General features: G+C 35.0%; 2 protein-coding genes across 2 annotated transcripts; one reads left to right on the plus strand and one right to left on the minus strand.

The window, feature by feature from the left end:
- Positions 1–23,289: 23,289 nt before the first annotated feature.
- Positions 23,290–25,207, minus strand: LOC131049358 (pectinesterase-like). Its single transcript, XM_057983406.2, has 2 exons — positions 24,085–25,207; positions 23,290–23,989 (listed from the first exon to the last, which is right to left on the minus strand). Exons 1-2 carry the CDS (start codon positions 25,118–25,120, stop codon positions 23,298–23,300), a joined length of 1,728 nt encoding a protein of 575 aa, XP_057839389.2. The 5' UTR covers positions 25,121–25,207; the 3' UTR covers positions 23,290–23,297.
- Positions 25,208–48,200: 22,993 nt separating this feature from the next.
- On the plus strand, positions 48,201–50,057 carry LOC131049352 (pectinesterase-like). Its single transcript, XM_057983399.2, has 2 exons — positions 48,201–49,270; positions 49,366–50,057. The coding sequence occupies exons 1-2, from the start codon at positions 48,235–48,237 to the stop codon at positions 50,055–50,057; spliced, it is 1,728 nt and encodes a 575-aa protein (XP_057839382.2). The 5' UTR covers positions 48,201–48,234.
- Positions 50,058–72,089: the final 22,032 nt, after the last annotated feature.

The following is a 72,089-nucleotide window of genomic DNA, read 5'->3' on the forward strand; positions in this document are numbered from 1 at the left end:
ATTCGACATCCTCCCAGCTATTGAGTTTGACAACGGGAGAGTTGAGGTTGAAGATAAAACAGAAAAGAAAATCTAGATGAAGTGACAGTAACCAATCAAGAGTTTTAAGGGATTAAGAAAGCACGTGAGTTATCTTGTCGAAAGGTTTAACAAAGATTGATTAGCTAATTCTCGACCGATCGGTAATTTCCCTTAGAACTCTTGTATTACTTATTACTCAACTTTCGATGGGTTAGCTTGTTATCTCTTTGGGCGTGGCCCCCACTCGAAAACCACTCTTCCTTATGACACTACACAACCTCCAAAGAACCCCAAGACAAAACACAAAAGCCAACTAACATAAGGAGTTCAAAAAACAAAACTAAAGGACAATATGATTGAACAAACCTTCTACCATGGTTAAACCAATTGGAGGTGTGGAACGGAAAACTATTCTATCCAAAAAACAAGACCAAAACCACAATAAAGCATGTACGACCACAACCAAAACTTAACCAAATCAACTTGCATAATAAATTGATATTCAACGACATGCCATCATGACACAAGAATGACTTTACCAAATTAACACCAAAAATTCACTAATCAGACTAAACACTCAAACGAATCTATGTGCACTCTAAATCATCCATGTTAAGGAATCATAAGAATCACTCAAAATATACTTAAAATCTAATGTCAACTAATTGCAGCTATTTCAATAACTGACTCTTTCATGATGATAAAATCCACATTAAGGAATAATACATCAAAAGGGTCCAAGTAAACATACACCCCAAATAACTTTCCTCAATACTTGATTTTAAACCACACACCTTAAAGGAATAACAACAACTCGTAGCCTAATTAAACAATCATTTATAAACAAATATATAATCATTTCAATTTAAGCCAATTTGTCTATAACAAATACCATTTGAATTCGAATTTCAAATTAATGACAATAACATTTAAAATACTTTTGAAAACTAAGTTCAATATTTAAATCAAAATAATCTTTTCCAAATTAAAATAATTTCGACTAACAAAAATTGATGGTTATTCCTATAGCCATTGTTTTCACAAAATCATTTACTATTATATCAAATCAAATTTAACATTCTCTTCATATAGCTAATTTAAAATAGATAGTATAAATATATATTTATATATTCAATACTACACTGATATTTCTTTTAAAAACCGAATTTCCTCTATCACCATTTCCAAATGAAAATTTAGAAATTATAAATATATATTTAAATTGAATTAAAAACAATATAAAATATTATGCATTGCAAAGGAAATAACATTTACTATGATTTTGTTTTCACTGATTTTTTTTTTTCTTTACACAAAAAAACTCATGGCAACAATGCATTCCCAGCACATGTATTCAACTACTCAATTGGCCCTAACGCTAGGAGAATGGATCCAATTCAATCCACAAATGAAATTTTCATATATAATATCATTAATCCACATAATAATTTCACATTTAAAACATCAGATTCACATTTTTCAAAAAGTCTAAGGAGACCAATAACCAGGTTTTGGAGGCTATCCACCATTGATGGACCTCCAAAAACTCAAAAAATTAAAACTTGCCAAATAAAAAATTCCTTAAACCCCATTGGTTGATGGGTGAAGAACATCACACTTCTAAAATAAAATTCACTTTTTGGGCATACATAAAAATTTGGGCAACATTTCCTGAAAGCAATTCTCATTTTAAAAATTGAAACATGCAAATTCATATCTAAACTACAATCCAATTTTCAAGTTGGAGAAAGGTTCTAAATCCACTTGCTATCCATTTGCAAAAAGAATTACACAATTTAATAAAGAATCAAGGGATAAAATCAAATAAAATTCACCTTCAAGTTGAAGAATTTCAAAATGAAACATAGAGACAAAGACTCTGAAAGAACTCACGAAAAACTGGGTAGCAACAAGAGTTTTGTTGCTTAAATCCAACAAGCTCCTATCCACAAAATCTCTCCAAGCAAATCCTTCCCAATAAAAAATTCAAAAATCCATTGTAGGGTTGGAAATCACCAAAATTTGGTAAATAATACTAATTGTTCAAAAATGCATAACACATTTTTTATTCCACCATATGGTAATAAATCAATACTCTAATTTTCCTGGCTTAATAGAATTTGATTTATCAAATTATAAAAACAATGTTCTTTTTTTTTTAAACAATTACTCAAGCCAAATATAATTGAACTTTCACTAATAATTCAACATTCACTCTAACTTAGACAATTCAAAAATATTTGATTAATTAATTAACCACAAAAATGATTCTAATATAATTTATTCTTAATTTCCTTTAATCGACGCAACACATATTAAATTTCCATTAACTACTCAAGAAGAGAATAATTAAACACACAAAATGCATAACACTCAACACTCAACTGAATCCAAAATAAAACATGACACACATACCAACGTTGGATAAGTGGCCTACTTGGCAAACCGACAAGGCAAACAAAATATTGATGACGCTCATAATTGAGCATGGCTAGGGTTAACATTAGGACCTTATAACTACCTCGTCCACTTCCATTAGGTTAATTAAGTACGCTCAGACCTATGGAACCAAGTGGAGACAATTCCTCATACCTACACGGTACTTCTACCTATAATTTCTCTCATCACCGAACCACGCATACATATATACACAAACACAATAAACACACTGGTGAAGGAGAATCACGACGTTCCCTGTCTCACCAAAGTGAGTCAAGGAAAATCATCTCCTCGCACCTCATACACTTTCACACAATATTGAAAAACTCAATAGATTCAACCACCAAAACCTAGCCTAACAACAAAAAAGATCCACCATAACATATGAAGATTACCTAAGACAATGCAAATCAAATGAAATCACAAAGATTATACCATCACATGTCCAATAGGGTTTGAATCTCCACTCTTCCTATCTCCATTGATCTTGCTTGATATATTTGCTCTCAGATTTTATATGTGCACAAGAGCTCAACAAAGAACAGAAATGTGGTTGCAAGTAGGATCGCATGTAAAAGTGCAAAGGCGTAGTGTAGTCGAGTAATCAAGTAGTTAGTCAGTTAGGGTTGATAATGAAGGAAGCATCTCCTTATATAGAAGACATTATATGAAATGGAGGGATAAGATTGAGAGGTGTACAAGATAAATGGTCGGTTATGATTAGAGGATAGGTAAAGAAAATAAGAAAATAATGAGAGGGGTAGGTAGTATAGAAATTAAGAGATGAATGACATGTGTCATGGGTAGAAAAGGCTAATGAATTAATTAAATAAATAAAGATTTAATTAATTAATAGAGGAAGTGGGATCAATTAAATAAATAAGATATTTATTTAATTTAGGAAAAGGGTAATTTAAATAAATAAATGTATTTAATTAAATGAGAAATAAGGCTAGAAGAGGATAAATGAATTAATTAAATAAATAAAGATTTATTTAATTAATAGAAGAATTAGGCTAAAGTAATTAAATAAATAAAAATATTTATTTAATTAGACATGACAATTTTAGGTGTCTACGTTTTGCCCCTCTTTGAGACAATGCAGCTTGTTGCGTTGTTTCAAAGAAGATAATATGAACTGATACAAAGTTGCCCCAAGATGGGAATGATATGCCCCCTCGAGAGATTGGATGAAAATGTCTAGAAAGATCGCAGACAATCTCTCGATAAGAAAGAAAGGCTAGAATGGACTGACCGGATAGGATAAAGTGACAGAGTCATGGGATAAAGAAGAATGACTCGAGAAATGAGGGCTAGGGCTAGGGCTAGGGCAGTCTATAAAATAGACCATGAGGGGAATACATCCTCATTGTCATCCACACATCCAAGAGATCAAAGTGCAGAGAGAGAATAGAGCAGCAGCAGTCTGCAACGATGACATTGGTTCACAAATTTGATCGTGTTTGCCGATTTCAGAGGCCAGCCGATGTAGGAGAGCTGATAAGTACTGCAAAAACTCTTTGTACTTTATCGCATTAATTGTTGTCATAAATGCATGCTAGGTAGTGCAATAAATGTGCTTTAGAATAATGTTGAAAAATGTCAAAAACGTTTAGGCGCATCTACGTTTGTGCCCGGCGCGTCTATGCTGGGAAAAGCCTCTGTGCCAGATGCGAGTGCGTTTGCATTGTGCAGGTGTGTTTGTGAAATGTGGGCACATTTATGTAGGACAGGCACATCTATGCAAAGCATAGGCACATCTGTGTATTTCAGGCACGTCTATGCAAAGCAGCGCGTTTGTGCAGTCTAGAAGCATGTTTATGTCATGAAGGCACATTTATCTCTTCAAGGTCAAATCGGCAGTTCTATGATGAACATACGATGTCGATTGGATAAGCTGCTGAGAGGATACACTCAAGCAGGTCCTCTAGGGAAAACTAGAATAGCAGATAGGGCTAGGATTGACAATTCTGTGATAGAACATACGTTGCCAATTAGGAAACTACTCAAGAGGATACACTCAAGCAGAGGCCCTAAGATAGGATAGATCGAGGCACTTTGTGATGAACAGCGAGTACTAAAAAAAGAGTAGCACTTTGTGATGAATAGTGAGTGCAAATGTGAGCAGCACTTTGTGATGAATAGGGAGTGCTAAAACATAGTACTTTGTGATGAACAGGGAGTACCACTAGGATAAATAGCAACACTTTGTGATGAATAGTGAGTGTCACTAGGATAGATAGCAACACTTTGTGATGAACAGTGAGTGTCACTTTTGACTGACATGATTGCTTTGCTTGACTGCAGGAGTACTTGCCTATGCTAGAGTCACGAGAGAGATTCCCTTCGACGCAAAGATTATGACTAGAGCTAACATTTGAGGACCGAGCTGCTATTGAGGTTGTGGGTCTACGATACATTCTGTATGTGCCTAAGTTTTGGGCGAACATGGGTTTGCTGACTGCACTTGCTGAGAGATGGCATTCTGAGACATGCACTTTTCATTTTCCGATGGGTGAGATGAAAGTCACCTTGGAGGATGTTTATAGGATTCTGAGGATACCGATCGATGGGGAGCTGATACCCTATGATTGAGATGGAGATAGGGAGGCCCTAAGACGAGTGTTCTAGGATCCGGGACTGGAGATGAGGGCTGGACATGTGGCATGGGACATGATGACCGCAACAGGATTGGCACTACCAGCAGTGCTAGGAGGAGTGATTAGTGGGTTCCTGTGTCCAGACAGGGTGACACGAGGGTTGGTTGTAGGCTGGGGGAGCACCTTGGAGACACTAGTTACATAGCATACCAGATATTCCTGGGGACCATGTGTGTTGGCACACTTATACTATGAGCTGCATTAGTTTGTTTATCATGGATCTGTAGGATTGGGCTACGGAGTTACATTGCTACAAGTGTGGGCATATGAGCATCTGCCGGTTACCTGACTGATACATTTCAGGGGTAGGGGTCATGGACGCAACTTTGTTCATTTGTACGATATGATTACATCACAGCCACGGATTGGCAGGTTGGAGCATTGGCGTCGAGTCCTGGATGAGATCGACACTGTGATATGGAGGCCGTACTGTGAGTGCGAGCAGTAGGAGGATGATGCAGTGGATCTACCTTATACTTTCCAGAGTAGATATCTGATTGGGTAGATGCCCTATGTATTGGAAAGATAGCTGGTTGACAGGGTATGTAGGCAGTTTGGCAGGATCCAGCAGATACCACGAGGTTCCGATTTGTATGCGTAGATAGTGCGAGACCAGGCACACTTTGGGCCAATATTGTCATATGATCAGGCCATGATGCAGCTAGTGGAGGTGGTGCCCATGCCATGGGATATGTGGCCGGAGATTGAGGATGCAGGTATGGATGCAGAGTACACTACATATTGGGCTGAGCATCCCTTTCCACGACTGACAGACCCAAGGGAGCCGATAGATGGAGATGGTGGGGGGAGAGGCTGACGGAGGAGGTGGGGTGCTGTTGGAGAGAGGAGAGTGGTTCCATGGAGAGAGGGTGGAGAGGAGAGATAGGCTCGGGTGGTGAGGGGTAGCAGTGGATTGCCACTACAGGTGCCAGCAGCACAAGGTCTTAGACAAGTGCAGGGACAGGGACAGAGGCAGGTACAGGCAGAGGTATAGGTACCAGTACAGGGGGAGCCACAGGCAGAGGTACAGGGGGTTGAGGAGGAGGAGGATGAGCTATTTGAGCTGAGGGAGATCTGCTAGGGACAGGAAGATGAGATCCAAGAGCTGGAGAGGGAGACATCTAGGCTCAGGAGATAGCTAAGGGATACAAAGTGAGAGCGGGATCAGGCTATCTAGTGCTATACTAAGGCTGAGACAGCACTGAGGGCTGGGAGATAGGCGGTAGAGGACACAGGGGCTGGATACGCCTATGTTATGTGGGCAGGGGAGGAGATAGGTTATTGGTGAGACCTCTATTACGGGGCAGTGCCACCAGAGTAGTGGATGAGGACCTTCTGTAGACCATCACAGACAACGACGACCACAGGAGGGAGTCAGAGGAGATAGGCATCCAGTGGTGGGGCTATGGGTCCTCCACTGCCACCAGATAGAGGAGGTAGGAGAGATGATCCTGGGGCGGGTCCTTGTAGGGCTCAGAATCCGTCGAGGCTAGGCAGCTCCGAGGGAGGGAGTTCATCATAGCCTTAGAGAGCTCCCTATGTATCAGTTTTTTACCATTTTTGTATGATGATGTAGATACCTTTGGGTGATTGTAGCCATATGTATTTTGACATCATTGTATCATGACACTTTTGATTATATATATGAGATGATTCATCTTTGTGGTGGCTATATGTATGTGTACCTATGTGATGCTTATGTTTCTATGATGCTTATGATATGGATGCAAATATGTACATAATGAAATGCAATATTTTTGTTCTTTTATGTTTTTATATGTTATGTAAATGCAAATGTGAATGTATGAAATAAAGATGAATATGATAATGCAAATAATTATTTACATGATGAAAATGTAAAATGTGCTAACATGAGTTGTGTGCAGGATGTGATGCAATTGTGATATCTATATGTATGTATGAAATCCTTAATATGTGATAATGCAGGTGTAACTACATGAAATGCAAATATTTTTGGAGTGTCATTATACTCAGTCATGTGATAGTAGTCTACACAGACTCAAGAAGGACGATGGCGGTCAATCAAGAAATGGGGATGGAAGATAGAAGATATGAAAGTGAAAGTGCTTCTTGTGCGTTATCATCATTGAGCTTTATTATGGCAAGTAGGTTATGACAATCAAGGCAAATGTTTGACCCAGAAAGCCATTGTACCTGTTTGCATGGAGATAAGAGAGTCTCAAACAAGGAATGTCCCAGTTCATACTAGACTCACAGTGTCCTCATATCCTTGGACAAGTCAAAGCATTACTAAGAGACAATCCATAGATAACAAAAGAAAAATAGGTGACGATACCCCATCCTTGCCTTTCTAGTCAAAGACATCCTGGAGATAGAATCTCTAGTTAGAGACATCCTGGAAAAGCTAAAAGACATGTCACCAAAAAGATAAAATCAAAAGAAAACCAAGACTCAACACCAACATCCACTGTAGTCCTCAAGTTTTCTTTTCACTTGTATAAGTCTTATTTGACTATGGTCACAATGTATACTTTCACAAAAAGGATAGATAGCACTGAACCATAATGTTGTCTGAGTCTACTGAAAGATTTGATTTGTTGAAGCCCATTATTGTTGTTGTGTCTCATATGAAACTGACTGAATCCATCAAAAAAATACTTTATTGCGGATTGGCGATGCAAGTGTTGCTTTATTGTGGATTGTGCATGGATAAACTGAAGAAAACTGGAAGAAACTGTACTCCTCAGAACATGTGATGCTCTTAGTTCCACACCCATCACTAGACGTAGGATTTTCCTTAGCCATAGATAGGAGCTGATTTATTATGGATGGAAAGAGGTGAAAAGGAATGTATATAATGAATGGAGAACCAATCTTGGGTAGATCAATAACAAGCCATGATGGGAATAGGTAAGTTTATAATGGATGGAGAAGTTGTGAGTGTGTGCAAAGTGAAGGGATGAAATGGAATCCTGAAGGAGGGAGGAGAAATGTCTCTACACATGGCATTGGTGACCCAGTTTTCACCATGGTACTTGCCCAGGGCACCACCAAAGTGGTTTTTACCATTGGATGAAATGTTTTTCTTTACTTTTTTTATTTTTTTGACTTTTTTTTATTTTTTTGACTTTTTTTTGTCTTTTTGAATTAGGATACTCTGAAAAGCTATGTGTAAAACCTGCAAAGGTACATGTTGTTGATAGGATCCTCCAAAGGTTCACCCTCTGTGGTTGAGAGCTGATATGCACCAGATCCATATGCTACTGTGATGATGTAAGGACCAAGCCAGTTTGGTTCAAACTTGCCCTTCTTCTCTCTATCTTGCTGATTTTTAGGATTTTCTCTAAGAACCAAGTCACCTACCTCAAATGTTCGAGGCTTCACTTTATGATTGTAGCTGCAACTCATTCGTTGTTGATAAGCCTTGAGATGATTAAAAATAGTTTGTCTTCGTTCATCCAATAGTTCAAGTTCTTGTAACCGAGAGACCTTGTAGTCTTCATCACTGATAATGTTTTGCAAAGAGACTCGTAAAGAGGGTAACTCGACCTCAATAGGAAAGATAGATTTAGTGCCTTAGACAAGTGAATAGGGTGTAGCTCCTGTAGGTGTGTGGACGCTTGTGTGGTAAGCCCAAAGTGCGGGATTAAGTTGGATATGCCAATTACAACCAGCATCGTCGATTGTCTTTTTCAAGATTTTAAGGATTGTTTTATTAGATGCCTCAGCTTGACTGTTACCTTGGAGGTAATAAGGTGTGGAAAAATGATGGGTAATATGAAAGCGGTCACAGAGTTCACGAACATCCTGATTTTTGAAGGGACACCCATTATCAGTGATGATGGAAATAGGAATACCGTATCGACAAATGATATAGTTGAGAATGAAGGTAGCAATTTGTTTTCCAGTGACTTGTGTGAGAGGCACGACTTTGATCCATTTTGTGAAATACTTTGTGGCAGTGACAATGAATTTATGATCATTAGAAGATGGAGGGTGAATCTTGCCTATGAGATCTAGTCCCCACTGACAGAAGGGCCAAGGAGTCGCAATTGGTTGAAGTTCTTGTGCTGGCACATGGATGAGGTCTCCATGAAGTTGACACTACTTACATTTCTTGACAAACTAATATGAAGCTTTTTCCATATTGGGCCAGTAATATCCAGTCCTAATGAGTTTCTTGGCTAAGGTAGGACCACTAGAATGTGGACCACATATCCCTTCATGTACTTCACATAACACAATCTGAGCTTCGTTGCTTTCTAAAAATCTTAGAAGAGTTCCATCTAGACCTCGACGGTATAGGATATCGGCTAAAATGACATATTGAGAAGATTGGCAAATGAAAGTGCGATGTTGGTTATTGGATAGATCAGGAGGTAGGGTATTGTCACGAAGGTATGCAAAAATGGAACCATATAACTGGGACTCAGGACCAACAACACATATCATCTCAGTAGGAGTGATTTCAAATGAGGGAACCAAAAGGTTATCCACCAAGAACTCATAGCGGCCCTCATTTGGTGGTAGATCAATTAGTGAAGCAATTGTAGCCATGGCATCCGCGACTCTATTCTTCTCTCTGGGTATCTGCTCAAAGTCTATCTTCGTGAAATGTTGTTTCAGGTCGTCCACCATTCTTTTGTAAGGCATTAATTTATCATCCTTTGTTTGGTAGTCATTAGTTGCTTGACGAATTACAAGTTGAGAATCCCCAAATACACGAAGTTCCTGGATCTTCCATTGAACTGCAATCCATAATCCAATTGTTAATGCCTCATATTCCGCTATGTTATTAGTGCAGGAAAATGATAATCGATATGATTTTGGTATAGAATCCCCTTGAGGAGTTATGAAGAGGATGCCAGCTCCTCCCCCATGCTGTGTGTATGAGCCGTCAAAGTATAGTTGCCAAGGCTTTGCATGTGACACTGTTAAAATGGATTCATCTTGAAATTCTAAAATTAGAGGAACATCATCTATCATGGGAGCATCTACCAACTGATCTGCGATAGCTTGTCCTTTTATTGCTTTTCTATCCACATACTCGATGTCGAATTCACTCACGATGGGTAATATGGATGGATGTTGATATACATAAATACCCTTGCACATAACGTAAATGTGTTAGTCCATCATTAGTAACACATAAATAAACTTAACATTTTATAATTATAAAGTATAATGTAGAAGTAGAGTTTACAACTACTCAACAATAAGCAATATTGTATATTCAATATATATTCCTCAATATAAAATAACACATAATCATATGCACCTAGTCACATTCCAAAGCATAACACCAGAATAACACACCACAATCACAATAAATCAACCATCCATGTAAGCTACATAAAAGTCAACCTTGGTCAACGAGGTCAAAAAGGTTTGAACAGGGTAGGGGTACTATATTCTCCTGCACTAGGGTTTGACTTAATCCTAGAAGTCGTCAGGCTAGGATGAAAAAACAAGGACATCTAAGTCATCACACTCACATATCATAACCCAAAATCATAACTCAACTTAAGGAGAATTGCAATCCATAAAATTAATATAATAATGTATAGAAATCAACATCCAAGTCATCTAACTTAACAAAAAGATTTCCCTCCTTTACTAAATCAATTAGTTAACATTGAACAATCTTCCTTTTACGTTCCTTAATTACAAAAATCAATGCATTAAAAGAGTTACAAAAAGATTCATTATCTCTAATTACCTAGATTATACATACTAACACCTTATTCAGCTTCTAGGAACTACTATCCTAACATACATTCATACAAGAAAAGATCTTTTATAGAAATCCTTATCCAAAAATATTAATATCATATTGTATAAAGCATAATAACTTAGTCTATCCAATCATGGAAACATTTATTATACATCAATAAGCGTCATAAAATCATATTTACATGTCTACTGCAACATCCTAATTATAGACACTTCTCTGTATTCCCAAGTTAAGCACAACATACTCTCAAATTGAACTTTAAAATTCAGTCATAACTAATATTGCACACTACCTCTAAGGTACATAATGGATACAAATTAAGGGAATAAAGGTTTAGGGTGCAAACTCGCGTCAATAACAACATTAAAACATCATTCTGGATACAAGATACAACCTCATACAAAATAAGAAATAAATATATAATTACCTACATTCAACCATCTAAGGTCTACTTGATTCAATTAGAACTCTTGTAGGCTTTTCAAACACTCGATGAGCCATAAGTCTACAGATGTTTAATAATTATCTAAAGCTACCACATTATTAACTAGGTCCAATTCACACGTCTTTCTACTACATCTTATAATTAAAATGATTTCAAACCAGTTTCATCAAGGAAAAAACACTAATTTCCTTAACTAATCTCGTTATTTAATTAGTTACCTCATTATGCCTAGAATCACTCTCTGTGGTGTTCTCCCTTAACCCACCATAAGAGGTTCAAGTGAATGTGATAGATATAACACTTAATACATAGCTAGGGCCAGCTATTACAAACATTCAAAATGACCACCAGAGATCTCAAAAGAACGTCATCCAAATGATGATCGCCAAATATGATGATAAATAAGAAAAATGCTAGAAATTTCGACAATCAACAAAATCAAAATCATGACAAGTATCAAATTTAAATAAAAAGGAACAAGAGTTTAGTGGCCATTTCGTCATAAGAAATTTTAAAAGAAAGTGCTATCCCATTAGCCACAAAACACAAGTTAAAAGAGAGCCAAACACTGTCGCAATAAAACAAAAATAACACGGAACAAAGTGACCATTTTCAGCCACATCATAGGGAGTAACCACTACACTACATTCGAGATCACACGTCCTGAGTGCATTAGAGAATGAACCATAGACACTAAGGCTATTAGTCTAACTACTATACTTTAATACCATGCAATCTTAGTTCACAAGTGTCACCTTCCCAACATTATCATTTATCCATATTACTAAAATTCATAAATTGAATAAGATAAGGAAGTAACATCTTTTCTATATTTTCACTAACCCAACACAACAATCTTGTAGCTCTTAACAATTACACAGAGGTTTTGCAAAGCTAAGAATTCTATTTCCAAATAAAATGGAATCACAAAATATCAATTTCCTATTCTCAACACACATTCTACATGCAGTGATAAGATTTTATCTTAATCAATACTTTTTTTTTCCCCCTTCATGATCTATCAATTATCTAACCTACATGGATTACCTATAAAATCTATGCAAAAAGTATTCCATCTACTTACTTACTCGACATGATGCACTCATAAGAAAAACAACCCACTTTGGTTCTCAATGCAGAATGAAACAAACACTCCTTAATACATGCCTCTTAATATTCATTGCAACTAATCAATCAATGAAAACTTTAGTTGCTAATATTCGCCAATTGGCTATTTTTTGAAATTTGGGAATCAAATTTGGCTAATAATTTTAACTTTTAAGGTGACCCAAATCGCCACATTTCTACAAATTTTTATTTTAATCTTATTTAAATTGCCAGAGAATTTATTTTATTAATATTTTTAACTTAAATATTCGCCACAATATTTGATACATGATTGGATTAGATTCAGCAACATTTAATAATTTATTATAGAAATCCAAATTAATTCACCAATAATATATCATAATTATTAGTTACTTTAGGGTTATATCAACATTGTATTAACAATCTTTTGTTTTGACCATTGATTTAAAATATAATCTAATAACTTTAATTGTATTCCATGAGGTAAAATGTACCTATAAGTTGTAATGCTCGTGGGGTTTGAAATTGCTTTTGAATTGTTGACTTGAATGAAAACCAATGGTTTAAAAGCAATTTTTAGCCCCATGAGTATTACAATTTATTTGTAAATTTTATCTCACAATATAGAAAGAGGGCTATTAGATTATTTTAAGTTAATGGTAGAAACCAAATAAAGTATAGTCTAACTCTTAAACTCATTAATGATTTCAACCTTCATGCCTTTACTTTTTTTTATAAAAGATTATTTTTAAATAAAAGGAAATGAAATATTAATTAATGCATACAATGATTATTTTCCAAGATCCACCAATATTTTCTACCAAAAAAAATTGATATAAACAAATTCGCCAATAAAATTTATTTTTTTTATAAAAAGGAAAGATTTACCAATAAACATTATTATTATTATTAGAAAAAAATTAATATTCACCAAGATTTTATATAATTTATTGAGGGAGGGTTTATTAAAGTTATCACCGCAATCAATTATTTATATTTAAGTTTTAATTACATCATTTAATAGCATTTATTTTAATCTTCATAACTAGATAAAGAGAGAAGGGAGATAATTTTCGATAGTCAATCACTGCACACATATGCACGTAATCTACAAGTTCACACAAGTAAGACTAAATTTCTCCCTATATGCCTATCATCCTTATTGTACTATTTTTCATTTCACTTTTGATATTAAAGAATAAAATTTGGCTTATCATGATATATCCTTACATTAAAGATGCCACTAATGTCTTAGTCTCCAAATGAGAATAATAAAATTCCAATCTTTCCTTACATGCTAACTTCAAGCAAAACACTCATTACTCTTAATTGATAAAAACACATCATTAACTATGACTATTCATTGAATGTCAAAACATGAGGAGAAGAAGGAAAATTGAAATGACCATTTATCTAATATGTGGTTATGTAGGCACATCAAACACATTCTACATTTACACATTCTATTTATACATAGTCAATTTAATATACCCACTGCAATTGCATTATTGTACTATTCTTATAGGTCATTATCCAAGTTGATCATATAAAACACATAATGAGATCCTTAATAAAAACACATCCAATTCCCTCCTATACCACTACACATAATCCTTTACCCATCCAAGATATCTTCTAACATTCAAGTACACACCAACCTCTCCAAGATTCACATAAGTGTTTCAGGAAAACACAACATACAAATATTTTAATTTCTAGAGAGAAGGAGGAAGAAATACATCTAATTCACAATGAATATGCAGTCAACATTTTCTATAAAAGCTCTCATAGTTACGACACTAAATACAATTATAAGTATAACCCAAGCCCAAACTCATACTTTTAGACTTAAGACAAAGCATTATTCAGCCTATTAAGCTAGTCTAAATAGTATAATACCAATTAAGAAGGTACATCCAATTAACTCTTAAAATAAGAGTAATTGTAGACCTAACATCTTACAAGAAAACAATGCATATATAATCACACATTAGGCACTAATCATCAATCAGGAAGAGAAAGAACTGAATACACATGTTACTCTCATTTAGGGTTTTCAGAAAAGAGTGAGTTAAAGAAATAGAGCATGAAACATCTAAGATCTTCAAGATCCCAAGCATTAATCATAAACATACATCAGAGAGAGAAGCATACAACGAAAGGACTATATATTGCACACCACACTAAAGGCAATAGTTACACCAGCGATCTGAGTGTTTTAAACCTTGACTTTGATACCAAGTGTAATGCCCCGTCAAGAAACTCTAAAGGAAACTACTACAAACACTCGAAAAGAGTGAAAATCATTTTTTTAATAAGAACACACTAATGTAGAAGACATACATTGCAATAGAAGTTGCACTAGCGAAAAACTTAAAATAAAATCCTAAAAGGTTTCCAATGAAGATTACTCGATTAATCCAATGAAGATTAAGGTGCATTAATCCAATTAACATTGAGATTGATTAAACCTACTCATGATAGAATAATTAAATTCCACAAGAGATTAAACTAAGAATGAATGAATATATTCATCTATCATTTGTTACATTACATTGCTAAATCTACATTCATCATAATCCATATTACTGCATTTAAATTAATAACTTCATACATACAATTAAGATTAATATCACCTAAATTACATTATAGAATTTGACCATAATACCATTCATACATCCAAAATTAAAAGGAATCAGATGAACACATACACCATACAACACCAATTGATATCAAAGTTCACCCCTAATGGGCTACATCTTCGAGTCCGCTTCAAGTGCATGACCCTTCTAATAAATAAAAGATGAAAAATACATAAAGTTTACATCAATTACAACCTTCCATCAAGGCGTACATAAACAAATAATACAACCAACCACATAAGGGTCCAAGATATACATGAATGATCTGAGAAGAACAAAAGGATCCATTTGAAACATGGAATGGAGTAAATACAAAAATAACAACTGGAGCGCATGCAAAGCTAATCCATCGCAAGAAGGCACGAACAAAATACCTAATGGAAAGTGGCACTACCACCCGACCATGTGGCCCAAAAAGGAACCACCCCTCTGTGCTAGGAGATAGAACTAAGGCCCTCATGTAAGCCATAATAAAGAATCACATAGTCTCACATGTACATAAAGCACTCACCCAAGACATAAGCATACAAGAATGACTCTCACAAGAGTGCTCCAAGTAAAGCCAACAAATGACTATACACTAGTGAACATAAGGTAGGAGTGTCATCGCATAGCTGGTATGGGTTACCCTGGTAGGCCTTCGTAGGTCCCGACCCCCATCCTAGGTTACCCTGGTAGACTCTACTGAACCTCTGGCCCCCATCCATGTCTCTTGCGAACCCAACAAACCTTTCATTAGGACAAGGTAGTTGGTTTGCCATTCCAGACCTTCCCATTGCATCCTGAGTCTATACTAGCACTCAACCAAGAGAGGGGCACAATTTATTTTGATTAATGTTTGTAAAACCCAACCCCCAATTTTTAAATTAAGTTATCACTTATTACTCAACTTTCGATGGGTTACCCTGCTACCTCTTTGGGCATGACCCCCACTTCATAGCCACTCTTCCTTATGACAATACACAACCTCCAATGAACCCCAAGGAAAATCACAAAAGCCAACTAACATTACGAGTTTAAAAAAACAAAACTGAGGGATAATATGATTAAACAAACCTTCTACCATGGTTAGATCAATTGGAGTTGTGAAACGAACAATTGGTCTATCCAAAAAACAAGACCAAAACCTAAATAAAGCACATGTATGACCACAACCAAAACTTAACGAAATCAACTTGCACAATAAACTGATATTCAACAGCATGCAATCATTGCATGAGAATGACTTTACCAAATGAACAGCAAAAATTCACCAATCAGAGTAAACACTCAAACAAATCTACTTGCACTCTAAATCATCCATGTTAAGGAATCATAACAATCACTCAAAATATACTTAAAATCTAAGGTCAACTAATTGCAACTATTTCAATAACTGACTCTTTCATGATAATAAAATCCACATTAAAGAATAACACATCAAAAGGGTCCAAGTAAACATACATCCCAAATAACTTTTCTCAATACTTGATTTTAAACCACACACACCTTAAAGGAATAAAAACAACTCATAGCCTAATTAAACCATCATTTATAAACAAATATATAATCATTTCAATTTAAGACAATTTGGCTATAACAAATGCCATTTGAATTCGAATTTCAAATTAATGACAATAACATTTAAAATACTTTTGAAAACTAAATTCAATATTTATATCAAAATAATATTTTCCAAATTAAAATCATTTTGACTAACAAAAATTGATGGTTATTCCTATACCCTTTGTTTCCAACCTCCTTGTACAATGAGATACCTTTCCTTTGAAATTCCACATTTCATCTGACTGTGCCTACTACCTTATCTAGTGCTGCACATAAGACCCTCTTTCCTATGAAAGTCCACATTTGAACTTCAATTGTGTCTAATGCCTCGTCCACTGCTATGGAAAGAATCCCTCCTTTACTAGGTACAAATCACCATAAAAAATGAGTGCACCGACAAAAAAAGCTATCCCCCATTTCTCCTTGAAGGGACACATAATGTCAAGCCCCCTCTTTTCTTAAAGGGCACAAATGGAAAAGAATGTGCTTCTCTTATTTTCTATAGGGTCAAAAATGGAAAAGAATATGCTTCTCATGCATGAATCACCCCTAAGAAAGAAGGTAACTCCGGATAATATGTCCTCTACCTCCATTTCATCTAACCTCTAATATGACTTGTTTAAAAAAGGTATTCCTCATCTTTTTTTGTTCACCACCTTCAATGTAGTGGTTTCATCTTCAATCCTTCAAGTGAAGTTCTCAAGTTGAATAACCATAAAAAAATGTTTTGTTTTAGAAAAGAAACATTTAGGGTCTACCTCAAATAATGAAGTTGCAAAATATTTATTGTCTTCAGATGGACAGGTAAATGAACGCATGCATCATAAAAGATGAAAGTCAGCCCATAAAAAATGAGGTCATGCTGAAAATAGAAAACCCCACACAAAGGGTCTCGCTTGCCAAACAAATTGTTGTGTTAGTAGATTAAAATAACTTTCAACACAATCTATATCAACATAATTTATCCTGCTAAGGAAATATGGCAATCCCTCCAAATCTATAGATGAAAAGACAAGACAAAGCAAGATCATCATGGTAGAAAAGACAAAACGAGGCCTCTAAATGGTGCATCTTGAACAAATGAAATATTATGCTCTATAGATCACAATACATAGATCTGCATGTTGTGTCCAACCAAGGTAGATTTTCCACATCACAATGAGAAGGATTTGTACAACGGAACAAGGAAATTTTTCACCAAGGTTTCTGCATAGGAAAATATCTGGTTTTTGTATCATTGTGTTGCTACATTATATGCAACATGTAAATGAGAAAAATGATACCATACAACCTATACAACACCTTTCTTAGAGGAATTTGATAATAATGGATAGAACAAATGCCTTTCTGAGGCTCATTGAAACTAAGAAATACTACTCCATTTGTTAGATTAAAGAAACCACTGCTGATTTCTTTTCTTCATAAGTTTTGAGCTTTCTAAAAGATGCAAAAAACCCTTATTATTAATGAACTAGAATTTTTCATGTGGTCGGTAGGAAAAATAAATGGCACCAACTGGTAATCAACCATGCACTTACTTCTCTGATGATAAATGATTGCATGCAAGATCTACAATTGTAACTGGAAAAAAATAGACAACACAACTTCAATAGAGACAACACAACTTCATGTAGGGATACTACATGATAAATGATAAATGATAAATGATGTCATACACACACCTTTAATAGAGACAACACAATTACATGTAGAGATACTACATGCCTTTAGAAATAAATTTGTAGCCATTGATTAAGAAAATAGACAGACTTTCTGCACACAGGTTGGACTCAATGAAAATAATTCTTTCATGCAGATTTATATGTGAGATGGTTCAAAGAAAACACACAATATAGAGTAAAAGCAAGTTGCATACGTAAAATTAACCAAACTTCCAATCTAACCAAATTCAATTCTGACACTATGCAAGAATTATTAGGATCTACTAGATAGAATATTGATACTAGTTGGTGCATATGAGACTATCATGTATGTCTTATAAGTTAACCAAATAAAAATTGATACAGAAATGGAATATGTGGATAAAGGAAAATATACCACTAATATGTACAATTACAATAGATTAACATATATATAATTTTAATGAGATCCACTACCTCCTCGAATTGTGGTAATGTAGTCTAAGAATCTACATGTAATTCATCTAAGACTAGTGACACACAAAATTATAGTTGTAAGAATGAAATGAAATGTGCATAAGCAATCTTATTCCCTTAAAAGATTATCTAGAAGATGGAGTAATCTACACTAACAAACCAGACTTAGAACCTTTACAAAAAGTATTTACCAAAAATAAAATTATTATAATGTTATGATTATCTTACTAATGAAAAAGGAAAAATAAAAGAACATCCACTCACAAGAGCTCCTTATAAGTATGCTCAATATAAATAACCTTTATGTAGCAATCAACTCTAGACAAACCATATAATGAGTACACAGGTATTTCATGGTAATAGGTACCCAATTTATGTTACTTATCAACTATATTACATTTGTATTCATGTGCTCATTCCTAGTTGTGATCACATTATTATCTTTTAGATCTTCCTTTTAAAGATTCAGATATTTCCTTGAACTACAATTGCAAAAGTATTCCTAAAGAAATACAAGAAATTTTTAAAGATGTTGGTTAGAAAAAATGATGAATCTAAATATTCATCTATCTCCATGTATTCATCCATCTTTCTTATATTCAATAATTTGTTAATTCTTTTAGCTTCAACAAATGATTTAGGGTTTGAATCTTATGTAGAGTGGATGGTTTTGATTCATTTTCCTACAACATGGAAATTTCTATACAAAGTCCATTCCTTTTCTTCTTTTCTACTTCATATAACAAATGAGAGAAACTCTCAAATGAAATCAAATCTAAGTGGATTGAGATGCACATTTGATCTCACACATTCATCATTCGGAACCAACACTTGATCTTGTACCAATGAAAAATATTCAATTTCAAAGAACCTGGGAGCCTAAGGGAACTAGAGTAGCAAGTTATCTATTAAAATATATTAATTCATTGAGATGTGTTAAAATAAATATTATAATTTCAAAATCTTTTAGATTATAACAATTAATAGGAGGAAAGGTTGTTGGAATCAAAATTTGAGTTGGATCACTCAAGATAACTTCGAGGGGATAGATGAGGTGTAAATTAAAAAGAAACAAGGGTAAAAAAAAATTAGCTATTATTTTGTGAATAATATATCTTCCTTTGTAATGGCATGTACAAGTTCCTCTTAAGAGATATCAAGCTAGAAAAACTCCCCAATGCTACTCATCAAACCTAGAAAAGGGAAAGGATCTCCAACATCAATAGGTAATGTAGTCACTAGTGTGCTAGAGATCTCCCTTCCACGTTTAGGATTATTTAAAAACATATTCACTAAAAAAAACATTGGTCCATATAGAGTGGCTTCTTATTAGGTATAAGTGACTCAAATTGGATCTCTTAAATGCATAGCAATATTCCTTTGATTTCTTCTTCATGTCTCTATTTCCAAAGACAACTCCATACTATATCTTCCTCTCATTTTCTTCCAAGGAATGCTTTAGCTTATGTAATTTAGTAATAAACAAATTAATTTGTCCAAACCATCTCTCTTACAAAGACAATCTAATTATTCCACTCCAAAATATCCATTAGCCCCTTATTCTCAGAAAAAATGACCAGATATATGTGATATTTCTTTATTTCATCTATGACTTGATTTAAATTTTATACTTCAACAAGTATCTTAAATTTAGTGTTGCTAATGTATATGTCCCCTTTGTCGGCATATTGCATTAGAATAAGTTGCATATAATAGTTTGTTGGTTGCATACCATAGTTATAGAGCTAGTTGATCAGTTTTAAACTATTTGTATTGCCATGAGTTTTTGCAATCCGATTGTATAGTCATTTGAGGCCAAGAACTGTTCCAGAGAGGTGAGATTGCCTCATTGTATGCTATTGGTTAAAGTATTAAACAGATACATAAGGAGTTGTGTTTTTATTTTTGGAGGTATATGGGTCCATCATTAGTTGAAATCAATATTCTCCTTTTTTAGCTACGGTTATGCATATCTCAAACATTACTTATACTTTCAAAGACATCCGTGCTACTCATGGCACAACCTTGAAAGTCTCATTTGAAACACCAAATGGATAAAGTTTAAAAATATCATTGAAGGTTGGAGGCAATAGAGGTAGGAGGTGTTTTATCATCCCAAGCTATCTTCTATCTTACAGACTATTCATTGCATGAGAAGCACCCTTTTTGTCACCCTAAACAAAAGTGGGAACTTGGCATTATATGTCCCTTCAAGGAGCAAGCAGGCGATATTTCTTGTGAGTGCACTTGGTGTATTCACATTTGGTTGGAGATCATACAATACTTGAGGAGGCATCAAACACACTTTGAGGTGATGTGGATGTTCAAAGGAAAAGTGTCTCGAGTGCACACATTTTGTTGGTGATTTGTACAACAGAGGAGGGATTGTTTGCATAGCACTATAGGAAGCATTATATGCACTCAAAGGAGATGTGGACTTTCAAAGGATGGTTTCTCATTTGCAACACTATTGGAGGTATTACACGCACTCAAACGAGATATGGAATTTCAGAGGAAATGTGTCTCATTATGCATGGAGGGTGGGAACGTTTTATGTTATCCCATGTTGTGTGAATGGTTGGAAGTTTTATAGTCAAGAGATCGACCAATACAATCAGTTTGATGTTTCCTAGGTGAGCAAGGAAGATTGGTTAAGGTGCTTCACCAAAGTCTCCAGAAGGATTGTGTTAAACCTCGCAATCTTCCACTTTTGTTCAAACTAATTTAATAAGGGGAGAATAGTGGTGTATTGCATTTGAATAACTTGCATACAATAGTTTGTTTGTTGCGTATGACAATTCAGGAGTTAGTTGACCAATTTTAATAGTATTTGTATTGCCTGTAAAAAACCTTACATTGCAAATTTGATTTAATTTGAATTCTTGATCAATAGTATTAATTTCTAATTTTGGATTTTCTCCTTTTGTGCTCTCACTGGTAACATTTATTTATTGTAAATTTATCCTCAGAATTCTATTGAGAACTCTTGGTACAAAAATATTACACGTGACAAATAGATAGGTTTTTTTGTTTGTGAAAAATGGTAGGGACATTGATACTAGGTATATAGTTGATATATGTGACAATAGAGTAAAGGAAATTACATATAGAATCCAATGATTACTATGATGCACAAACCTCTTAAAGCTTACAAATCAAGGGTGAGAAAACCCCATAAACTTTGTAGGATCATAACTTCAAGTTGATAGGCTATAATAAAATACTTAAACAGAGTAAATAACCATGAATCCTCACCAAAAATTATTTAATAGATTCTAGATTCATGATCAAGTATAATTTCTTGGTAAGATTGAAAGGATTAAAAATGAAAATGGTTGATATTACACCAACCTTAACTAGAATCTAGGATGAGTCTCGCCAAACATATTCAAAATTAAAAATTGAGAGGTCTAAAGGTCTTGACAATAGCCAATGCACTACACATGACCAAAAACATTGGAAAGACGTGTAGGTGTGTGACATTGTCTATAAGTCAACTCACAGGATTATAAAATGGCTTCTTTAAAACAAAATGATGAGCTCTCACTTGTCCCTTGATAGAGGTAAATGGAAAGATGAATAGAAGATAGAAATAAAACATTACCTATGAAGATCATAATCCAAGAGAATAAAATTATTTTATGGAGCTAGGTTTTATACAAATGATCTATTTAGATGGATCCTAACTAGTGGAATGTAGATGAAAAGAAGGAATAAAGGAAAGTAGACCAAAAGAAAGTAGATGATAAAAAAAAAAAGAGAAAGTGTTTCAATCACTAGAGTGAATAGACTCAACAATAACACAATAGGTTAAAAAGAAATCACACATTTTTATTAACTATAAAGAGATTCACAAGAAAAAGAGATACAATTTTCCTAAGGGTTGAAACTAAAAGGAATGGTAAGGTTTCCACCAAAAATATCCAATAATCCTCGTTAGCTCATTGTACATTATCAAATAGCTAACCCTCATAATAATTGGCCCTTCTCCACTAAAATAAATGCATATATAACATTTGCATCAACCCTTTAATGGTAAAATGGTAGGTCAATAATATTTTTATAATATGAAAGGGTTTTTTTATTTTTATTTTCCATCATTATAATTCAGAAATAAATAAGACTCCTCGACATCTTTAATTTGATATTGTATTGACAAAGCTTGTTCTATTGTTGTAGAGAAAACAAACAAAGATATATGACGAGTTTAACATCGTTTCTTTAAATTAATTATTTACTAAATTTAAACAATAAATATAACAATAACAAAAATTTGATCATTATTTAACATTTAATAATCTATTTGTCCAAACTTTTAAAAATATCTTTTAAAAGCACCTTGCACTCAACACATTTTCTCATACATTTATTTACATTTTAATTAGAAACGAATAAGACTCCCCATCATCTTTAATTAAATATTTGCGCTTCCATATTATTCCATAGATTACTGCAAGGACAGCAAGCAAAGGTACATGGGAATTCGTGTTTATTTACACTGTTTGACTGAGAATAAATGAGTGGCAGATGGCTGCGATGGCGTAAGCAAATTATTCGCGATGTTTATACAACAAATTGAATAGCAATAAAAAATACTGTAAACAGATATATCTTAAATATCAGTTACAAGCCTGAAGTATAAGCGACTCCTGTAGCTAGAATCCATGAGGTCCCAGAGATTAATTGAGCAACTGTGAACTTGGCGGCTTCAGTGGCACTGCTGATCACATGAAACCCAGGCCAATTCACACGTTTTGACGTTCCTGCGCCACCTCCGGTGTTGCTGTATTCCCCGTAGTATAACGTGCTGAGAGCGAAATTGCCGTCCCATTCCAACCAACCAGCAGGGTCTATGTGATCGCCCAGAGTGGATTGCATAAACACAGTGCGAGAGTATTCCCTCCACGGCCTCCCCAGGTATGTCTTGATGGATCCTTTCACAGCTTCGAGATCAGAAGACGCTGACACTACGCAATTCTGGACGGAAATTCCGGTGTTTTCATTAGGATCTGTTCTTGCCTGGGCAGTGATTGTGTTGATCTGGTTGCTCATGGGACGTCGGGCGATGATATTGCTGTTCTGGATGACGACCGCAGCGTTGCCGAAGATGAAATCCACGGTGCCGTAGATATCAACTTCGCGGTAGAATTGGCGGAGGGAGTAGACATACAAAGTGTCTTGGTAGCCTTTGATGCTGCACCGGTACACGGCCGACTGGTCAGACCCCACTCGAAGTGCCACGGCCTGGTGCTTCTCCGCCCCTGCCGTGTTCTCGAACGTCATATCTCTTGCCACGAATCCATTGCCAGAAACAGCTGCAAGTGCACACAAAAACACACAAATACAAAATCAATCACAAAATTCATTTGGGCGAATTCTAAACTACTATCTCCTGGTTTTGAAGTCTTACCCACAGTTGCAGTTTTGAAGGTAGTGACGCCGTCTTGGACGCTCTTGCTTCCAGTCACAACAGTTTTATCCTTGCCGTCTCCCACCAACATCAAAGTGGTTATCTTGTTGGATATGTCGATGGTCTCCTTGTAAGTTCCCGCCTTAATGTAGATGATATATCTCTTGCTGCTCTGCTCAGGCACAGCGTTGATTGCTTCGGCGATTGTTCGGTAATTGCCGGAACCGTCTTGGGCTACCACAGCATTCGCTTGGCTGGCCGGGCTTGAGGCCTGCAATAGCTTGCGATCTCCCGCTGACAGCCATTCGGGAAATCCATCTTTACTTTCACGGCCACGGTGGGAATGGAAATCTCCGTTGTTTAAAGATAGCAGGCGGCGGTTGTTAATGGTCGTGGGAGGCAAAGTGGAGAGCTTGAACATGGAGAGCGAGTTGCTCACTAATTCTGACAAATTAACGGCTCTGGACGACAGGAGAGCCCTGATGGGATTGGTGGCACTCAAATTGAGATCACGAAATCCGTTCAAGCAGGTTTCCTGGTTTGTCAGAGCTGCACTCAACCAAATGGGGGAGTCTGTGTCTAAGGAACCGTTGTTCGAGCAGACGTTGAGACGATCGATGGTATCTTCGAAGACCTCCAAACAATCTTGCCAGGCCGCGCGCTCTCTTTCATTCATCACATTGTTTTGGAGAGTGAGGGCGAACTCGTGGGCTTTCTGAGCCCTTTGCAAGCTCATTTGAAAAGCGAAGTTAGTGAGATCGTCAAGCTTGGCGGTCTGATAAGCAGGATAGGAAGCCATGGACGAGATACATCGCTCGGGATAACGGGCTTTGCTACACGCCGAGCTCGCCACTTTGGAGACCGTTCTCCAAGCATGACGATGATGATGAGCGATGTAGTTTGAGCCCACAGAAGCACTGACTGCCACAAACACGAGTGCGGCCACAACGAGAATTGACGTCAGAGCAACTACCACGCCTCTGCTTTTCGAATTTTCTGCTTTCTCTTCATCAACTCTGGCATAACCAATCTTCATTTTTGTTAAGCCAATGCTTCTGTTGTTTCACAGGCGAGGACAGAATTCGAATTGTAAGAAAGCAAGCTTAAAGCTTCCTGGGAGAAATGTAATGGATGGTTTGAATCTCCAATGTGCCAAGCGTCGCACTTTATAAGATGGGATTCCGTGACATAGTTGTAATCTACCGGGAATTGGACAATCAGTATCGAAACGATAACTCCGGTGGTGCCATGAAATTCTTATTCTCTTTTACGTAGCCAATTGCTTGTCGTAGATTTCCTTTTTCTCTTTTACTTCAATCTAAACTCTATTATTGTCAAATACAGCAGCTACGAGAACCAAGTATTCGACAGAATCTCGTGCCGCATAAAATTAAGAGTAGCATTCAGCGTTGATTTCTCATTGCGTTTGCACTGCATCATCGCCTACTTGGATTGAAAAAGCCTACAACAAGTTTGCAATATAGTTATATTCCATCAAGTAATTCGTACAAGACTCTCTGTAATCAAGTTGACCATAGGTTAAGCATGTTAGCAGCCAGTTTAAAATCATGCTTTCCTTATACCATAATTTGCCCTAATTATGTCATGGAAGGGCTTATCGATCAGAAAGTTCTTTCCTTAAACAGTTATTTTCCTTATAAAGTTATTGGTCAGCGCACGACTGCGTATACAGTTTTTTTCGTCAGCATAAATTAGGAAAGCAAAAATGTGTTGAACACTATAGACGAAATTCCTTTGACAGTTCACACTTCTGGATTCTGTTTACTTTTTCATCTCTATCGATTAGGTTGAATAGTATAAGGGAAATTTCCTCGACTGCGTTAGAAACACAAATTCTATTTGATCGTATTTCTTAAATAGCTCTTCTTATCATAAAGCCACAGCTGAGATGTACAGTTATGTGAATCTATAAATCAGACGACTTCAACCATTTGAATGATTCATAAATCAAGATAAGATTCTTCAACTTCGACTATTTGATTCATAAATAAGATAAGATTTCAGTTACATTAGATGTATCAGGTTTTGGATGATTCAAATCATAACAGTTTATTAAGTGGAAAATTGGCTATGTCTTGGAAGATTTATTATTACATATGGAAAAAATCTAATAGATGGGTTGAAGTTAAATTAAAAAGAAAAATTGTCTTTCAATTTAAGAGCAATTTAAGAGTAAGTAGTCTCAATGGGGAAGACATCATTTTATGAATAAAGAAAAGGAACGGTTTGTTATTGCCGCAATCATTTTGATCATTTTGAACATGAACATTTCAAGAAGAAGAAATATATAACAAACCCTTCCGCCTATCGGTTGCTTGTTGCACCACAAAACTGTGCGGCTGCTAGTTCGATTCGTATTTAATAGTCTCAAGTTATATACGTCAGAAAAAACTTGTTGTACTGACTTGCTCATTAGTAATATGTATGTGACTCAAGAGCGTAACATCGTATTTAATGATAATGGATTTCAATAGAGTACACATGGATAAAGACTTGGCATAGAAAAAATGACAAAGGAATGATCGTATTTTAAGAATCTTATGAAAAATAAAATTAAGAATGAGGATAAGATTAAAGACCAATATTTGACTAGATTGCTTGTGGGTTTAACTCAAATGAAAGCAGAAAATTATCATTTCAAACTCTTAGGATGATCATAATTAAATATTTAATTTATTAAGTAGATAAATGAAAATAAGAAGTTTCTAAATAAAAGATAAATTTAACTTGCGAGAAGATAATTATGAATTATTTAATTAATTTAATAGATTTATCAATGAGGAAGTTGCTAAGTTTGCCTTTATATACTCAACAATGATATGGAGTAGTAAAAATGATGCATAGGACATGTCAAGAAAACATTAAATAAATGATTAAGGCATGCAATGATCAAGACAAATAATGATGAGAATAAATTAATATAATAACTTATTTGATTAATAGAAAGTTTAACTAAAACCTTATAAAGGATATCTTCTTGAAGAACCACAGTGAAAAAAGAAACCACCACCTAAGAATATGATATTTTTTGGGAAATAATCATATAAACATATTTAAAAAGAGAAAATAAGGAAATTTGATGATAAGGGTTCAAAATGCATTCTTTTTTCATATAGTAAATCTAATGATTATATGATCTTAAGGAGAAAAGAATTTATATGTAGAGATGTCTTTTTTAAGAGTCTAACATTCTAATTTTTCATCATATTGATCTAATAGAATACAAAAATAATAGTGATACATAATCATATTTACCCAAAAAGTTTGAGATAAAACAATACAATATTAACGAATCAATAAAAGAACAAGAAGGATTGGATTATCCAAATTCAATATCATTATCTAGTACACTAATATAATCAGAAAGGAAAACGCCCATCAAATCATCAGGCTACAAGTTTAGTTATGCATTAATAATATTTTTTCTACATGTGCTCATGAATTAATCTTTTCTAAGGAAGAAATAATAAAGAAAAATGATTAAAGTGCTATTGATCAAGAGATGGATTTAACTCATCAAAATAAAGATATTTTTTCTCCATGTTCCCATGAATTAATTTTTGCTAAGGAAGAAATAATAAAAGAAAAATGGTAAAGTGCTATTGATCAAGAGATGGATTTAATTCATCAAAATAATACACAAGAAATGGTATCATTATTTTTTGGTAAAGAAGATGCCAATTATAAATGGGTACCCAAAATTATCATAATCTTAACATGTCCTTATTTTTTATTTAATTATATTATAAACCAGCAAAACAAAAGAAATTCAAAATATGCATTGAAGTTCTTGTAATATTAAATTTAAGGTTATCTTTCTAGTGTTGTTATTCCTAATGAATCATGTTATTGAATATCACATAAATCTTGTTTTCTCTTTTGTAGTTCTATAACTTTTGTGCAGTGTAAATAATGTGTGGTTGTGACACAAATATCTTGGATGCTATAATTTGCATGCATTAACAGTCTAGATATGGAGTAATTTTCATTTAGATTTATTAGAGAGTTGTTCTAAATGGTAAAATGAACACTATTCTTTTAGCTTTAAAGTTGCATCCAGTTCAGGTTAATTTTATTTCTCTTAAGTTATCTTAATTTCAATTAAGTTCTTTTAAGGAAAAGATTGGGACATGCCCTTGAATTGGGTAAGGCAGTTGTTATATGTTAATTTAATGTTTCAAGGTTGGGAAAATATATATAATAGATTACTTTACCATGTTTCAATAGCTATGATTATGTGTTAATTTAATCTTTTATAGACATGACTCCAAAGCTGTTAATATTGATTATTAATATTCACAACTAATAAAATGTATTGTATAAATTTAAAAAATAATAAATCATGAGATTTGTATTGGCCTACCAATTAAATATGATCTCATCATAATTATTTATTTATGAAAATTGCAAAGAGAAGTGATGCCTCCTCCAACACATCCTCCAAATTTGAAGGAGAAGAATGAGTAGACAATTTGAAAAGTCCTAAAATGAAACCATCCTAGAACCACAAATTTGAAAAACCAAATATTTCCAATTGTTTCGAAGTTTTGGAATCTATGTGAACTATCAACTTTGATGTAGCAGGAGATAGGAGAATCATGAGTAGATCCACAAACCCATTAAGAGGAACTGAATTACTCCTCACACTGGATGAAGGAGTCAAAGGAACATATGGATTATCGTCATCATCAATGGAGTGATCAAAGGTAAACACCTTGGACTGATGATTAGCACTACCAACTACAAAAACCTTTCATGTGGAATGACCAATGAACATCGAATGTGGAGTGAACTCAATTGTGTAGCCTTGTTGTGTAATCTGATATACTGATAGAAGATTATGAGTGATGTTAGGAATTCAATAAACATTAACTATTGAACCTGTACTTAAGCCATTATTACCAACAATAGCAACGTGAACAAGCTGATTGTTTGCAATCAAGAGTCTACCTTGAAGTGGTTCTCCAGGAAAACATGGAATCAACTTGATAGATGAAGTGAATTAAAGCTCCTAAATCAATAATCCATCCAACATACCTAGGTGCATGAGTGATGATTCACCAAGACATGATCCTCAAAATAAGAATAAAATGAACTAGAAGAAGGAATATAAACTTGATTCTCCTTGATTAATTTATTTCACTCATGAATTTACACCTTCGTGTAACAATTGTATTCAGCATGCCCCTCTTTCTTACAAAAGCCACATGTGGGTCTTTCTTTCTTATAACAATTTTGTTCACTTTGCGCGAGTTTCTTACAAAAGGTACACGTGGATAACAATAGCTTTAGGAGAGCCATGGGCTAGACGAAGTGGTTTGAGATTTGCCCCTTTTTGTTATTTGAGCTTCTCAGTTCCATGCACTATTTCGTACACACGAAAACTTACTCCACGTGACCAATAGAAACGTCTTCTATTTGCACAATCCACTAACGAAAAATTGGTAGGTTAACGAAAATGAAAAGCAATTCTAAATTGTGTAGAATTCACTCCAAGTTCTCTGGAATGAGTCTACATAAAACTAGAACATAAACTACTTTGAAATGGATGTTTGAATATACGGTAGCAACTCTTTTTGGAAAAACTTTGGTTGAATTAGTTGCATGGATGGTCTACCATTTTATTTATTTGAATTACAATTGAAGGAGATGTGAATCTCGGATATATGCCCCTTACGTTATCTATATTCATCAACGACTAATGACAATTAATGTTTAGTCAAAACTATACAAAACGACTATAAATGTTTGACTCGAGTAACTATCCGGTCATGAAAAGCAGCATGGACAAAGCCCGTAGTACGAACAGTCTTATACAAAACGCTTTAAATGATATTAATAAGAAGAAGAATCTCCAGCAAATGTCTCGTGCAAAATTACAATCGCTGTGAAAATTCAACGTTGAATGCTATTGTCTTCCTCTTCAAAATTTTAGGCGGCATACGAATTCGACATCCTCCCAGCTGTTGAGTTTGACAACGAGAGAGTGGAGGTTGAAGATAAAATAGAGAAGAAAATCTAGATGAAGTGAGAGTAACCAATCAATAGTTTTAAGGGAATAAGAAAGCATCAGAGTTATCTTGTCGAAAGGTTTAACAAAGATTGATTATCTAATTCTCGATCAATCGATTGGTAATTGCCCTTGGAACTCTTGTATTACTTATTACTCAACTTTCTATGGGTTACCCTGCTATCTCTTTGGCCGTGGCCCCCACTCGAAAACCACTCTTCTTTATGATACTACACAACCTCCAAAGAACCCCAAGACAAAGCACAAAAGCCAACTAACATAAGGAGTTCAAAAAAAAAACTAAAAGACAATATGATTGAACAAACCTTCTACCATAGTTAAACCAATTGGAGGTGTGAAATGAACAACTAGTCTATCCAAAAAACAAGACCAAAACCACAATAAAGCATGTACGACCACAACCAAAACATAACCAACTCAACTTGCACAATAAACTGATATTCAACGACATGCCATTATGAGACAAGAATGACTTTACCAAATCAACACCAAAAATTCACCAATCAGAGTAAACATTCAAATGAATCTACTTGCACTTTAAATCATCCATGTTAAGGAATCATAACAATCACTCAAAATATACTTAAAATCTAATGTCAACTAATTGCAACTATTTCAATAACTGACTCTTTCATGATGATAAAATCCACATTAAGGAATAACACATCAAAAGGGTCCAAGTAAACATACACCCCAAATAACTTTGCTCAATACTTGATTTTAAACCACACACCTTAAAGGAATAACAACAACTCGTGGCCTAATTAAACCATCATTTATAAACAAATATATAATCATTTCAATTTAAGCCAATTTGTCTATAACAAATACCATTTGAATTCGAATTTCAAATTACTAACAATAACATTTAAAATACTTTTGAAAACTAAGTTCAATATTTAAATCAAAATAATCTTTTCCAAATTAAAATCATTTCGACTAACAAAAATTGATGGTTATTCCTATAGCCTTTGTTTTCACAAAATCATTTACTATTATATCCAATCAAATTTAACATTCTCTTCATTTACCTAATTTAAAATACATAGTATAAATATATATTTATATATTCAATACTAAACTGATATTTCTTTTAAAAACCGAATTTCCTCTATCACCATTTTCCGAATAAAAATTAGAAATTATAAATATATATTTAAATTGAATTAAAAACAATATAAAATAGTACCCATTGCACAGGAAATAACATTTACTATGATTTTTTTTTCACTGAGTTTTTTTTTTTTTACACAAAAAAACTCATGGCAACAATGCATTTCCAGCACATGTATTCAACTACTCAATTGGCCCTAACGCTAGGAGAATGGATCCAATTCAATCCACAAATGATATTTTCATATATAATATCATTAATCCACATAATAATTTCATATTTAAAACATCAGATTCACATTTTTTTTAAAGTCTAAGGAGACCAATAACCAAGTTTTGGAGGCCATCCACCATTGATGGACCTCCAAAAACTCAAAAAATTAAAACTTCCCAAATCAAAAAATCCTTAAACCCCATTGGTTGATGGGTGAACAACATCACACTTTTGAAATAAAATTCACTTTCCCCAAAGCAACTCTCATTTTAAAAATTGAAATATACAAATTCATATCTAAACTAAAATCCAATTTTCAAGTTGGAGAAAGGTTCTAAATCCATTTGCTATCCATTTGCTATCCATTTGCAACAAAAATTACACAATTTCATACAAAATCAAGGGATAAAATCAAATAAAACTCACCTTCAAGTTGAAGAATTTCAAAATGAAACATGGAGCCAAAGACTCTGAAAGAACTCACGAAAATTGAGTAGCAACAAGAGTTTTTCCACTCAAATCCAACAAGCTCCTACCCACAAAATCTCTTCAAGCAAATCCTTCCCAATAAAAAATTCAAAAATCCATTGTAGGGTTGGAAATCTCCAAATTTTGGAAAATAATACTAATTCTTCAAATATGCATAACACACAGTTTATTCCACCATATGGTAATAAATAAATACTCTAATTTTGCTAGCTTAATAGAATTTGATTTATCAAATTACAAAAAAAATGTTCTTTTTTTTTAAAACAATTACTCAAGCCAAATATAATTGAACTTTCACTAATAATTCATCATTCACTCTAACTTAGACAATTAAAAAAAAATTTATTAACTAATTAACCACAAAAATGATTCTAATATAATTTATTCTTAATTGCCTTTAATCAACACAACACATATTAAATTCCCCCTAACTACTCAAGAAGAGAATAATTAAACACACAAAACTCATAACACTCAACACTCAACTGAATCCAAAATAGAACATGACACACATACCAATGTTGGAAAAGTGGCCTACTTGGCAAATCGACAAGGCAAACAAAATATTGACGATGCTCACAATTGAGCAAGGCTAGGGTTAACATTAGGACCTTAGAACTACCTCCTCTACTTCCATTAGGTTAATTAAGTACGCTCAGACCTGTGGAACCAGGTGGAGACGATTCCTCATACCTACACGGTACTTGTACCTATAATTTCCTGCATCACCGAACCACGTATACATATATACACAAACACAATAAACACACTGGTGAAGGAGAATCATGACGTTCCCTGTCTCACCAAAGTGAGTCAAGGAAAATCATCTACTCGTACCCCATACACTTTCACACAACATGACAACATATACATAAATCAACTTTCACATAATGTAAATCTCTTAGTCCATCATTAGTAACACATAAATAAACTTAACATTTTATAATTTATAAAGTACAATGCAGAAGCAAAGTTTACAACTACTCAGCAATAAGAAATATTGTATATTCAATATCTATTCTTCAATGTAAAATAACACATAATCATATGCACCTAGTCACATTGCAAAGCATAACAAAAGAATAACACACCACAATCACAATAAATCAACCATCCACGTAAGCTACATAAAAGTAAACCTTGGTCAAAGAGGTCAAAAAGATCTGAACAGGGTAGGGGTACTACATTCTCTCGCACTAACGTTCGACTTACTCCTGGAAGTCGTAAGGGTAGGATGAAAAACAAGGACATCTAAGTCATCACACTCACATATCATAACCCAAAATCATAACTCAACTTAAGGAGAATTGCAATCCATAAAATCAATATAATAATGTATAGAAATCAACATCCAAGTCATCTAACTTAACAAAAAGATTTCCCTCCTTTACGAAATCAATTAGTTAACATTGAATAATCTTCCTTTTACGTTCCTTAATTACAAAAATCAATGCATTAAAAGAATTACAACAAGTTTCATTATCTCGAATTACCTAGATTATACATACTAACACCTTATTCAGCTTCTAGGAACTACTATCCCAACTTACATTCATACAAGAAAATATCATCTATAGGAATCCTTATCCAAAAATATTCATATCATATTGTATAAAGCATAATAACTTAGTCTATCCAATCATGGAAACATTTATTTTACATCAATAAGCATCATAAAATGATATTTACATGTCTACTGCAACATCCTAATTATAGACACTTCTCTGTATTCCTAGGTTAAGCACAACATACTCTCAAATTGAACTTTAAAATTCAGTCATAACTAATATTGCACACTACCTCTAAGGTACATAATGCATACAAACTAAGGGAATAAAGGTTTAGGGTGCAAACTCACGTCAATAACAACATCAAAACATCATTCTGGATACAAGATACAACCTCATACAAAAGAAGAAATGAATATATAATTACCTACATTCAACCATCTAAGGTCTACTTGATTCAATTAGAACTCTTGTAGGATTTTCAAACACTCAATGAGCCATAAGTCTACAGATCTTTAATAATTATCTAAAGCTACCACATTATTTACTAGGTCCAATTCACACGTCTTTCTACTACATTTTATAATTCAAACGATTTCAAAAAAATTCATCAAAGAAAAAACACTAATTTCCTTAACTAATCTCGTTATTTAATTAGTTACCTCATTATGCCTAGAATAACTCTCTGTGGTGTTCTCCCTTAACCCACTATAAGAGGTTCAAGTTAATGTGATAGATATAACACTTAACACATAGCTAGGGCCAGCTATTACAAACATTCAAAATGCCCGACGTCATCCAAATGATGATCGCCAAATATGATGATAAATAAGAAAAATGCTAGAAATTTCGACAATCAACAAAATCGAAAACATGACAAGTATCAAATTTAAATAAAAAAGGAACAAGAGTTTAGTGGCCATTTTGCCATAAGAAATATTAAAAGAAAATGCTAGCCCCTTAGCCACAAAACACAAGTTAAAAGATAGTCAAAACAATGTCGCAATAAAACAAAAATAACACGGAACAAAGTTACCATTTTCAGCCACATCATAGGGAGTAACCACTACACTACTTCCAAGATCACACGTCCTGAGTGTGTTAGAGAATGAACCATAGACACTAAGGCTATTAGTCTAACTACTATACTTTAATACCATGCAATCTTAGTTCACAAGTGTCACCTTCCCAACATTATCGTTTATCCATATTACTAAAATTCATAAATCGAATAAGATAAGGAAGTAACATCTTTTATATATTTTCACGAACCCAACACAACAATCTTGTAGTTCTTAACAATTACACAAAGGTTTTACGAAGCTAAGAATTCTATTTCCAAATAAAATGGAATCACAAAATATCAATTTCCTATTCTCGACACACACTCTATATGCAGTGATAAAATTTTATCTTAACCAATACTTTTTTTTTCCCCCTTCATGATTTATCAATCATCTAAGCTACATGGATTACCTTTAAAATCTATGCAAAAAGTATTCCATTTACTTAATTACTCGACATTATGCACTCATAGGCAAAACAACCCACTTTGGTTCTCAATGCAGAATGAAACAGACACTCCTTAATACATGCCTCTAAATATTCATTGCAACCAATCAATCAGTGAAAACTTTAGTTGCTAATATTCGCCAATTGGTTATTTTTTGAAATTTGGGAATCAAAATTGGCTAATAATTTTAACTTTTAAGGTGACCCAAATCGCCACATTTCTACAAATTTTTATTTTAATCTTATTTAAATCGCTAGAGAATTTATTTTATTAATTTTTTTAACTTAAAGATTCGCCACAATATTTGATACATGATTGGATCATATTCACCAACATTTAATAATTTATTGTAGAAATCCAAATTAATTCACCAATAATATATCATAATTATTAGTTACTTTAGGGTTATATCAACATTATATTAACAATCTCTTGTTTCCACCATTGATTTAAAATATAATCTAATGACTTTCATTGTATTCCATGAGGTAAAATGTACCTATAAGTTGGAATGCTTGTGGGGTTTGAAATTGCTTTTGAATTGTTGACTTGAATGAAAACCAATAGTCTAAAAGCAATTTTTAGCCCCATGAGTATTACAAATTATTTGTAAATTTTATCTCACAAAATAGAAAGAGGGCTATTAGATTATTTTATGTTAATGGTAGAAACCAAAAATAGTATAGTCTAACTCTTAAACTCATTAATGATTTCAACCTTCATGCCTTTATTTTTTTTATAAAAGATTATTTTTAAATAAAAGGAAATGAAATATTAATTAATGCATACAATGATTATTTTCCAAGATTCGCCAATATTTTCTACCAAAAAAAATTGATATAAACAAATTTGCCAATAAAATTTATTTTTTTTATAAAAAGAAAGATTTACCAATAAACATTATTATTATTATTAAAAAAAAATTAATATTCACCAAGATTTTATACAATTTTTTGAAGGAGGGTTTATTAAAGTTATCACCGCAATCAATTATTTCTATTTAAGTTTTAATTACATCATTTAATAGCATTTCTTTTAATCTTCATAACTAGATAAAGAGAGAAGAGAGATAATTTTCGATAGTCAATCACTCCACACATATGCACGTAATCTACAAGTTCACACAAGTAAGACTAAATTTCTCCCTATATGCCTATCATCCTTATTGTACTATTTTTCATTTCATTTCTGATATAAAAGAATATAATTTGTCTTATCATGATATTTCCTTACATTAATGATGCCACTAATGTCTTAGTCTCCAAATGAGAATAATAAAATTCCAATCTTTCCTTACATGCTAACTTCAAGCAAAACACTCATTACTCTTAATTGATAAAAACACATCATTAACTATGACTATTCATTGAATGTCAAAACATGACAAGGAGAAGGAAAATTGAAATTACCATTTATCTAATATGTGGTTATGTAGGCACATCAAACATGTTCTACATTTACACATTCTATTTATACATAGTCAATTCAATATGCCCACTGCAATTGCATTATTGTACTATTCTTACAAGTCATTATCCAAGTTGATCATATAAAACACACAATGAGATCCTTAATAAAAACACTTCCAATTCCCTCCTATACCACTACACATAATCCTTTACCCATCAAAGATATCTTCTAACATTCAAGTACACACCAACCTCTCCAAGATATCTTCTAACCCTAAAGGAAACTACTAAAAACACTCGAAAAGAGTGCAAATCATTTTTTTTTAATAAGAACTCACTAATGTACAAGACATACATTGCAATAGAAGTTGCAATAGCAAAAAACTTAAAACAAAATCTTAAAAGGTTTCCAATGAAGATTACTCGATTAATCAATGAACATTAAGGTGCATTAATCCAATTAACAATGAGATTGATTAAACCTACTCATGATAGAATGATTAAATTCCACAAGAGATTAAACTAAGCATGAATGAATATATTCATCTGTCATTTGTTATATTACATCGCTAAATATACATTCATTATAATCCATATTACTGCATTTAAATTAATAACTTCATACATACAATTAATATTAATATCACCTAAATTACATTATACAATTTGACCATAATATCGTTCATACATCCAAAATTAAAAGGAACCAGATGAACACATACACCATACAACACCAATTGATATCGAAGTTCACCCCTAATGGGCTACATCTTCGGGTCCGCTTCAAGTGCAAGACCCTTCTAATAAATAAAACATGAAAAATACATAAAGTTTACATCAATTACAACCTGCCATGAAGGCTCACATAAAAAAATGATACAACCAACCACATAAGGGTGCAAGATATACATGAATGATCCGAGCAGAACAAAAGGATCCATTTGAAACATGGAATGGAGTAAATACAAAAATAACAACTAGAGCACCTGCAAAGCTAATCCATTGCAAGAAGGCACGAACAAAATACACAATGGAAAGTGGCACTACCACCCGACCATGTGGCCCAAAAAGGAACCACCCCTCCGTGCTACGAGATAGAACTAAGGCCCTCAAGCAAGCCATAACAAAGAATCACATGGTCTCACATGTACATCAAGCACTCACCCAAGACATAAGCATATAAGCATGACTCTCACAAGAGTGCTCCAAGTAAAGGGAACACATGACTATACACTAGTGAGCATAAGGTAGGAGTGTCATCACATAGCTAGTATGGTTTACCCTGGTAGGCCTCCATAGGCCCCGACCCCAATCCTGGGTTACCCTAGTAGACTCTCCTGAACCTCCGGCCCCCATCCATGTCTCCTGTGAACCCAACAAACCTTTCATGAAGACAAGGTAGTTGGTTTGCCATTCCAGGCCTTCCCATTGCATCTTGAGTCTGTACTAGCACTCAACCAAGAGAGGGGCACAATTTATCTTGATTAATGTTTGTAAAACCCAACCCCCCATTTTTTAATTAAGTTATCACTTATTACTCAACTTTCGATGGGTTACCCTGCTACTTCTTTGGCCACGGCCCCCACTCGATAGCCACTCTTCTTTATGACACTACACAACCTCCAGTGAACCCCAAGGAAAAACACAAAAACCAACTAACATTAGGAGTTCAAAAAAAAAAGCTAAAAGACAATATGATTGAACAAACCTTCTACCATAGTTAAACCAATTGGAGGTGTGAAACGAACAACTAGTCTATCCAAAAAACAAGACCAAAACCACAATAAAGCATGTACAATCACAACCAAAACTTAACCAGCTCAACTTGCACAATAAACTGATATTCAACGACATGCCATTATGAGACAAGAATGACTTTACCAAATCAACACCAAAAATTCACCAATCAGAGTAAACACTCAAACAAATCTATTTGCACTCTAAATCATCCATGTTAAGGAATCATAACAGTCACTCAAAATATACTTAAAATCTAATGTCAACTAACTGCAGCTATTTCAATAACTAACTCTTTCTTGATAATAAAATCCACATTAAGGAATAACACATCAAAAGGGTCAAAGTAAAAATACACCCCAAATAACTTTTCTCAATACTTGTTTCTAAACCACACACACCTTAAACGAATAAAAACAACTCATAGCCTAATTAAACCATCATTTATAAAATAAATATATAATCATTCCAATTTAAGACAATTTGGCTATAACAAATACCATTTGAATTTGAATTTCAAATTAATGACAATAACATTTAAAATACTTTTGAAAACTAAATTCAATATTTATATCCAAATAATATTTTCCAAATTAAAATCATTTTGACTAACAAAAATTGATGGTTATTACTATACCCTTTGTTTTCACAAAATCATTTACTATTATATCCAATCAAATTTAACATTCTCGTCATATTGCTTATGTTGCAAGGGTTGTTTATAGTAACCCTTTTAGAGACTTTGATTTAGTGCCTTCATCAATATTCCTCCTCGTTTACCTATGAAACTCCAAATTGACTACATCAATGAATCTCCTAACTATAGAACCCACAAAATTTGCACAACATGAGACAACATAAAGTGTTTCCAACATCCTTGTACAATGAGATACCTTTCCTCTGAAAGTCCACATTTCCTCTGAGTGTGCCTACTACCTTATCTAGTCTGCACATAAGACATCTTTCCTATGAAAGTCCACATTTGAACTTCAATTGTGTCTAATGCCTTGTGCAATGCTATGGAAACAATCCCTCCTTTAGTAGGTACAAATCACCATCAAACATGAATACACCAAGTGTACCCACAAGAAAACCTATCCCCCATTTCTCCTTGAAGGGACACATAATGTCAAGCCCCTTCTTTTCTTCAAGGACACACATGGAAAAGAATGTGCTTCTCCTGTTTTCTGTAGGGTCAACAATAGAAAATAATATGCTTCTCATGCATGAATCACCCCTAAGAAAGAAGATAACTCCGGATGATATGTCCTCTGCCTCCATTACCTCTAACCTCTAATATGACTTGTTTAAAAAAAGGTATTCCTCATCTTTTTTTGTTCACCACCTTCAATGTAGTGGTTTCATCTTCAATCCTTCAAGTGAAGTGCTCAAGTTGAATAACCATAAAAAAATGTTTTGTTTTAGAAAAGAAACATTTAGGGTCTACCTCAAATAATGAAGTTGCAAAATATTTATTGTCTTCAGATGAACAGGTAAATGAACACATGCATCATAAAAGATGAAAGCCAGCCCATAAAAAATGAGGTCATGCTGAAAATAGAAAACCTCACACAAAGGGTCTCGCTTGCCAAACAAATTGTCATGTTAGTAGATTAAAATGACTTTAAACACAATCTATATCAACATAATTTATCCTACTAAGGAAATATGGCAATCCCTCCAAATCTGTAGATGAAAAGACAGGACAAAGCAATATCGTCACAGTAGAAAAGACAAAATGAGGCCTTTAAATGGTGCATCTTGCACAAATGAAATATTATGCTCTATAGATCACAATATATAGATCTGCATGTTGTGTCCAACCAAGATCGATTTTCCATATCACAATGAGAAGGATTTGTACAACGGAACAAGGAAATTTTTCACGAAGGTTTCTGCATAGGAAAATATCTGGTTTTTGTATCACTGTGTTGCTACATTATATGTGACATGAAAAGGAGAAAAATGACACCATACAAGGTACAACACCTTTCTTAGAGGAATTTGATAATAATGGATAGAACAAATGCCTTTCTTAGGCTCATTGCAACTAAGAAATACTACTCCATTTGTTAGATTAAAGAAACCTCAACTGATTTCTTTTCTTCATAAGTTTTGAGCTTTCTAAAAGATGCAAAAAACCCTTATTATTAATGAACAAGAATTTTTCATGTGGTCGCTAGGAAAAAAAAATGGCACCAAGTGATAATCAACCATGCACTTACTTCTCTGATGATAAATGATTACATGCAGGATCTACAATTGTAACTGGAAAAAAAATAAAGCATGGCTTATTTTTCTCACAACATGTCATACACACATCTTCAATAGAGACAATACAACTTCATGTAGAGATACTACCTCTTAGAATAGTGGTAATGTAGTTTAAGAATAGACATGTAATTCATCTAAGACTAGTGACACACAAAATTACAGTTGTAAGAAAGAAATGAAACGTGCATAAGCAATCTTATCCCCTTAAGATTATCTAGAAGATGGAGTAATCTACACTAACAAACTAGACTCAGAACCTTTACAAAAAGTATTTACCAAAAATAAAATTATTATAATGTTATATTATCTTACTAACGAAAAAGGAAAAAGAAAAGAACATCCACTCACAAGAGCTCCTTATAAGTATGTGCAATATAAATAACCTTTATGTAGCAATCAACTCTAGACAAACCATATAACGAGTACATAGGTATTTCATGGTAATAGGTACCCAATTTATGTTACTTATCAACTATATTACATTTGTATTCATGGGCTCATTCCTAGTTGTGATCACATTATTATCTTTTAGATCTTCCTTTTAAAGATTCAGATATTTCCTTGAACTACAGTTGCAGAAGTATTCCTAAAGAAATACAATAAATATTTAAAGATGTTGGTCACAAAAAATGATGAATCTTAATATTCATCTATCTCCATGTATTCATCCATCTTTCTTATATTCAAGAATTCATTAATTCTTTTAGCTTCAACAAATGATTTAGGGCTTGAATCTTATGTAGAATGGATGGTATTGATTCATTTTCCTACAACATGGAAATTTCTATACAAAGTCCATTCCTTTTCTTCTTTTCTACTTCATATAACAAATGAGAGAAACTCTTAAATGAAATCAAATCTAAGTGCCTTGAGATGCACATTTGATCTCACACATTCATCATTCGCAACCAACACTTGATCTTGTACCATTGAAAAATATTCAATTTCAAAGAACCTGAGAGCCTAAGGGAACTAGAGTAGCAAGTTATGCATTAAAATATATTAATCCATTGAGATGTGTTAAAATAAATATTCTCCATTCAAACTCTTTTAGATAATAACAATGAATAGGAGGAAAGGTTGTTGGAATCAAAATTTGAGTTGGATCACTCAAGTTAACTCCGAGGAGATAGAATGAGGTGTACATTAAAAAGAAACAATGGTAAAAAAAAATTAACTATTCTTTTGTGAATAATATATCTTCCTTTGTAATGACATGTACAAGTTCCCCTTAAGAGATATCAAGCTAGAAAAACTCCCCAATGCTACTCATCAAACCTATAAAAGGGAAAGGATCTCTAGCATCAATAGGTAATGTAGTCACTAGTGTGCTAGAGATCTCCCTTCCACGTTTAGATTCTTTACAAACATATTCACTAAAAAAACATTGGTCCATATAGAGTGGCCTCTTATTAGGTATAAGTGACTCAAATTGGATCTCTTAAATGCATAGCAATATTCCTTTGATTTCTTCTTCATGTCTCTATTTCCAAAGATAACTCCATACTATATCTTCCTCTCGTTTTCCTCCAAGGAATGCTTTAGCTTATGTAATTTAGTAATAAACAAACTAATTTCTCCAAAGCATCTCTCTTACAAAGACAATCTGATTATTCCACTCCAAAATTTCCATTAGCCCCTTATTCTTAGAAAAAAAAATGACTAGATATATGTGATATTTCTTTATTTCATCTATGTCTTGATTTAAATTTTATACTTCAACAAGTATCTTAAATTTAGTGTTCCTAATGTATATGTCCTCTTTGTCGGCATATTGCATTAGAATAAGTTGCATATAATAGTTTGTTGGTTGCATACCATAGTTCTAGAGCTGGTTGATCAGTTTTAAAACTATTTGTATTGCCTATATAAAGGCTTGCATTGTAAATCCAATTGTATTTGAATTCAATCAATAGTATTAAGTTCTGTTTTTGGTTTTTATCCTATTTTTCTCTCATTTGGATCAAAGCACTGCTAGTCCTTGTGCCAGCAAAGTGAATGGAAGGCGATTAGTCTGTTGTAGCAAAGATGTGGAATTGGCATTGTAAATATTACAAGCAAATGGAAATATTTTGAATTCAGAGAGAATGAGCGGAGGTTGACAATGATTAGTTTTCTTGCACAATAATTCCATTAATGTGAAGCACCTTTCCAAGGTAAGATGGAATCACTAATGTTTGTTTGATTCGCTGCATATGGAGGCCATAATATTCAGAAAGAAATCAACAAAAGGAAATACAAATTTTGGACATGAAAGACAAAACATGTAAATTTTGGAGAGCGATAAGTAGATTATATACTTGATGAAGCTAATTCCAATGAATGACATTACCATTGAAATTTGAAGGGATACAAGTTGGTGGGGCCTTCATGTACAGACTTGAAGAAGGGCTCTCTTTCAGTATTTTGCATTAAGTATCACAAGGCTAAATTTTGACGAGAAATGGTAGAAAACAGCCATGAGTTTTTGCAATCCGATTGTATAGTCATTTGAGGCCAAGAACTATTCCAGAGAGGTGAGATTGCCTCATTGAAGTTGCTAGTTACATTGTTAAAAGCTGCCATCTTTGGATACAAATTTCTTTAGCAAAACTCATTATTATGCATGCAAAAAAAGCATAGTAAGTTTATTGATTTTGTTATGTACTGGAGAGATATAAGTAGATTTTGTTGATTGAAGAAAGTTAACATCATTGGTGTAAACATTATCAATTGATGTAGAGCTTATAATAGTATGATACCAAAATTTGAGATACAAAAATGAATGATGTGTGTAATTACTAAACTCTCGATTGCTTATCGTCACGTTCTCAAACTCAACATCATTAGAATTCGTATGCCACCCTAATTTGAATGGTTTGTGGTGGAAGAGACTAACATTCAATGTTGAAGTTTTACAGTGATTGTTATACTTCACGGGACATTTACTTGGATTCATTATATCCTGTTTTCTTATATTGCAGATTCTTCTTGTTATTGATGTCACTTTAAAAGTACTTCGTACAAGATTCTCTGTACTTCACCTTTTCTATTCATGGCCAGATAGTTACCGAGTCAAACATTAATAGCCACTTTGTATAGTCTTGACTAGACCTTAATTGTTTTTAGTCTAGAAGCCTAAGAATTCAATATCATTGTGATCAACATAATTTAATCAAAGAAAATGGTAGACTATCCATGCACTCACCATCAAGCCGTTCAACAATACTTTTATCATCCATTTCAAAGTAGTTGGCTTTTCCATTTGATGTAGATCGATTCGAGGGAGCTTGGAACTGCTTCTAAATTTCGAAGGCATTTTTGTCGATCACATGCAGTAAATGGTCTACACAGAAGAGCACGTAGAATTAGCAAGTGTGTATACGGAAGAGTACGTGGAAACTGATTGTCGACAAACAAACATAATTAATGTTTAGTCAAAACTATACAAAATGGCTATAAATTTTTGACTCGGGCAACTATTAGCAACGTGGAGAAAGGGCAATCTGCAATAAAAGAAAACAGAATATAATAAATGTAACAGTGCATGTTTGTCGTGGGCTTCCTTGCAGATTATTCTTATTATTGATGTCACTTTAAAAGTATTTTGTACAAGAGTCAAACATTTATAGCCGTTTTGTATAGTTTTGACTCAAATAAAGATGTCTCCTACAATTGTAATCAACCTAATTCAAATAAAGAAAATGGCAGACTATCCATGCAAATCCAATGCATCAAAAAGATTCGCTACCAAACATTTAAACATCCATTTTAATGTAGTTTACTTTCCCATTTGATGTAGATCGATTTCAGGGAGCTTCTTAATTTCGAAGGCATCTCTATCGATCACATGTTGTAAGTTGTCACTTGTGTGCAAATGGAAGAGTACGTGGAAACGAATCATTTTGCATTGTTTTTCCTGACTAGGATGTCTTTTGAAAGTGAAGGGCGTTCACTTTCAAATAGAGAAAAGGTCAAATCTGGAACCATCTACCCTACCCCGTGGCTCTCCCTAAGCTATTCTCTATTTGATCCTACAAAAGTCTTTTATTCACCTCCATGTTGATATTCAAGATCACTTCATTATTCCATTTGCCAATAACCTGTTTGTTGGTAAGTTAATTCCACCTCATAGCACGTTTGTTAATGCACTTAATATAATTTAAATTCAATTAATTTTAGTTCCATTATTTGTTAATCTATTTAATATGATTTGAATTCAATTCAGCAGGTAACACCCATCATTTTGGTTGGGAAGGAATAATTTGCCTCTAATGAATTGGTAGATCTTTCACAAATTTAGTTCAAAGTTTCAATATAACAAATTTTAAATTATTAAGGAGTATGTTTTCAAAGATCTCTTAATCTGAGCTCAAATTCTTGATTAGATTGTATTTTATAGAATATTTCTCTATGCTTCAAACGAATCAGCGTTGAGTTGGTATCTTCGCTTACCTATTACATTTGTAATGTAAATTGATTTTTTTGAACTAGCGGCTAATTTATTGTTTTTCCTATCTTGTTGGGATTTTTAGTAATCAAATACACTCTTGGGGTAAAAATTTTATTGTATATATTATTTTGGGAATTGCTAAGATTAGGGGTATTGTAGAGGTGTTGTCACACAAAAAATTAAGTCCATAATTTAGATAGTGATTACACTTAGTCAAGTAATTTGGTGAGTCCAAAAGAATGGAGATGTGAATAATGTAAATACTTCCTACCTATAAATATGATATATTATTTATATTTTGTTGCACACTATGAGTATGTTACTCTAAACAATTATGTTTTGTTGAAGATTATATATTAAAACATTCTTTAATGAGGTAAGGTGTGGCATTAGTTTGGTATTAGAGCATATGAAGATATTAGGGATGGAGATATTGTGAGAAGAATTTTATTGCTCTTTAGATATGTCTGATGATATTGTGAGAACAATTCATTGATCCATGAAATATACTATCAAATTAGAATTATCATACATATTGCATACTTAGTTATTCAAAACAATTTTATATTATTTCATATGAATCGAATGGATGATTATTACAATAATTATAATATTTTAAAATTTGATTACATTTTCAAATCATCAATACAACCATGTTAGCGAATGTGACAAGAGAAAACAATTAGAATAAAGAATAGTTTGGAGGCATTCTCTTCATAATACCTATAGTGTGTTCTTCTAGAACAAGACATGGCATGGTTGAAATCCTAAATAAAATATACAGTTTGTGTAGCCTCTAGATTCTACTAGCACAACCAACCTATCTTTTAAAATGATCCAAAAAAGACTTTAACATCTTTCTAGGTGTGAAACACTAACCTATTGCATTATAGCAATACCAAATTCGCAATCATAGATGAATGATACCCAAAATGAGAACCTTAAATCAAAGGACGAGCTAGGCATTGATCTCAAGTTGCTTGGAAACCTCCGGGATTCATGGTGGTTATTAGAAATAAAAATTTGGTGCTTAACTTTCAAACGTAAACCAGTTTTTAAAATTTCATCTTTTCATTCCTAGTGTTAGTAAGGTACCAAGGCCTAGGACAAAACTATTTAGTAAGAAGAAAAAGTGGGAGAAGGTGAGAATCTAGAACAACTGAGGTGCCCCCAAGTCCCAAGGGGAACCTGGGAGTGAGCACCTGGAAGAAAACTTGCACTAGTAGATATCAAGAATGGAAGAAAACTTGGAACTAAAACCTTGATGTTACAAGTTTTTATGTTAACTAACTTTTAGGGAAAAATCATGGGTCAAGAGATAGGAGAAATTGAGGACTTGGAACTAAAACCTTGTGGTTTTAACTTTAAATTTCCACCCAAATTTTTGCTTCTACAAAGAACATAAGAGCAATGCGACAAGAGGACCTAGAATCTTTAGTTCCATGTTCCTTTTGAGGTTTGGATCCTACAAGACACCAATAAGAGATAAGCATCCATAGTGCTTGAAAAAATAGTCAGCACCTCCAAAACAACCATGAAGGTAGGCTAATAGAAACAACATTGAGCCACATAGGAGACAAATATAGAAATTACCAAAAACTTGTCAACTACTCACAAGGTCATGAGAACCTTATCAATAGCCAACAAGGGTTTCCAAACAACACCAAACCATCAATTCTAATTCATAGCCTTTAACATTGTTTTTGATATAGATAAATGGGTTTTACATGGACCCAAAACCAAAAGTTTTACAAAAGTCGGCCATCAGCCAAATAGACATAAACCAGCAGCAAAACAGGGAAGCACCCCAGAACAGAAATGAAAGTAAAAGAGACATAGACACCAGACCATGAATTCTAATTCATAGCCTTTAACATTGTTCTTTCATCTAACTTTCTCTATTAAACATGGTTTTTCTCTTCACCTTCACTTTATTTTAAATAAGTTCTAAAAATTATGTTGAGGTTCACTAAGGTAGCCTTTTTGGGAGACAACAAAGATTCCTAAACCCTATCCATTCATAGAAAATCCCTTCAAAATATTATCATATTTTAGTTTCAAAAGATTTTGCAAACCTATTCAATATTGGAAAAGGTTGTAAGAACCTTGTCAGAAGCAAATAGATGGTATGAAACCTCCTTTAAATTCCAACAAGCGTCAAATGGAACGACATCTAAATATTTATAAAAAATTTGTTAGCCTTCGATAAGGTTGTGAAAATCATGTTGGGAGCTAACAAAGGTTATAGATGCTTTCTACCTTTTTGGAGCATGATGAGTTGACATGTTTAACAATTGAAACAATAAATTTAGAAAACCCATGTTGGTTGCTAATACAGTTGTGATAACCTTGTTGGCTCCTAATGAAAGTTTCAAATCCTTGGCGAAATGTCAACAATAAAAGAACTTACATGAACCTTCAGGAGGTTAAAGGAATCACATTGGGGGCTAAATTTAAGCTTGTAACAACCATGTTGGGAACTAACATGGTTTCTAAAACCATTCAAGAAAGCTAACATAACATTTTACTTCTTTGGTTTTTCTAATTGAAAAAAATTGGTTGATGTGAAAATCCAAGACGACAAGAGAAAAGTACACATACGAACACAAAGGCATAACATTATCTCATATTGATTTTAAGTTTGGGTGTAAAAAAGACTGAAACAAGAACGAACAAAAGCAAAAATAATACAATAAATTTAAGTCTCCACACAAAGAAGATGCATTAATCAAGGGTTAACAACCTGGAGTTGATATAACTTGCAAGTTAAACTTAATTTTTGTTTCTAACACAGTCAAAAGAATTTACTGTTCAACTGAATGCATAGAGATCAAAAAGTAAACAGAATCTAGAAGATTGAACTGTGAGAGGAATTTCATTTATACTATTCAATACATTTTACTTTACTAATTTTGGCTAACGAGAACAACTTTTATACATGTCGTTTCTTTATCAATCAGAGAAATAGAACATTGTGATCGATAAGCCCTTAAGGCTGCAAATTATTGTGCAAAGAATGAAAAGTTTTAAAGTGGCTGCTAAACATGTTTAATCTAAATGACCACAATGTAATTATATTCCAACGTTGAATGCTACACTAGATTCTACGAATACAAGGTTCTCGTAGCTGCTGAATTTGACAATAATAGAGAAAAAGGAAATCTACGACAAGCAATTTGGCAACGTAAGCGAATGAAAATTTCAAAATTGTCAACAAAGACCTATCGCTCAGTTCTCAATGGATCACTACCATGTCACGGAATCGCATCCTATAAATTGCAACGCTTGGCACATTGGAGATTCAAACCATCCATTAAATTTCTTCCAAGAAGCTTTAAGCTTACTTTTTGTCCTTGCACTCCAAATTCTGTCCTCGCCTGTGAAACAACAGAAGCATTGGCTTAACAACATGAAGAGTGGTTATGCCAAAGTTGATGAAGAGAAAGCAGAAAACTCGAAAAGCAGAAGCGTGGTAGTTGCTCTGACGTCAATTCTCGTTGTGGCCGCACTCGTGTTTGTGGCTGTCAATGCTTCTGTGACCTCAAACGACAATGCTCATCATCATCGTCATGCTTGGAGAACGGTCTCCAAAGTGGCGAACACAGCGTGTAGCAACGCCCGTTATCCTGAGCGATGTATCTCGTCCATGGCTTCATATCCTTCTTCTCAGACTGCCAAGCTTCCTGATCTCGCAAAGTTCGCCTTCCAAGTGAGCTTGCAAAGAGCTCAAAAAGCCCACGACTTCGCCCTCACACTTCAAAACAAGGTGATGAATGAAAGAGAGCGAGCGGCGTGGCAAGATTGTTTGGAGCTCTTCGAAGATACCATCGATCGTCTCAACGTCTGCTCGAACAACGGTTCCTTACACACAGACTCCCCTATTTGGCTGAGTGCAGCTCTGACAAACCAGGAAACCTGCTTGAACGGATTTCGTGATCTCAATATGAGTGCCACCAATCCCATCAGGGCTCTCATGTCCTCCAGAGCTGTCAATTTGTCAGAACTAGTCAGCAACTCGCTCTCCATGTTCAAGCTCTCCACTTTGCCTCCCAAGACCATTAATAACCGCCGCCTGCTATCTGTAATTAACGGAGATTTCCATTCCCACCATGGCCGTGAGAGTAAAGACGGATTTCCCGAATGGCTATCAGTGGGAGATCGCAAGCTATTGCAGGCGTCAAGCCCGGCCAGCCAAGCGAACGTGGTGGTAGCCCAGGACGGTTCTGGCAATTACCGAACAATCACCCAAGCAATCAACGCTGCACCCCAGAAGAGCAGCAAAAGATACATCATTTATATTAAGGCCGGAACATACAAGGAGAACATCGACATATCCAACAAGATAACCAATTTGATGTTGGTGGGAGACGGCAAGGACAAAACCGTGGTGACTGCAAGCAAGAGCGTCCAAGACGGCGTCACTACCTTCAAAACTGCAACTGTCGGTAAGACTTCAAAACCAGGAGATAGTAGTTTAGAATTTGCCCAAGTGAATTTTGTGATTGATTTTGTATTTGTGTGTTTGTGCGTGCTTTTGCAGCTGTTTCTGGCAACGGATTCGTGGCAAGAGATATGACGTTCGAGAACACGGCAGGGGCGGAGAAGCACCAGGCGGTGGCACTTCGAGTAGGGTCTGACCGTTCGGCGGTGTACCGGTGCAGCATCAAAGGCTACCAAGACACTTTGTATGTCTACTCCCTCCGCCAATTCTACCGCGAAGTTGATATCTACGGCACCGTGGATTTCATCTTCGGCAACGCAGCGGTCGTCATCCAGAACAGCAATATCATGGCCCGACGTCCCATGAGCAACCAGATGAACACAATTACTGCCCAGGCAAGAACAGATCCTAATGAAAACACCGGAATTTCCGTCCAGAATTGCATATTGTCAGCGTCTTCTGATCTCGAAGCTGTGAAAGGGTCCATCAAGACATACCTGGGGAGGCCGTGGAGGGAATACTCTCGCACTGTGTTTATGCAATCCACTCTGGGTGATCACATAGACCCTGCTGGTTGGTTGGAATGGGACGGCAATTTCGCTCTGAGCACGTTATACTACGGGGAATACAGCAACACCGGAGGTGGCGCAGGAACGTCAAAACGTGTGAATTGGCCTGGGTTTCATGTGTTGACCAGTGCCACTGAAGCCGCCAAGTTCACAGTTGCTCAATTAATCTCTGGGATCTCATGGATTCCTGCTACAGGAGTCGCTTATACTTCAGGCTTGTAACTCATATTTAATATATACCTGTTTACTTCTTTTTTTTATTGCTATTCAATTTGTTGTATAAACATCGCGAATAATTGGCTTACGCCTTCGCAGCAATCTGCCACTCATTTATTCTCAGTCAAACAGTGTTAATAAACACCGTTGAAATTGTCATGTACGTTTGCTTCCTCTCCTTGCGGCAATCTATGGAATAATATGGAAGCGCCAATATTTAATTAAAGAGTATGGGGATAATTAAAATGTGGATAAATGCGTGACGTATCAAATAATTTTCTGTGTTGAGTGCAAGGTGCTGGTAGAAGATATTCTTAAAGGTTTGGACAAATCTTTATTATTTAAAATTTGATAACTATCAAATCTTTATTATTATTTGATTTATTGTTTAAATCTAATGAATAATTTGTTTGGGTTATTTATTGTCGACCAACATTTTGAAGAAATAATGTTATAATTGTCATATATTTTTGTTTGCTTTTCTTGTGACAATCTATGGAATAAAGGTAGTGGCAATAAGCCAAGTCTTGTGGCTTCAATATTTAATTAAAGATGTTGGAGTATTTTATTTACTTTCAAATTAAAATATAGATCTATAATTCATCATATAATTAACCATGTGAAATTGAGTAATAAGATCAATATAATAGATAGGCAATGCAAGATTGATAATAGAAGTGAAATGCATGCAACACATGGACTAAGAGACTAAGTATAAACCATTCAACTAGCAATCTCCTTCAAAGAATTGTTCTTCTACTCTACAGCACAAAAAAAACTTATAGTGTATGTAGCTCAATGCTAAATGCCAGTTCCCTCAAGAGAAAAAATTACTCAACTTTATGATTCACAATATTCTATGTCATTATTCATATAGGGAATTGTATTGTATTTTTTAGGTTGGTTTTAGCTAGACCATTAAGGTCTCACAATAAATCTATTGTTGACTATAATGAAGAAAAAATAATAAAAGAACCCTCTATTTTATAAAAATGTTTTTGACTTATCATTTCAGGTTAAAAGTACAAACTTGTGTCACACTTTTATAAAGGAAATGGTCAATGCTAATTCAAATTTTTAAATTAAATCAATAGAAAGTGAAACTCCTACATCTGACCACCTTAACTTGGTCAAAACCTTAGGAAATTTAATTTTTTTTAATTTTTCCCTACAATAGATGAAGCATAGGATGTGACGCATGTTTCAGATTCAAAAAATGTTATACCGTTTGAAAGTTATGAGTGTTTTTCAATCAGTCTATCAATTGGGAATTTTGTCAGAATTCAATTAGAAAATAAATAATAATTATTTATTAAAGCCGAAATAAGACAAGCCTTATATTGTTGGAAAGATGAGAACCTCCTTAAAAAAACCTTTTTGTTTTATCATTTTTTGCTATAAGCAAAGTCGACAACCACCAGTGTAAAGTCTGGAAAATCAAGGAATATTGAAAAACACATTTTTCAGTTGACTTTCTAGGCTGGTCACTTCTAAGCCAAATCCCAAAGCAAACCCGACCCAAAATTTCAAATTTGAAATTTGTACAACAAAAAACAGATATCTGATAGAATCGGATATCCAATTATATCAGATATCCGATTTTAACATGTAAATTCAATAACTAAATTTGCACATAATTAATCTATTGTTTATTAATATATGATATATTAATATACAATATATTAATTTATAAATAAATTAGTATATGATATTAGGGAGAGGGAGAGGGGGGAGAGGGAGAGGGGGGAGAGAGAGAGAGAGAGAGAGAGAGAGAGAGAGAGAGAGAGAGAGAGAGAGAGAGAGAGGAAGAGAGAGAGAGGGGAGAGAGGGGGGGGAAGGGAGGGAGAGGGCAGGAGGTGAGGGGAGAGAGAGAGAGAGAGAGGGGGGGGAAGGGAGAGATAGATAGAGAGATATAGAGAGATTAGGGGAGAGGGAGAGAGATATCAGGGGAGAGAGAGAGGGGGGGAATATATATATACAGAGAGAGGGAGAGATTAGGGGAGAGAGAGAGAGAGAGAGATAAGGGGAGAGGGGGGAGGGGGGAGAGAGAGAGGGAGGGGAAGGGACATAGAGAGAGAGAGAGAGAGAGAGGGAAGGGGAAGGGGTCCTATTGTATCCTATGACCCCTTAGGTGTCAAATTTTTTTAAGCAATATTGACACTGTTTTTTATATTGTAATAATGGTTCATCTTGCCACCTTATGACACACTATGACCCCTTATGACACCATATGGTGTTGTTAGGGGTCATATGGTGTACTAAGGGGTCATGGGATATCATATGACCCCTAAGGACAACATATGACACCATATTGGGTCATTATGGGTCCTATGGTGTCATAAGGGGTCATATTGTGTCCTATGACCCCTTAGGACACCAGACACCATATGACCCCTAACGACACCAAATTGTATTGTTATGGGTCATATTGTGTTCTAAGGGGTCATATGACACTATATGACCCCTTTAAGACACCATATGACCCCTTGGGACACAATATGATCCTTTACAACTCCATATGGGTCGTTAGGGATCATATGGTATCCTAAGGGGACATGGGATACCATATGACCCCTAAGGACAACATATGACACCATATTTGGTCGTTATGGGTCTTATGGTGTCGTAAGGGATCATATTGTGTCCTACGACCCCTTAGGACACCATATGACCCTTTACAATACTAAATTGTATTGTTATGGGTCATATTGTGTCATATGACCCCTTTAAGACACCATATGACCCCTTAAAGACACAATATAACACTTTATGACTCTATACGATGTTGTTATGGGTTATATGGCCCCTTAGGATCCCCTATGACACCATATGGTATCGTTAGGGGTCATATGGTGTCATTAGGGGTCATATGGTGTCCTAAGGGCTCATGGGATATCATATGATCCTTAAGGATAATATATGACCCCTTATGTCACCATACTGGGTTCTTATGGGTCCTATAGTGTTCTAAGGGGTCATATTGTGTCCTATGACCTCTTAAGACACCATATGACCCCTTACGACATCAAATTGTGTCGTTATGGGTCATATTGTGTCCTAAGGGGTCATATGACCCCTTTAAGACACCATATGACCCTTCAGGACACAATATGACCATTAACGACTCTATATAATGTTATTATGGATCATATGACCCCTTATGACACCATATGACACCATATGCTATTTTTAGGGGTCATAGGGTGTCCTAAGGGGACATGGGATACCTTATGACCCCTAAGGACAACATATGACCCCTTATGACACCATACTGGGTCGTTATGGGTCGTATGGTGTCTGAATGGGTCATATTGTGTCCTATGATGTCTTAGGACACCATATTACCCCTTACAACACCAATTTTTGTCGTTATGGGTCATATTATGTCCTAAGGGCTCATATTGTGTCATATGACCCCTTTAAGAGACCATATGACCCCTTAGGACACAATATGACCCTTTCCGACTGTATATGTTGTCGCTATGGGCCATATGACCCCTAATGACACCATATGGTGTAGTTAGGAGTCATATGGTGTCCTAAGACATGTTTGGATACCATATGACCCCTAAGGAAAACATATGACCCCTTATGACACCATATTGGGTTGTTATGGGTCTTATGGTGTCCTAAGGGGTCATATTGTGTTCTATGACACCTTAGGACACTATATGACCCTTATGATACTAGATTGTGTCATTATGGGTCATATTATGTCATATGAACCCTTTAAGACACCATATGACCCCTTAGGACACAATATGATCCTTTACGATTCTAAACGGTGTTGTTATGGGTCATATGGTGTTGATGAGTATTAGGAGGTCGGTAAGTGACACAGAAAGAATGTGATAATAAAGGGGAGAAATAAGTTATTTAATGGGCAACTATTACCGAGTTAGACAATGATGAGATCATGTTGTTTTGATTATTTTGATATCCTACACATGTTGTTGATTATAAGTTTAATATTGTATTATGTCACCGAGCAAGGAACCTAGTCGGTAAACCCTAAGGTTATCGATATCGGTTAAAGAAGACAGAATGTCTACCGAGCGAAGTTCAGTATTAACTGAGTAACAACCGAGTTATAATAGATAGCATTGGATGGATAAAAGCATTATTTAATGAAGGATGCTGATGAGCTGGAGATGAATAAATGATTGGTATTTCGCGCAAGAAGTTTTTGTTAAGGATCTACGGCAATGAAAAATCAAGAGGAAAATCTACAGCACAGATTGAACCGCAATAACCTAGCACAAGTTCCCAGGAAGGAATGCAAGTTCCAAGGCGAGGTAAAACATTTTCAGATCAAAGGATTCATTGAACCTAGTCCAATTTAATGATCTGATGGCTAATATTAATCATGGGAAATGTGATCAAGGAGATCAAGTGATTAGAAATTGTTTATAAATAAGGAATTGTTGATAAATAATGTATACGGGCAAATGTATGCACAGTGATGCTACAGGATTGTTTACCGAGCTCAGAAGCTTGAAGATTTGATTGAAGAACAGATTGAGAAGCCCAGCAAGCCCAACAAGGGACTAGATAAGTCTTATGACAAGATTGTTTTGAGCAAATAGAATCTGCTTTAGCATTTCAGATGTGAAGTTGCAGATATAATTTATTACTGTTATTTGTTTAGTAAGTGACAGGAAATATCTTAACTGAGTGGACCTAATAGTCTTATTTGTAAACCCTCTAGCAAGGTAACATTTTAAATGAGTGCTTGAAATCCTTTGACAAGGTCACTTCTAACAAAGTGCAAGACTCTAACAAGTCTGAGGGAAATCCCTTAACCGGGTCACATCTAGCAATGTGTTTGTAATCTTTAACAGGATTTTCTTTTAACCGAGCATTCTCTAGAAGGGTATATTTCTTAGTGGGTCTGAAATCCCACAGTGGTTTTTCCCTATTTGGGTTTCCACGTTAAATCTGGTGTTATATGTGTTGTGATATTATATGTTCATAGTTTGAATGTTTTATAGTTCTGGTTACATATTTTGAAGTATAAGCTACCGAGGTTGAATCAGTTGAATATATTGAACAAGTTAAGTTTGTATGATTCACCCCCCCCCCCTCCTCATCTTACTAACTATTGGCATCAGAACTTTATAGTCATGGGATACAATATGACCCCTAAGGACAGCATATGACCCCTTATGACACCATATTGGGTCGTTATGGGTCCTATGGTGTCATAAGGGGTCATATTGTGTCCTATGACTTTCTCCTAATGAATATTGAAAAACACGTTTTTTTCAGTTGACTTTCCAGGCTTGTCACTTCTAAGCCGAAACCCAAAGAAAACCCGAGCCAAAATTTGAAATATGAAATTTGTACAACAAAAATCAGATATCCAATTTAAACATGTAAATTCAATAACTAAATTTGCACATTATTAATCTATTGTTTATTAATATATTAATATATAATATATTAATATACAATATATTAATTTATAAATAAATTAGTATATGATATTAGGGAGAGGGAGAGGGGGGAGTGGGGGAGAGAGAGAGAGAGAGAGAGAGAGAGAGAGAGAGAGAGAGAGAGAGAGAGAGAGAGAGAGAGAGAGAGAGATATTAGGGGAGAGGAAGGGAGAGTGAGGGAGAGGGAGAGGGTGAGGAAGAGAGAGAGGGGAGAGAGAGTGGGAGGGAGGGATAGAGAGAGATTAGGGGAGAGGGAGGGAGAGGGCAGGAGGGGAGGGGAGAGGGAGAGGGCGGGAGGGGAGGGAGACAGACATAGAGATAGAGATAGAGAGATATGGGAGGGTAAAGGGAGAGATAGATAGAGAGAGATAGAGAGATTAGGAGAGAGGGAGAGAGAGATTAGGGGAGAGAGAGAGGGGGGGAATATATATATATATATACAGAGAGAGAGAGATTAGGGGAGAGGGGGGAGGGGGGGAGAGAGAGAGGGATGGGGAAGAGAGAGAGAGAGAGAGAGAGAGAGAGAGAGAGAGAGAGAGATAGAAAGGGAGGGGGAAGGGTTCATATTGTGTCCTATGACCCCTTAGGTGTTAAATTTTTGTAAGCAATATTGACACTGCTTTTTATATTGTAATAATGGTTCATCTTGCTACCTTATGACACACTATGACCCCTTATGACACCATATAGTGTTGTTAGGGGTCATATGGTGTACTAAGGGGTCATGGGATACCATATGACTGCTAAGGACAATATATGACCCCTTATGACACCATATTGGGTCATTATGGGTCCTATGGTGTCATAAGGTGTCATATTGTGTCCTATGACCCCTTAAGACACTAGACACCATATGACCCCTGACGACACCAAATTGTGTTGTTATGGGTCATATTGTGTCCTAAGGGGTCATATTGTGTCATATGACCCCTTTAAGACACCATATGACCCCTTAAGACACAATATGACCCTTTACGACTCCATATGGGTCATTAGGGATCATATGGTGTCCTAAGGGGTCATGGGATACCATATAACCCCTAAGGACAACATATGATACCATATTGGGTTGTTGTGGGTCCTATGGTGTCCTAAGGGGTCATATTGTGTTCTACGACCCCTAAGGACACCATATGACCCTTTACAACACCAAATTGTGTCGTTATGGGTCATATTGTGTCCTAAGGGGTCATATTGTGTCATATGACCCCTTTAAGACACCATATGACCCCCTTAGGACACAATATGACACTTTACGACTATACGGTGTCGTTATGGGTCATATGACCCCTTATGATCACTTATGACACCGTATGGTGTCGTTAGGGGTCATATAGTGTCCTAAGGGGTCATGGGATATCATATGACCCTTAAGGACAATATATGACCCCTTATGACACCATATTGGGTCGTTATGGGTCCTATAATGTCGTAAGGGGTTATATTGTGTCCTAAGACCTATTAGGACACTATATGACCCCTTACGACATCAAATTGTGTCGTTATCGGTCATATAATGTCCTAAGGGTTCATATGGTGTCATATGACCCCTTTAAGACACCATACGGCCCTTTAAGACACAATATGACCCTTTACGACTCTATATGATGTTTTTATGGGTCATATGACCCGTTATGATGCCTTATGACACCATATGGTGTTGTTAGGGGTCATATCATGTCCTAAGGGGTCATGGGATACCTTATGACCCCTAAGGACAACATATGACCCCTTTTGACGCCATATTGGGTCGTTATGGGTTGTATGGTGTCCGAATGGGTCATATTGTGTCCTATGACCCCTTAGGACACCATATTACCCCTTACAACACCAAATTGTATTGTTATGGGTCATATTATGTCCTATGGGCTCATATTCTATCATATGACCCCTTTAAGACACCATATGACCCCTTAGGACACAATATGACCCTTTACGACTGTATAGGGTGTCATTATGGATCATATGAACCCTTATGACACCATATGGTGTCGTTAGAAGTCATACGGTGTCCTAAGGAGTCATAGGATGTCGTATGACCCCTAAGGACAACATATGACCCCTTATGACACCATACTGGGTTGTTGTGGGTCCTATGGTGTCCTAAGGGGTCATATTGTGTCCTATGACCCCTTAGGATACCATATGACCCTTTCGATACCAAATTGTGTCATTATGAGTCATATTGTGTCACATGAACCCTTTAAGACACCATATGACCCCTTAGGACACAATATGATCCTTTACGATTCTATACAGTGTTTTTATGGGTCATTTTACCCCTTATGACATCATATAGTGTCGGTAGGGGTCATATGGTTTCCTAAGGGGTCATGGGATACCATATGACCCCTAAGGATAACATATGACCCTTTATGACACCATATTGGGTTGTTATGGGTCCTATGGTCTCCTAAGGGGTCGTATTGTGTTCTATGATCCCTTAGGACACCATATGACCCCTTACAGCATGAAATTGTGTTGTTATGGGTCATATTATGTCCTACGGGGTCATATTGTGTCATATGACCCCTTTAAGAGACCATATGACCCCTTAGGACATAATATGACCCCTTATGACACCATATTGGGTCATTATGGGTCCTAAGGGGTCATATGACCCCTCTCCCAGAATCTCTCTCTCTCTCCCTCTCCCTAGTCTCTCTCACCCTCCCTCTACCCTAATCTCTCTCTCCCTGTCCCCTAATATTTCTCTCTCCCCATCCCCCCCTCTCTCTCTCTCTCACTCTCTCCCCTAATTTCTCTCCCCCCTACCCCCTCCCCCCCTCTCTCCCCTAATCTCTCTCTCCTCCTCTAATCTCTCTCTCTCTCTCTCTAAAATATGAAAACTGAAATCGAATATCTGATTTCTGCCACTGCCATTAATGTGGCAATAGTAAAAAAAAGGCCAACAATGGGAATTATTTTTGGGACCCCCCAAATTTATGCATTAAAATCAGATATCCAATATAATAGGATATCCGATTATATTGGATATCTGATTTTTGTGGATTCCAATGGTCCACATTCTTCACATTCTACTTTTTGTTAACAATCATAGGTTTTTAGACAGGTTGAGACAAATTTGTGCTTTTGAGAGATTCTTAAAGTCAAATCTTACATTGTCAATCATTTAGGAGAATCTTTGTGGAGGTAAATGGGGAGTATTAGTCGTCGGAAGTCAAAATGCAAAAGAAAGCTTTCAAATGACCAAATTGAAGTGTATAGAGAAAGAGATAGAGAAGGTCATAGGAGGAGGAGATAAGGTATGTTAAATATTGCTAATGTTACTTCAAGTGAAGAGGAAATTCAATTTGAAAATGTTGAACAAGTTATTGAAAATGAAAAATGTAGATTTTGAAAGTGAAAATGTTGAACATGTTGAAAATGTTTAAAGTGATAATGAAAATGCTCAACATGATGTGAGAACGGAAAGTGAAAATATGGGAGTTGACAATGAAGGTGTCCATAATTTTGGTTTAAATATGAAATTTTTTGACATTGGAGGTGAAAATGTAGAAAATTTTGACATAGGTGGTGAACATGTGGAAAATTTTGACATTGGAGGTGAAAATATGGAAAACTTTGACATTGAAGGTGGAATTTCTCAACCAAGTGAACAATATGTAACACCTAATTACTTCAGAAATGAAGACCCTCTCATGGATGAAAGACAAATTCCAAATCCAAGACCTTGAAGAACCCCAAAATGGCTACTTGAAATTGATGAGAACATTATTGAGAATCTTTAAGGCAAGAGGTCAACAAGAATTGTTAGATTGTGGGCTACACAACTTTTCGACCAAAATTTTAGCAATAACATTAACCGAGCAATGCCAACTTTTTGTTCAATTTCTAAAGATGATAAAGATGAGAACATTGCTAAACAAATTGAAGATTTGTATGAACAAGAAGATGGAGCGAAATTCTATTATTGCAAAAAATCTATTCAATGTTGTCAATTCTATTGGAAAGAATAGCAAGGAAAGAGATAAGAGATCCGCTCGAAGAGTGATTACAACCTCCTTAGAACCATCAATTAAGGAAGGCTTGTCAAATGAGACCAACTTGTGTTGACTTGAACATAAATCGTAAAACTTTGGATAGAGCACTTGCATGAAGATAAAGACTTGACAATCCACTTCAACATGATACATGGGATTTTGGTGGGAGGCTTCCACGTGTTTATAGAAAGTTGTATGACAATGTGAAGGAGGAGATTCAACAATTTTTACACTTTAATTATATAGTATCACCCAATGTAAAGGACATTTTGAAATTAAGAATCGACAAACGAGACCGCACACCCCATCCCTTAGATTTCATGGAATCAAGCCAAACAATTTTGTACAAATTTTTTTGTGAAGTCATCCAACTTTGAAAATATCACAAAGGGCCTTTGAATCTTTGAAGCCATTTTATTGTGTACCTCTTAAGATTCGTAATACTTGTTGTTGCAAGTACCATGTGGAGTTTTCAATGTAAAATGAACTTTTATGCCATATTCGTTCTACGTTGCATACTAATGAGATGTTGCAGGAGTGTGGTGCAATGTTATTTTCAAGATCATCAAGAGACTTGTGAGATCCATTTTTATGCCCTAGAGATGATGGCTGCTATTTCTATAGAAATGATTGTTTGAATGAGAAGTTCTCACAATGTGGTGAGTTGTCAAAGTTTGTTTCATGTTTTCATGAGGGTAGCAAACACAAGTTTGGAAAGAATTATGTTGAGAAAAAAAGATATGAGACAATGAAATATACTTTGAAGAGTGGAGGTGAAGGTTCTAGATGAGAATTAGTCTCAAGATAAGTGAGTGTTGCTGATTCTATTTTGGATTTTAAGGAAAATATTTTTTACAAGTATGCAAGGCACACCCATAGGTCTTAGTGGTTGGATCAATAGTTCAGGATGTGTAAGAACTCTTTCCCGATTGGCACTATTGTATTGGTAGTTGATTTTGTAGAGAACTATACATTTCAACCATAGAATGAGGTACAGTCTCAATACTACAATTCAATCCAGATTGCTATTTTTGTTCACATTACATATAGACATGCTCCTGATAGTATAGAAGAGGACAAGAAGATAATCAGGGAGTATCATTTTTATATAAGTGATCATAGATCACACTCCTCCGAGTATGTGCAACATTATTTCGAGATTTTTTTTGAGTTCTTGTATGAGAAAGACATTGAAATTGATCGACATATCATATGGTCAAATAACTATATGGGTCAATTCAAGAATGCCCGTATATTTTATTGGTTGAGTAGAATGCATGTAGAGAGGCATATACTTCATATTTGGTGTTTTTTTGAGGCAGGGCATGGGAAGGGGGACCATGATGGAGCAGGTGCATGTTTGAAGAGACCTCTAGTTAAGAAGCAATTAAGAATTTCAGGTGTAAATTTCTCTGATGCAAGTTCTATTTTTTATTGGTGTAGTTAAACATTGTCACATGGAGGTACTCTTGATTTAGCAGTGACTAGATTCTTTTGGTTGGTTGAGGAGGGCACAATTGGATACAGATTGGATTGTCAAACAATTAAAGATTCTTCAAAGATGAATTCATTTCTTAGCTCAAACACAAGTACATGGACCATTTGGACACAAGTGTTGGATTGTTTTTGTCAGAGTTGTGTTCAGTGTGATTGGGATCAGTGCAAGTCAAGTGAGTGGGTTGATATGTGGGTTCCACAATATCTAACTCCTTTATCTCAAACAATATCCTTGTCAAATGATGAAATGGAAAGTTTACTTGAGTATGATCGTCTATCAGATCTTGTATAGCCAGGACATGTTTTTGCAGTTGTTGCATTGCAAGGGAATGAAGAGAGATCAGAATATTGGCCGACGTGATGTGTACAGGGAAAACATAAGCTAACACAACCAATGACAAATGATGATGGGTTCACATATCCTACATGTTCAGTTGTAGTTGTGGGAACTTGGTTGCGAGCATACATGATTAAAAAGAATCACATACCTGCATTTGAAGACTATGAGAGACACAAAACCATTCTCATGTATTCACACCTTATTACAGCTATAAATTTCAAGTTGTTGAAGCATCAAGCAAAAGCAAAGACTAAAGACCTATAGACAATGACTACTACTGATCATGAAGCAATACTGGATACTCTTAAGCAAAGAGATGACCCTTCAGGAGTAGTAGGTCTTTAATGGTGCCTTATTTTTTTTATCATGCATTTAATTTCAAACAATGATCCTAAAACTTTAATGTTCAATTTTGTTACGTGTATATTAAGGATGTGTTCAAAATGCAGGTCTATTGATGATTGTTTTTTTTGGCAACATAGTTTATGCATGCACATAGCAGGTACACTCAATATAATTCGAAGGGATGTATTTTTGCAACACGACTTATTATCATGCATTTGATTAGCTTTACAATTTTTGTTATTAGACAACACTATTTGACAATTTTTTATGATATAATTATCACAAAACCTTTATGCTCATGCAGGTCTTTTTGATGATATACAACACTATCGCATTATGATTTTTGTGTCAAAATAGTGGGTTCTCTTGATATAATTCTAAGGGACATATTTTTATGGTATATAATCCCACCTTTTCATTTATTATAATGTATTTTAGTTGTAGTGATTATCATATAGCCTTTATGTTCATGCATGCATTTTATGTGTAGACTAACAATTCTTAAAAATACAGGTTCATGCTAGATCATTCATTGTTGAATAGTTTACTATTGGTGATGGTACATATTCCTTGGGGTTATCAATATTTAGCTACTTTTTAAGTTTTATTTTCAAGAACTGCAAAAAATTATAGCCAAACACAACACCGTATGCTATGGGTGCATTAATGAGATTAAATTTTGTGTGTAAACATTATATCCCTCACTTTGTCAATGTGATTAAATTTTATAAAATTTGACACACTATGTCAAGTGAATCTATGACCATTTAGAAATGACAATATCTACCATCGTCTTCAACCATGCAAAGAAATGTAGTGAGAAGGGCTTTAATCAACATGCATCTTTCTTCAAAGTTATGGTTGTAGAATTTGCAGAGAAACTGGTAAGTTTCATAATTATACAATCTTGTACCTATTAAAAATGTTTCAAATGATCTATTTATAATTTGACAAAATAATTTTTTTCTTGTTGCACATTCACTCCACATAAAAAGGTTTCTAATTTTGGTCTTCATTTATATGTAGGCATTGATCTACGTAAGCTTTTCTCTTAGGACATGAGGATGTCTGATGTAGATGAAGTGGGATGTTATATTTGTATATGAATGTGAATTGATGTAACTTTGTTATGATGATATGCGATGTCCATGAGAAAACTGGTTTAGTTATATTAATGATATACAATGTATTTGTACATGAGTACATTAGTGTAGTTGTATTGATAATGATGAAAAATCATGTTTGCATATTCATTCATGGATGTCACATGCAAGTGTAATGGTTATTATGTGTATAAAATACATGGAAATATTGATGATCATTATGTGTCTACTATGTAATGCTTGTTTATCTATATTTTTTCATTGAATGAGATTGATGGAATTTTTGCCAACTAAAAAAATACTGCCCTAATAAAACCATAGGGAATATTGAAAAAATGAGATATGATTTTGTAGGGACCCCTCTCGTGGCCTCTTAGGTTCAAATGGATGATTTTTAGGTGCCACGGATCCTGAGTTAGGCCCCATCAAAGTTTGACAATTTTAAGCACTTAGGATGCTCAAGGGACAATGTCGGTAGAGTACGACCCCAAGCATTCGATCGAGTGGGGGCCCAAAAATAGGAGAATTCATAGGGTAATAATGCCTAACTCGACATATCGAAACCAATGGTTCATGATCACAATAAGAAGAATGAGATATTGGCCATGTGACAACATTCAGAGGTACTATAGATTGTGAGTTACGGCCCGTCAAAGTTTGACAATTTTAGCACTTAGGGTGCTCAAGGGACGACGTCAATAGGGTATGACCCTGATCATTCAACCGATTGGGGTGGGGGGGGGAATAGGAGTATGCATAGGGTAATAATTCCTAACTGGACATGTCAGAACCGACGGTTCATGATCACAATGAGCAGAACGAGAAATTTGCCACGCGACAACATTTGATTGAAAGAGACTGACAATTTTTTTGCCAACTGAAAAATGCTTCCCTAATAAAACCATAGGGAATCTTGAAAAACTGAGATAGGATTTTGTAGGGACCCCTCTCATGGCCCCGTAGGTTTAAATGGATTGTTCATAGGTGCCACAAATTTTGAGTTAGGGCCCATCAAAGTTTGATAATTTTTAGCACTTAGGGTACTCAAGGGACAACGTCGGTAGGGTATGACCTCGAACATTCGACCGAGTGGGAGGGGGAAATAAGAGAATGCATAGGGTAATAATGCCTAACTAGACATGTCAAAACTGATGGTTCATGGTCACAACAAGCAGAATGAGAAATTGGCCACGCGATGACATTTGATTGAAAGAGATTGATGATTTTTTTGCCAACTGCAAAAATGCCGCGCTAATAAAACCATAGGGAATCTTGAAAACCCAAGATAGGATTTTGTAGGGACCCTGCTTGTTGCCCCGTAGGTTCAAATAGATCATTTGCAGGTGCCATGGATTCCATGTTAGGGCCTATCAACGTTTGACATTTTTTAGCACTTAGCGTGCTCAAGGGATGACGCTGGTAGGGTATTCAACCCCGAGCATTCGACTGAGTGGGGGGCGGTGGGGGGGGGGGGGAATAGGAGAATGCATAGGGTAATAATTCCTAACTAGACATGTCAAAATTGATAGTTCATGATCGCGACAAGAAGAACGAGAAATTGGCCACGCAACAACATTTGATTGAATGAGACTTAAGATTTTTTTGCCAACTAAAAAAATGTCGCCCTAATAAAACCATAGGAATATTGAAAAACCAAGATAGGCTTTTGTAGGGACCCCTCCCATGGCCCCTTTGGTTCAAACAGATCATTCGTAGGTGCCACAAATTCTACGTTAGGGCCTATCAAAGTTTGACTATTTTTAGCACTTAGAGTGCTAGAGGGATGACGTCAATAGGGTATAACACCAAGTGTTCAACCGAGTGGGGTGGGTGGGGGAATAGGAGCATGCATATGTTGGAACTGACGGTTCGTGATCACAACGAGAAGAAAGAGATCACAATGAGTAGAACAATCTTGAGCAGTTTTGCCAATATGAGTAACCTATGACTAGACATAACAAATATTGGTCTAGATGACTTTATTACATAAAAATTGATTATATTTCACCTTATATACATTGAGAATCCATCAAAACACTTATCTTCCAAATTTGACCTCGTGGAGGCCTGATGAGTGAGGAGGTCATTAAATTTGGTGAAGTTGCCAAAGGCAACCACTTTAAAACTTACGATTTAGATGAAATGAATTATATATAATCTAAAGATTATACAAACAACACTTATGATGAAATGAAAGGAATTGTATTGTTCATTAAATAACCATTATTAACCATTGTTAATTATTGGATTGAAGATTAAAGTTTAAAATGATAACACCATGCACACATGAGCAAGAATTTATATGATCAAATATCTTCTATATATATGAAAAGGTCAAATGATTACACGTGTATGTCCATACACAAATATGGCATACATGCCAACTAAAACAAAATGTATGTTTATATACGTGAATGTATGTCCATATACAAAATATACATGCCAACTAGACATGTAAGCATCCCAAAACTATCTATAACATCATAAGCTACTGATGGATCATCAAATTTGATCCTCTTCGCTGCACTGCTTGACTCTGAAGGATCCTCCACAAGAAAAAACAAACCATGATTAAGATTAGTTATATTATATAACTCACATTCAAAAAATTAACATAAAAATGAACTATAATTGAACTCCTATATCTGTCATCAACTGTTAAATAGACCATGTAAATTAAAATTACTACTTAATATTATCTAGATTATAAATATTCATTTAAAATATAGAATGAACTATGAAAATACAAATATCCCTCACCATGACACGACTGAGTTGATAGGGAAATGACTCTTTCTAGTTTTCCCTAATCACAATCGTAGAAACCTCCTTGGTGACTGATTTTCCTATCTCATTGTGTGGGTTTTCTTCTACTGTTTTGATATCCTTTGGGTGTGGCTCATTTTCTGCGTCTGGTTGGTGATAGTGATCTCCTATTATCTGGTGACAACGAGCATAATGGGAGAGGATAAGAACAAATAAGATCCCTCTACCTGAGAGAAGTGGAAAAAGAAGAAAGATTTCTGGTAGGAAGTGGTCAATGGTGGTCTCAGCCTCTACCTGGACCGACTTCATGGCCCCTCTCCTCTTATTATGGAGGCCTTTGTTAATGGATGGAAAAAAGGGAGTCTCGGAGCCTATGGTGCCGATTATCAGATTGATGAAACTTTGGTGGTGATGGTCACTGGTCTGGCTATGACTGGTAGAAGGTTTTACAGGGATAGAAAAATAGGGAGGAGGACTTGTTGAGCTTCTTCGACAAATACAAGGAGCGATCCAGAGTCACCAAGATGGCTGATGGTGGCTATAATAGAAAAGACCTCATGGCCCCGTGGGCTGATATGGCTGAGTTTCTAATGAGATATATCACCCTTGATGGTAGGTATGCAAGTATCTTCTCCTACCATTTCACTATTTTAAATCATTTCCACCATGGAAAAATTATCTCTGTTCCCTAGTATCTTGCCTCCTCCCTTGAGGATAGCCTAGAAAAGCACTTGGAAAACCCTAGAAACCCTATTCTTCATGAGGGAATTATTGTCCTTATCATGGAACATGCCAAATCCCTTAAAATTGCATCCCCACTTGCCGAAATTGGTCTGCAGACGAAGGCCCATGATGTCTCTGATTCAGAGATGGACCTGGATGATAGTGGGGTTCATGCTGATGACCATGAATACGAACTGATGGAGGAAAAAGACAAGATGGTCACTCCTGAGATGCTCGGCAACAAGAACCTCCCCAGATGGGCAGCGAGTAAATACAAACTCACTAGCAAGTTGATCTCCAAGGTCGAACCCCTCACCAAAAGGAAAAAGCTGGTGGCAAAGGATCACAACCCAAAGATTACAGACCAAGGGATTAAAGTGGACATCCCTATCAATATTTAGAAAGACAATCATGGGAAAGATGGTATTCTAATGAATCTTGTCACGGAAGCCACTAGAAGCCAGGAGCGTTGCTGGAAGTGGGTCGAGTGTGAAATCGACACCCTCAAGAAAGGGGTTAAAGAAATAATTGATATTTTCATCACCTCCCCTGAACCCAACAAGCCGAAAAAACTCATGATGATGACTCAAAAATCTCTCAGAATGTGGAGGTTATGAAATGTAACTATGAACAAAGGATTGATAAAGTGGAACAATCCATGGTTGAGATTAAGAAAAATATCAAGAATCTGGTCGACATTAGTAAAGAAGCCATGAACAACAACATTGAGGGGCTGGAAAAGATTAACGAGATGGTTGCTAATTATAGATCCTTCCACAGCAACTCGGTGAAAGATCTTGGTGGAGATGATGTGGCTGCTTGAGACACCAAAACCATAGGACCTAGTTCTAGAACTAGGAGCAGAACCAACAACAAGGGTACCTCCAGATTCAACATGGATGAGCTTGAGGAAATCAATAGGATTTCATCCAAAAGAACAAGGATCTGGTACTCTCTCTTAACCGAGTTATTTTTGCTTCATCTTGTTTGTCTATGTTTCTTTTATTTTTGTCTTTGTTTGGGGTTGCTCCCCAATTTTGGTGTTTATTCTTGCCGGTTTGGCTTTTGGCTAGCTATTGTAAAACTTTAGGTTTCAGGTCCTTGTAAAACCCGTTTATCCTTATTAAAAACTGTGAAAATACAAATCTTACCACTATATCATCAATTTATGATGAAGGTTCCTCCTTGTCTCTAGCATGCAAGGACTCTCCAAGGTATCCTCCAGTCTTTGTCATAACATTTGGTGCATTGTGCATCTCATGCACCTCATAATCTGCAGTGTGCACGAGAGGATCAATAGGTTGTCCAACTGGACCCAAGCATAGGTTTCGACACATGACACAACTATGGGGCATGTAAATGTGTGGAGTAGAGGAGGACATGTCAGCACCATCGAATGCACTGCTACCATCAAAAGAAGGTTGAGCTACTGCCCCAGCTTGAGAAACCAAAAGGCTACTCAAAGAGTGAATAGTCGATATGGTCTGTGACACCACCTCATAGATGATATTTGGATGTTGCACTAGAGTTGGGGGATCAACAGGAGGATGGGAGACATATGGGCCCTAGACTACTCTAACTGCCCCAGGTCTATTTTGTGGCATACCTAAACCCACACTCTGGAAAGGTTGAATGTCAAAGTAGTTCACATGTTTTCCTAAAACAAACTCAGCATACAATTTTTTGATGAAGTAGAAGGAGACATCAAGATTGTTGTTGGGTGGTTTACCAAAAACCATCCACCAATGATCCCAAAATTTTTTTACAATATCATCATTTGTGCACCATTTAATAGAAATTTTAATTTTTTTGGCATCTACGGGTTGACCAATGCAGGGATTCACAAACAATGTGGTGATAGTGGCTTTGGATATCTTGAGATCCTTGATCTCCTTATAGGACAAGCCATCTGCATATTGTTCCCTCATAAAATCTTGCCACAAAAGAGTGACATTGTGCTCCTCAGTGATAGTTTCTATACTCTTTATGATAGACGTGAGGGAATCAACTATTGGGTTCAGACAAGGGATCCTATGATAGACATTTGCAATCCCCCTCAATTGGTTCATATTTTGTGCAGTTAAATCTTGAATTGAGAGGGGGTTTGGCAAAGGAGGGTTTTGTGCAGGAGGGTATGTTTGTTACGGTTGTGGTTGATCAATGTTTTCATTGTTATCCCCAATTTTTAACCTAATTGAATGTAAACATTTGAATTTAGTTAACCAATTTGAACAATTTTGTATTTGATTTAAAAAACCTAGTTTTCATGAAAAACAATATTTTGAATAAAAAATAAATAAACATTAAAAAAAAAGGCAAAAATTTGAATGAAAATGATGAAAAATAATAAAAATCCTACCTTTTATTGGAATTTTTTGCACATTTGGGTCACCAAATCAGATATCGAGTCCAACCGGATATCGGATTTGATAGAATTCGTGCAACCCATGGAAGAAAAATTAGATATCCAATTTTTCTAGGTGTTTACCATGCCAAGGTGTACTGACACCCAGACCAAGCAAAAAGTCAACACAGATTTTTGCATTTTTAGGCGAGCGGAAAAGGCTATTTTTTCACATCGTCACTTTTTGCCCCCCTATGATCCTGCACTAACCCACCTTTTAAAATTTTGTTTGTAATTACCTTTCAACTTCTTAGGTAAGGTCATACCCTCAACCACAAGACTCATAGTAACCGCTATGGTCTTCATAGACATAGTGAATTTCACCCCACCAACCTGAACTTCACCATTCACCCAAGATTTGGCAAATTATTTTGATAAAGTAGGGTTGAATCCCTTCATACCTTCCACATAGGTTGTCAATTTTCCTTCTACCACCTTATTCCAGAGAACGCCATTTTGTTTTTTTTACAACTATCAGGTTCCATTTGGATGAGGTCCCCACCCATAGTATGCAAAATAAAATCAAGAATGGGACTCAAAGAGGGGTAGAAAAACCAGTCTTTAGGAAAGAGAGAACAAAGGGTGGTATTACTAAAAGCCTAGCTATCACTAGATTTAATGCTTGTCCTTTCTAATAAATGATGATAATATAAGGTGGCCAAGAAAGAGACTGAAAAGGCAATAATTAAATCTTTAAATCTCACTAGGATAATTTTCTTCAGCAATCGTAGCACAAACAACATCAGGTTTAATTCATGCAGCACCATCCAGGTTTTAAGACCCTTGAAAAAAGGGCCTAAGTTTTCTAATCTATACTTAGTTTTATTTTATTTTCTAAAGGCATGTTGGTATCTAACATGGCCAAATGTAGCAATCATGTCTTGGCACTTTGTGATAATATCCTTCACCTACCATCTCAGCTTCACTTTCTCTTGGAACATCATAATAATTCAAATCATCTTCAATAATGATTTGTTGCTAACCTTTGTCTTTCATAATGATGATGCCAAAGAAAACCACCATTACTTCCACCACATTAGACATTTGAGAGCCCAAATTTGTCACATGATCTTACTCTTCAGATGTTTGATGACCCCACCCCACTTGCCCAACCTGGGTTACCTTTAAACAACCCATCAAAATTAAGTTTCAACTAACTGGTGTTCAGGAGGACCTGAATATATCATTAGTTGTTCAAATTAATTACTTATTATTTTTATAATAAGGATATTTTATGGATGTAATAATGGCATAGGTTCTCTTATTTCATTTTATCCCTCTCTCAAAAACCCTCGTACCCATGTGGAATCTGTGATGCAAGATATTGATATGGTTGACACTTCCTTTAATGCCACTTTACCTTCTAGCTCTACCAATACAGTTCTCAATTCTAGAAATGAAGCTTTCAAAAACAATGTGTGTCACTCTCCCAAAATTTTGCTTATTGGTGAAGATATTTGGTGTAGTCTAAGAAGATATCATTAATAAGTATTCCCTCAATAATCTCTCTCTTGGAAATGAAGCATTGAGGAAGGATGTTGATTCTTCTCCCAAAAATCTCCTCTTTGATAAGAATACTTTGATACAAGAAGATGATGTCATTAGAAAGTATCTTAATTATATATTCATAAGAGATAAAGCATTGAGGAATGACGATGAGTCTTCTCTTAAAATTTACCTCCAACATAAGGATGCTTTAGTACAAGAGGAACATGCTTTAGACATTGACAATATAAATCTTAACATATTAATGAACAAAGATGCCTATTCCTCTCCTACAAATTATTCTAATCACCAAGATATTTTAATGCAAGAAAATGCTATCCATTTTCTTAATGACATGTCACCTGAAATTACATTAAGTAGAGATGAAGATGAAAACACTTCCATCCAAATAACCTAATTAGAGAAGACTCTATTACCTCCAAAATGGACATACATAATGCTAATAAAGATATGTATCTACCCACAAGGATCAATCCTTATTCGGACCTATTCATCCTTTTAGTAATTTAAAATATTCTTACACAACCAATTTTATTGAGGTTTATAATTAAATTCCTTCCCCATTAAAGATGCAAACATTTTACAATGTCGATTTTAACACTCTTTCTAAACAAGAATATAATGGACATAGTCTTGGATGTATTGAATAGGTAATTAATGTCCCTATAGGTCCCACACCTCATTACCATAGAAAATACATTCTATCTAACCATTTATCTAGTGATAAGGTGTAGAAATGAGATCCTAGGCCTACGAAGGCAAACTAAGATCTCAAATGTCCATGACATAGAATTGAAACATAGATTAGACTCAGTTGTAGTACTAATAGGAGAGTTGAACATATAGAATTTTTCTCCTTCATTTCAATCGAAATGAGATTAATATGTAACCTAGGGTTTAATAATGATAAAATGAAGGTTTTCCACTATAGAAATCTAAGATAGTAAGTTAGAGTTAGAAATATATGCTCATTATAGGATGTAGTATATTTTCAATTTATTAGTGAAATGAACCTTTAATTTATCACTGTTTATTGACATGTCCATCCTTCACTTTTTTTCTACCTTCCTAGTTTGACCCTCATTCTTGCTTCTTCTTAAAATATTTCACTTTTATTACACAGCATAATTTTTCACCATTTAAAACCAACTTTCTTACTTTAAATTTATCCCTAGAGGCATTTAAAAATCCAATAACTCTTAAACCTAAATAATTTTCTTCATACATTTAATTGAAAAGCTATATAGTTTTTCTCTTTGTTTAAAATGGTCCACCAAACATATCTGTAGATGAAGTTGTTAAAACTACTTGAGTGGCATGAGGGATGACACTTGGTCTAGGGAAGTCACTTCATTTTAGGAGATGTGTTTTTTTATTTAATTTTTTAGTATTTAGTATATTTTATTTAGTAATATAGGACTCTCCCATCCCTCTTTGAATTGGTGTCTAGAAGAAGAAATTAAAATATGTTTTCATAACTAGTATGATGAAACACATAATAGATGAATAAAAAAATATCATTTTTCACTAAACCACCACCATATTCTTATAAAAAAATAACATATATAAAAACTCACATTCTTTTTTATAATTCTAATCATTATTATAGCTAATTATAAATCTTACTATCATAAACCCTTACTCTTATTATATTTTTCTTTAATATTCTAATTAAATAAATTTTCTATTTGACATATCTATAGTATCAATCCCAAGTTTAAGAATATAGAAGGGGTCAATACATCACCTAACACACCTAAATCTACAAGGTAATTTAAAAAGCTATTCCAATAAAAATTCTAAATGTAGAAAAAAATAGAGGTGTTTATGTTGTCTTCATAAAAAACATCATCAACATTAAAAATTTGACTAGTTTTCCCTTTTGTGTCTATAATTAAAAAAATTCTACAATCAT

Source organism: Cryptomeria japonica, chromosome 6, assembly GCF_030272615.1.
Source record: "Cryptomeria japonica chromosome 6, Sugi_1.0, whole genome shotgun sequence".
Classification (NCBI taxonomy): Eukaryota; Viridiplantae; Streptophyta; class Pinopsida; order Cupressales; family Cupressaceae; genus Cryptomeria; species Cryptomeria japonica.

Bases quoted from the DNA above. Each gene is read 5' to 3' on its own strand.
- LOC131049358 (XM_057983406.2), bottom strand. From the start codon at position 25,120: ATGAAGATTGGTTATGCCAGAGTTGATGAAGAGAAAGCAGAAAATTCG. The intron at 23,990-24,084 runs GTAAGACTTCAA...GTGCACTTGCAG, and splicing joins CTTCAAAACTGCAACTGTGG to CTGTTTCTGGCAATGGATTC.
- LOC131049352 (XM_057983399.2), top strand. From the start codon at position 48,235: ATGAAGAGTGGTTATGCCAAAGTTGATGAAGAGAAAGCAGAAAACTCG. The intron at 49,271-49,365 runs GTAAGACTTCAA...GTGCTTTTGCAG, and splicing joins CTTCAAAACTGCAACTGTCG to CTGTTTCTGGCAACGGATTC.